The 72,089-nt window shown below is 39.3% G+C and overlaps 2 long non-coding RNA genes across 3 annotated transcripts; both read left to right on the forward strand.

The window, feature by feature from the left end:
* Positions 1-16,025: 16,025 nt before the first annotated feature.
* LOC138820430 (uncharacterized) lies at positions 16,026-21,160 on the forward strand. Of its 2 annotated transcripts, none has more exons than XR_011369879.1 (3): positions 16,026-16,549; positions 20,657-20,957; positions 21,065-21,160. It is a non-coding gene; the product is annotated as an uncharacterized lncRNA (long non-coding RNA). The 2 variants fall into 2 exon arrangements; XR_011369880.1 differs by lacking the exon at positions 16,026-16,549 and adding an exon at positions 17,606-17,639.
* A 263-nt stretch (positions 21,161-21,423) lies between these two features.
* Positions 21,424-52,680, forward strand: LOC138820431 (uncharacterized). Its single transcript, XR_011369881.1, has 3 exons — positions 21,424-21,510; positions 47,390-47,477; positions 52,228-52,680. It is a non-coding gene; the product is annotated as an uncharacterized lncRNA (long non-coding RNA).
* The last annotated feature ends 19,409 nt before the right edge of the window (positions 52,681-72,089 follow it).

The following is a 72,089-nucleotide window of genomic DNA, read 5'->3' on the forward strand; positions in this document are numbered from 1 at the left end:
GTATATATGTAAGTGAATATATGTGGGCTCCATAACTTTATAATATTTCATGAGCATAATTTTTATCTAATATTACATATGAGAGAACACATACCTACTTTTACTTTCTTTTTTCCTGACAATTGTGGGGCCTGAACTTTGGGCCTGGGCACTGTCTCTCAGCTCTTCAGCTCAAGTCTACCACTCTACCACTTGAGCCATGGCACCATTTCCAGATCTTTCTGCTGAGCAATGGAATCCAGGGTCGCATGCTTGCAAAGCAAGCACTCTACCACTGAGCCACCTTTCCAGCCCCCTACTTTCACTTTCTGAGCCTGACTTTCTTCATTCAATATATCTTACACAGGAGCATATGTATATGTGTAGTAATACAGGGCTATAAACTCAGGGACTCATGTACTACTCCTTTCAAAGCTACCAATCAACAACTTGAACCACACATTAATTCCTGTTTAATTCTTGTTGATTCAGAATGTTTTCTGATTACTTGCACACTCTGCTGAACATATCTTTACACTTTCAAGTCATTTCCTGATTTTTTAAAGAAAATTAGTAAGGGTAAAACTTTTAAAAAATCCCTCTTGTCATATCTAACTTTTCTCTTTTCAAACCAAAGGGACTATCCTATTCCATTATATTTGAGTACTTACTCTTTGATATCACAAAATTTGATAGGTTCATAAATCCAATCTCCTCCTATCATACTCTCCTAACAGCTGAAATGGCCCTAAATTTGATATTTTTACTATCGCCTACCCTTCCTATTCTTATCTGTGAACCTGTAAAGGTTCAGAAATGTAACAATCTGGGCAGATATTCTTCCTGATGGTCCTGTAAGTGCTGCTATGGACTTTTTTCCCTCATATGATTGTGGTTTGGAATATTATAATTTCCCAAGAAGCAAATGAAGGGATCTTTAAATGCTGTTGAAATTCCATATTGAACATTATATATATATATATATATATATATATATATATATATATATATATATATATATATATATATATATATAATCCCAGAGTCAAGTTATGTAAAAGATTAGGATATTTGTTGTTCTCTTTAATAGCAACTACCACAAAAAACACACTAGTAGTTCATGAATGTCAACCTGAATAATGAACATAGAATTTCAAGACGAGTATTTCAAACTTAGGATGTTGAAGTATAAAATGCTTAATTTCTTGCCCATATATATGTTAAAATCTTACCCTAAATTGGGATCTAATGTGAATATAGTTTCATGTGTGAAAGACATGAAGGAAATTTGTCATGAATGAAATTTAAAAAGTTAGTTAAGGCCCAAGATAGTTTGCTTTATCTCTACTACCACATAAACCACAGCAATCATTTTCCATTAAATGTGGGGCTGGCTTTCATGAGACAACAAATATTCTATTGTTTTCATCTTTGGTAACTATCTCCACATATGAGAAAAGTTTTATTTCAGCCCACCTAGTTTGTGTAATGTGGTTATATTGCAGGTCAGAGTAACTAACAAATCTTCCATGTAAGAATGTTTTTCAGAAGCTAAGTGTCATTTAAGGAAGATTCTATAGCAAGTTATGTTCACAGACCCAACAGAGTAAAAAAAAACACTTGATGCAATATCAAGCAAAACAAGACCTTAACCATCAGGTGATGGAATTTTATTTCTTATTCATATAACAATAGTAAAGGGAGTCATCCAACTCCAAGATGCTTATTATGGAGAGAGTAACCTCCAACATGGGGATGAGAATGTCAGCAAGCTTTACATTGAAATCCAATTTCCAAGGCCACCGTGGCACAATGCAGTAATCACTTCCCAATATATTTAGGTTGAGATATTGGAAAGAATGACTATAAAAAAGTAAAGAGGATCAAAGTACTTTTCATTCTCTTTTGTCATGTTTATGTGTATAAAGTTATTCGTGTGTGCACATTCTAAAGAAATTAATGCAATGAAACCTTTCAAGTTAACAATTGAGGCAATATTAAAATATAAGTAATTCAAGAATTACTTACAGAATCCATAGAAGTTCAGGAAAATGGCAATTAAAGTTTCATACACAGTATAACCAAGCAATAGGGCAGATAATCAAGATACAGAAGAAAGGTGAGTAACATGTTAAGAGTTACTAAATAATTCTCAGTCTTAAATATCAATTTTATTGGACTTGACCCTACAATTAAATGACATAGATTGAGAAATTGGATCAAAATATAAAACACATCCACCTGCTGTCCCAACCAAAAAAATTATCAAATAGAAAGCAAACCCACAAAATATAGGGTGGAGTAGCAATCCTAATATCAGATGAAATAGACATCAAATTAAATTAATGAGAATAAACACAGCAGGACATTACATACTAATAAAGGGAACTCTTTCTCAGAGTGATATACCAATTCTAAATATCTATGTACCAAATGCTGGAGTACCCAATTTTATTAAACAATGCATCTTAATCTAACAATGCATATAGATCTAAACACATTGATAATTGGTAACATCAACACAACATTGTCATCTCTGGATCATCCAGGAAAAGCTCTGCAAAGAAAACTCATAAATATATGATTGTATGGACCACCTAGTTTTTCCAGATATCTAGTGAATATTTAAACAGGAGCATCAGAATATAAATTCCTCTCAACAACTCAATGAACACTCTAGCAAGTAGATCATATTTTAAGTCGCAAAACAAATCTTGCAAATTAAAAAAATATGATATTATTCCCCTGCATCCTGACATATCAAAATGGAATAAAATTACAGCTCAACACATAATGCTATGACAGAAAATTCTGTAAAGTGTGGATAATGAATAATATATCACAGAATGAAGAGATTAGAATGGGAATTCAAATATTTATTAAACAACATACATGAACCCATAAAATACATATCCTCTAGGACTCAATGAAGACAGTACTCAGAGGAATATTTATAACTCTGTGCTTACAAAAACAAGTTGGGGAAATCTCAAATCAGTAGTTTAATGATGAAAATCAAGGTTCTTGAAGAACAGGAATAAACCAAAAGCCAAAGTAAAAGGTTGAAACACTAAAAATTAAATCAAATAAAGTAGAGAAAAAAATACCATAAAACATTAACAAATATTGGTTCTTTTAAGAAAATTAATAAAACTGGCATACTCTTAGCAAATCTGATCCCCAAAAGAAGAGTATGTACACACATAAAGAAAATTAGAGGCAAAAATGGGAAAATCAAGAGAGATACAATCAAGCTTTAGAACATTAGAAGGGAATAATTTGTAAACATTTATCATGACAAATTGGAGAATCGGGAGGAATGGTGAAATTTCCAGAGAATGTTGATATATTCCAACTAACAAAATAGATTGGAACCAAGACAATAGACCCATAACAAGTAATGAAATTGAACTGGCAATAAAAGACCTCCCATCCAAGGAATGCCCAGAACCTGATGAATATATAGCTGAATTCTATAAGGCCTTCAAAGAGAACTCACTCCATTATTTCTTAAAAATCTTCAATGAAACAGAAAGGGAAAGATCACTACCAAAGTTCTTTTTTGAAACCAGCAAAACACTCATCCAAAAACCACATACACTCATCATGAAAGAGATCTGTAGACCCATTTCTTGGAGTAACATCAATGCAAAACTTCTAAATAAAATTCCAGCCAACCTAATTTAACAACTATCCAAAGAAGTTGTATTCTATGATCGAATTAGATTCAACACATCAACAGAAACAAGGACAGCAACTACAAAATCATATAAACAAAGTATTTGACAAGATTCAACACCTCTTTATGACAAATGCTCTGGGAGAAGCTTAGAAGCCATGGACCATTCCGAAATATAACCAATGCCACATATAACAAAATTATAGACCTCATTGTATTTTATGTAAAGTTAAAAACAATTCCTCTAAAATTAAGAACAAGCAAAAATGCCCACTCTCTCCATTCCTCTTCAATAGGGTAGTGGAATTCTTAGCAAGATCAAAAAAGACAGAGAAACTAGAAAGGGGACACAAATAGGGAAAGGAGAAGTAAAGCTATCCTTCTTTGCAGATGACATGATCCTGTATTTAAAGATGGCTATAAATTCTTACCACAAATTATTTGAACTGATGAAGAACTTTGGAAGAGTAGCAGGATTTAAATCAACCCACAAAAATGAATACTTTTGTGCTGTATGAACAATGTGAAACTCAAGACTGAAATCGGGAATTCAAATCGATTTACTATAGCCACAAAAGAATTTAAGATACCTAGGAATTAAATTAACAAAAGATGTACACAATATTTAAAGAAAAATTTAAAAATATGAAAAACTGCAGCAACTATAAGGTAATTGAATAACCTTCCATGGTCTTGATTGGGAAGGATTATCATCGTGAAAATGGTAGTAGTGCCTCAAGCTATCTACAAATTCAATGCAATACTAAGAAAAATCTTAAAAAACATTCTTCAATGATATAGAAGAAGCAATCTGAAAATTCTTGTAGAATAGTCAAAGACCAGAACAACAAAAACAGTCCTCAGCATGAAGACTGGTACTAGAAAAATATCAATACCCAACTTCAAACTCTGTGATAAAGTCATAGTAATAAACAGTTTGATAATAGTACAAGAATAGGGCAGAAAGCAGGGCAACAGCAGCTCATGCCTGTAATCCTAGCTACAGAGGAGGCTGAGATCTGAGGATCACGGTTCAAATCCAGCCCAGTCAGGAAAGTATGTGAGACTCTTATCTCCAGTAAACCACTAGAATACTGGAAGTGGCACTGTGGCTCAAGGGGTAGAGTGCTCGCCTTGAGCTGAAGAGCACTGGAACAGCACCCAGGCAAAGAGTTCAAGCCCCACAACTGCCAAAAAAAAGTACAGAGGTGAGGACCAATGGAATAGAAGACCATGAAATGAACCCACATACTTATAGCCACATAATATATCAGGAGAGAAAAAAAATAGGATAGAAGGAAGGCAGTATCTTCAACAAGTTGTTGAGAGAGAATTGTGTAAACATGTGCTGAAAACTTCAAAGAGATTAGAACAGAAATTATAGAGCCTTATATATCACCCTTCACCTAAATCAATTACACAAGAAACTAAGACCTGAGTGTAAGACCTGATACCCTGAAGAGGTGGGGAAACACCAAAGATCCTTGAAACAATTCAAAATGTCTGAAGTCAATATGCAGAATCACAACAAATCAAAGAAAGTCTGGATGCATGGGATTGCCTCAAAATGAAGAGTTTCTGCAATGCAAATGGCATAGCTAGCAAGATAAATTGAAAGCCCACAGATTGGGGGAAGATCTTTATTAAGTATGCATCAGATAAAGGCCTCATATCTAAAATATACTACTGGCGTATAAGATAAGGACTATATATATATATATATATATATATATATATATATATATATATATATACACATATATGTGTGTGTGTGTGTGTGTGTGTGTGTGTGTGTGTGTGTGTGTGTATAATAGGAGGTAAGGGAGTATCTGAAGCCTTTTAGTACAGAATTGGTGACACTGACTCAAATTGTTTGAAATAGCAGCCATCCCATCATAATCTGAAGTGACTTCTGGGATTAAGAAGATAGTTGAGTAAAGTGTAGTGCTTATAGCCCTAGAAAGAGAAGCTATATATGGAAGGAAACCAAATTCATTTCCTACTAGTAGATAGAAATGTACTGAACCATAGATGAAAGTACAAGTATGAAACTGAGCTTTTTACTGGTGCATAAGGATGGGTTGTCATGGTAGAGAATAAAAAGAACACTCATCTGTGCACCTAAACTTCCCTCAGGCATTGCCTATCCTGAGAACAAAACAGCAAATGGAAATAGATTAATGAGTTACTTAGGGCTTGTTCTCTTCACGCCTTGGAAACATCGCCTGTTACTGCGATCTTTGTCTAAAGTGTAGAGGGCCAAAACACCAGCAACATCCATGTGTGCTCAGTACTTCATTGTAGAAAAGCACATAATGCCAGCCAAGGACTAACAAAGAGTGGAACCTGGAGGAAAAGGAATGTGAAAGTCGAAAGGTACATCCCTGAAGTATCTGCTAAGCTGAAATCCTGGTTCAAACTGAGGCCCACAGTTTTAGGTATACACACACACACACACACACACACACATATATGTGTGTATATATAGATATCTTTGCACATGTGCACATGAGTCCTTTTATTCACAAACATGTATAGTATAGTCCATCTTTCATGGGAAACTCTTGTGAATCCCCAGGAAGAATGTATTAAATTCTTCCCTGGAGCTCTGCGTCTGTGGCCTTGCATCCAGAAGAAAAACATAGGTTGGAAAGCACACTTGCAGGTTCTCCTTATTCATCTCGGGTGCTACAGTTTCTTCCAAGACCACAGACAGTGAGTCCCTAGTGTTGAAGTTAACTTTGATATGTTTACTCCAATATCTGTGTCTATTTGCCGAAAAGTCATTCAGAATGATGCAATTGAATTGCATCAGAGGATCCCATGTCAGGTGCATGGTGAAATGGACAGAAAAAAAATGTATTGTAGTGGGATATCAACCAAAGTTATTAGGGCATCAGACCCAATGGGTCAGTTCATAAATTCAATGTCCACAGAACATTGCTGATTGATCTAGGCAGGGTTCCATAAAATTTCCATTTGCACAGGCTTCCAAAAATGTACCTGCTTACTTCTCCCTGGAAGCAATGATGATGCTGAAACCAACAAAATGTTACTAAGGGCTCTAGAATTTATATCTAATATATTCTGATAAATTCACAGATTAGTACATCATAAAAATATCAGTAAGTTAGTCTCAATAAATCAAGATTGATGCCAAATTGAATGTCACATTTGCATTCTGAACTTTCACCTTTACACAGGTAATTTTTACTCAACCTGCTTTCACAATCTAGTTTTGTTTTTCAGGACATGTTTTTGAGAACATATGGTAATAGAAGACATCCTTCTCTACCATGAGCCTAAATCAATATCGGTACCGACTCTATGTTTTCTACTTGTCATAATATATTAGACACAAATACCATACAGAGACCTCAATGGCCCTTGAGAGCAGAGCTACTTCAGAGATGTGTACACACTCTGCAAATGTAGAAACCTTCCATGCACATGATGATGTACTTGCCCATAATCACATACTACATATCAGAAAATGTGCATTGCTGTTTAAACAAATCAGCAAATGTACTATAGATTGTAGAAGGAAAAACTTTTATTTATTGTGAAAATATCATACAAAGGGGTTACAATTACATAATTTGCAATAACTAGTATATGTCTGAGACAAGCAGAAATGGTCAGATAAGTTGATTTTAGGAGAAATGAACCTCTAGATCAGGATTCAAATGGTTTTTCTTTCATGCTATTGTTTCTAACATATTCATAAGATGATTTCTTTGTTGCTTTGTATGTCCCTCTCCCAAAGTATAACCCATTTTCACTGTATTTGATGTAGGAAAAATTTTTAATGAGGTTTCCACTGGCCCTTTAATCTTGTATACTCCTTATATTATATAATTGTAAAACTTACTTTTTCATTCTTAGCAGCATATGTTAATTCTATAGAGGGTTTATTTATACACATACATGTACATATGCAATGAACCTCAATCTCATAAGGTAGTGGTATTGATTCATATCTTCAATCTATTTATCGTTTTTGTGGGTTTTTTGTCAGTTATGGGGCTTGAACTCTGAGTTTGGGTGCTGTCCCTGGACTCTTCAGCTCAAGAAGAGTGCTCTACAGATTGAGCCACAGTGCCACTTCTGATTTTCTAGTGGATTTTTGGAGATAAGTATCTCACAGGGGCTGGGAAGGTAGCTCAATGGTAGAGGGCTTGCCTTGCATGCATGAGGCCCTGGGTTCGATTCCTCAGCACCACATAAGCAAAAAGAAAAAAGCCAGAAGTGGAGCTGTGGCTCAAGTGGTAGAGCTCTAGCCTTGAGCTGAAGAGCTGAGGGACAGCGCCCAGGCCCAGAGTTCAGGTCCCACGACAGGACCCCCCCCCCCAAAAAAAAAATAGAGTCTCACAGATTTTCCTGCTCAGGCTGGCTTTGAACCGCATTCCTCAGATCTCAGCCTCCTGAGTAGCTAAGATTACAGGCGTGAGCCACAAGCATCCAGCTATTTATAATTTGTGAGAAACTACATATATTTCCATAGTATGAAATGATATTCCTATGAATTGTGTATAAGTGATCACTTTACTTCATTTTGCCAGCATTTTTATTTGTGTTCTTGGTGATAGACATTGTCATTGAAGTGTGAAAAATTCAATGTCTTTGGCTTTGCATTTCCTTTATGCCAAGGATGTTGAGCATCTATTTTTGTATTTTAATTGGCCCCATATACTTCCAGATGTCAGGAATATCTTTAAATTTGCTTGCCAATGTGTTCATTAACATTACTTAAGAGTTTAGATTTCTAACCTTCCTTCATATTCTGATAATTAAGTTCTTGGCTGATGTTAAGCTAATCTATAAGCCATCTATTCACCCTAGTTACTGTTTATTGTGTTGTGCCACATTTTTAATTCAGTGTAACCCCATTTGTCAAATTTTGCTCTTATTTACTGATTTATTTGAAGTTTTAATCAGTAGCTTACTGTCTAAATAAGATGTTTCTTCTTTTATGTTGTCTGTAATGTAGTGTTTTATTTTACATTTTAGCTCTTCAATTTTTATGGGCTAGAAAAACAAGGACCATTCACAACTTAGGGCATACTGGAATACCTGGAGACAGTGTCCAGGAGAAGATGACTGGAATTGTGGTCAGAGAGAGAGAAGCTCTGTGAGTGGAAATATTTACTCACCACAAGTGCTGCCCTTGTGTACACATGTGGGGCCTTTGGAGCCAGAGCGATCCTGCTTGTCTCATCGACTAGAAGTCTCCCTGAAGCCAGCAGTTGTTTCAAGTACTCAGAAAGTAATCTTGTGAAATGATTCAAATATCCATTTGATGTTTTTAAGAATCAACGATATAGGGTTGGGAAGGTAGCTCAGTGGTAGAGCGCTTGCCTTGCATGCATGAGGCCCTGGGTTCGATTCCTCGGCACCACATAAAAAAGAAGACAAAACCCGGAAGTGGCACTGTGGCTCAAGTGGTAGAGCGCTAGCCTTGAGCTGAAGAGCTGAGGGACAGTGCCCAGGCCCAGAGCTCAGGCCCCACAACCGGACCAAAAAAAAAAAAAAAAGAATCAATGATATATTAAATAAAGCTACAATTTACAAATTGTCCACATACACTAATAGGAATCATTATGCATTTCTGATCACAATAAGTAATGGAGGAAAGATTTTACCTGTTATAGGAATAACAGATATCTCCCTAGAGTAATTTTACATATCCCTAATGCCATAAGGGTATCATGGAGTAAATATAGACATTGTGACTTGGGTACAGATGAGTCTTTTACAAGGTATCCTACACTTAGACTTGTTGGAGTTGGTGAATTCTTCAAAATATGCAGCCTAACTCTGCCGACCATCTACTGGATGTTTGCCAACATCCACCTGGCACTGAACTATCTGTTCAAAATATGAGTGCCAATTCTAATAATGTGAAACTCTTGACCTGCAGGAAAAGCATTGGAAATAGAGCCTGAAAATGGAGTGCTCAGATCAGAGAAGCACCCTCACTGGTTACTTTCAGCACCACATTTTATGTGCCATGAAGATGCTGGCTTAGGCTGGCCCTTTAGTGTGTGCTGTTTACAGCTGTGGTATCTTCGGAATCTTTTTTTGTGCCTCTACTTTTGAATGAAAAAAATATTCTCTTAATCCAACTTCAACTATTTGCTGCATGAGAAAAAGAATTAATATTTATGAAGGGGGCACCTGATTCTATCTGAAAGGAGTTTCCCTAACCTATATATAGACAGAGCAAGGATAGCTTATAGCAGATTGTGAGACTTTAATCAAACAGGATTATTTGGAAAAGAGCTCGTTGTTCTAATACATTGCATAGATATGAACCACGTACAGTGTAACAGCATTCCCCCAGGCACTGGAAAACCCAAGCTCTGCTGCTCTCCAGGGAATGGACAGTTGGTCATTAACACTAGAAATCCTAAACAGGTTCAGTAGGTGTGAAGTCCTCATGGGCTCTAGACACAATGAAATTCTTCCCAACTCCAGTTTGAACTTCATACCTTAGGACCAACTCACAAAGTAAGTTTTTGTGTGATTGTTAGGCACTTTGAGACTTTTAGAATGTTTTTGACTCTTTTTGGAGCCCACTCTAGTGGCAACACTAACATTAGTTTAAGATCTAAAGCCAGAGCCAGCTGTAGCACCTTGTGTTAGCCTACAGACTGAAACTGTGCAATCAATATATTGTACTAATCATCCACAGTACCTGTTTGATTGGCAAAGCTGATTTTCGAATTTTTTGTATTATCTGAGACAAATCCAACATCAGTTCTGTCAGGAGAAGCTTACGAGATGAGTAAGGAGAGGCCTCACAACTTGTCTTGCTTTCTTTTTTTTTTAATTGTGAAAATACCATACAGAGGGGTTACAATTACATGGGCAAGGTAATGAGTATATTTCTTATCAAGCATTGTAGCCTCCTCCTTTGTTTCCCCTTTCCATTCCTTCCCATCCTCCACCTGCCCCCCCAATCCTCCCACCCGCCTACCCCCACCCCTGAGATGTATAAGTCGTTATGTCTTGCATGACAAATTCCCTTCATGTCCTTACTTATTCCTATTTACAAACATAAGTACAATATTTGCAATTTATCCTGATTGGAGATAATGTTTTAACATATTCATTGGCAGGGAAGTAAGCATTCAAACAATCAAAATCTTACGTTTTGAAAAACTCCCTAAATTTCTATGCTCATTATGCAGCTTGATTTTCAAGAACTATAATTCGTTTTGGGATTGGCTTTTTCTGTTGAAGAAATGAAAAAAAAAACTATAACTTGACCTTGGGATTTGATATTTATGTGGTTCAATATGGAAGTTGGATAGCATTTAAAAATCCCTTCATTTGCCTCTTTAGGAAGTACGAGATCCTTAACCAGTCTTGTATGAGAAACTGTAAAACTGTGGCAGCATTTACAAGACCACCAGGATTAAAATCTGCCCAGATTGGGACACTACTGGACCTCTACAAGATTGCATAGGTGAAAGTGGGATGAGTGAAGTAATATCTTAAAATGTCTAAATTGGTGCCATTTCAGGTGTTAGAAAAGAATGAAAAGAGGCTGATAAAATGCCGTCGCCATGGAGACGCAGCCAGTATGGGCAGCCGCAGCCATTAACCCTCAAAAGCAAGGCTTAGAGCAATTTACCAGATCCCAATCTTGGCTCCTTGCCTCCAGTTACCCTGAAAGCGAACCATTCAGGAGTATGCAATACTCCTTGACTCAACCACTTCCACAGCCCTCATGGGCTGGACGCCGGGTTACAACCAGGTTTACAAGGGGAAGAAGCTAGCTGAACAGATGTTTCAAGGACTTATTCTTTTTTCTGCAAAAGTTGGATTTATCTATGCATAAATGGCCGAACAGTTTGGATGGACACTCTATATAGGTATGGCCGGATTTGCTTTTCCATGTTTGCTGATGCTTCCTCCATACTCATCTATCCACGACATCCCCTCAAATGGTTATCTGTTCAAGAATCAAGAACAGAAGACAAGAAAATTGGGGATAGAAAAATTAAGAGGTATGTTAAAAATAATTCATTGGGTTTTTACATTTGTTTTCTCTGAGATGAGCTAAGTTGACATCATACCCAAATCATGAGCCTAAAACTCCCTATGCTCTTAAACACAGATTTCTTTATATTTTAGTTTTCTTTATATTTCTTTTTTGTTATTGTTTTGTTTTCTACCCCTAGCTAATTGAGTGTTGATTAGTTACAAAATAGTCTCCTGTTGTTCACTTCTCATTTTGAAGAAGAAGCCAAAGCCAAGCCTGTCATAGTACCACTAGCCTGGCCCTTCTCCTAGCCATCTGTGAGCATTCATGAGTGACAGCCAGGTTCAGCACATTCTTGGCTTTGCTTCTGTCTTTTTTTGTACTTTTTTAATTCTAAAAATGCGGTATAGAGGGGTTACAGTTCATGAGCAAGGTAATGAGTACATTTCAGCTCCCCTATGAACCAGAAATCCCACTTTGGGGCATTTACCAAAGGATCACAAACAAGGCCATACTCAGGCTACCAGCACAACTATGATTATAACAGCAATATTTAATATAGCTAAGATATTGATCCAAACCATATGTCCTTCAATAGATGAATGGATCAAAAAATGTGATATATATATATATATATATACACATATACCTGCATACGTACCATATATACATATATAAACATACATACAATGAAATTTTCTTTATATTCCAAAGGCAGTTAGAAATAACTCAGTTGTATTTGACTTACAAATATTTTAGACAAATATTTTAGACTTTTGGAAAACAAAAGTACAAGTATGCAATGTTTCTTCCAGGTACAAATAATAATAAATGCCACATAAATGACAGCCAAAAAGGAAAAAGTATGATAGGAAAAAGGTGTATTTAGGAACATAATTTTTGTGATATCAAAGACTATGCATTCAAAGATAATAGGCTATCTATAATCTAATTGGCATGAAAAAGGGAATGCAAAAGTTACAGTAGATTACTGGTTTATTTGGAGTTTTAAGCCCTATCAATAATTTCCTTTAAAAATTGGGAAGTTGAAAATGACTTTAGAGTGTGATAATATGTTGAACTGGGTGGTTCATACATAATAATACCAGTTACTAAGGAAAATTATCTCTAAGTACCCATCAAAATGCAGGAAGTAATTTGTAGTTTAAGTGGTAAAGTACTAGCCTTGAGGAAAAAAGCAAAAAGTGAATAAGGCTCTGCATTTGTCAACCTGAACTAGCATGTGTGTGTGTGTGTGCGCACACACACACACACACACACACACATACACATACACACACATGCATGGTCATGTGCAAGGGATGTTGAAAGACTCAGAAAGAGAAATTGAGTGTAAAACCTTTCATATGTAATATTAGATCTAAAATATGAACATGAAATTTGAAAAAAGTAAAACACATGACCATTAATTATATATGAGTTCAGACTATATAGTACAGAAAGCAGTAAAATTTTATGTTGTATTAATTTTTTTTGTGAAAGTATTGTACAGAGGGGTTACAATTACATGGGCAAGATAATGAGTACATTTCTTATCAAGCATTTTAGGCTCCTTCTTTTTGTCCCCTTCCCATCCCTTCCCATCCTCCCCCACCCCCCCTAATCCTCCCCTGCGAGCCCCCTCTGCACCAAAGTTTTAAAGTTCATTTTCGACATAATGACTCAATTGTATGTTGTAACCTCTCTGATGTAACAATATCATATGCGAACAGTAAAAAGATGAAGCTTATCTTGTCCTTGGGTAGGTGTTAAAGGAGACATGGAAAGAGGCAAAGGAATAGGGAGTAGATGGCTTGGAAAATACAACATAAGATTCAATGCACATATGTCTAAATGGAACTAGGAAAGAAAGGGGATGGGTGGGGTTTTTATAGATTAGAAGAGTCGATGGAAACTATGACAAAGTCTAAGAGGCATTGTAAAAACCAATTGATACATTGTACAACTGTTTTAAAAAACTATCCATGAGGCCTGTAATTCTAATTAGTGAGGAGGCTGTGAAATGAGGATTGTGGTTTGAAGCCAGCCATGGCAGAAAAGTTCATGAGACTCTTATCTCCAACAAACTACTCAGAGAAGGCTGGAAATACTGCTGTGGCTCAATTTGTACAGGGCTAACCTTCAGCACAAAGAGGTTTTGGAACAGCACTTTGATCTTGATTTGAAGTGCCAAGACAGGCACAAAAACAAAACAAAACAAGATAAAACAAAAGAAAAAAAGAAACAAACCAAAAACAAAAAAGATCTTAATTTTTATATTTTTGAAAATTACAAGAAAAACCCATGTTCCACCTACTTCAAATAGTTAGATAATATACATTATATGGCTGTGATTATGATGGATGGAAATTTTCTCATTCATGTAGCATCTAATGTTCATTCGAGGCATGGTTTTTCATGCCTCCCAGGCTATGACTTGTGTAGGCTGAGGTTATGGGCTTGGAGCTGCAGATGCTGATACCCTTCTCAACCAGTGTTTCACCTCTTAACAGGGCAGTCATACCCAAGGGCTCCTTCAACTTCAGCTTCATGATCTCTTCGTGGTCCTGTGGGCCCAGTTGGGGGTGCCATCCTGGATACATGTGATTTGAAGTAAGTTCATCCTACTCATCCTCTATGCCAAAAGAGTCAAGTGTGAGAGGGTTTGCAGACATTTGAAGTAATGTACATACACGGTGCTCCAGTGGCCCCACATACCTACCCAGCATATGCCTGTGTATCCTAGGATTATTGGTCTGGAGCAGGGGATGCTTCCAACATATTCCCTAACTAGTGCTTCACCTGCTAAAGTGAATACATGATTGAGAGCCTCTTGTTTACCTTAAGGAAATCTAAATTCCTGATCTGTGCCAGGCCACAACAGATGCCATCCCACATGCCCCCCATTTCATTTTATGTTAGACCTCTCCTGCCACACTGTGGGAACCAAATCACTGGTGAGCAGTTGTGCATGTATGTACACACATTCACACTAAGGCATGTACATAGTGTCAGATTTGACTGGTTGTGTACTATATATTATAGTACCCAAGTGAAAGAAGACTTGGAGATTCCTTGACTACAAGTTGTCCTGTTTTGCTATTTAGCTGTGTCCTGTATAGCCCAGGGTTGTGGGATTCGAAGTGGGCATGCGTCCACCCTCCACAACCAGTGCTCCTCCTCCTACAGGGAGAGCATGCCCAAATCCCTGTTCTTTCCCTCTTGGACTAACATCTTGCAGGTCCTTCTCTGAAGGCCCAGGTGACAGTGCCATTCCAGATGCCCTAGTTTCTATGCAAATAGGACCACTCTCCCTTTGTGGTAACTGAATATTTGTGTGGGGTTGAGTGAGTATATCATTGTGCTTGTGTATACACCAGTTTGTGGAACACAAGGACCTGTGGCAAGATTTTCCCACTTGGGTGCTGATGCCAGCCCAAGGGAAGAAAGGCTTAGAGAGTAGATCTTTCATGTCTCCCTTGCAGAGTATGGCCTGTGCTGCTTGGGATTACAGGGCTGGAGTTTGGCATGGTGCTGCACTTTCTAACCAGGGCTTATCCGGTTACAGGGAAGCCATACAAGGCGGCCAGTTTTTCTTCACTTTGGGACCTCTGGCTTCCTGGTATGAGTCAGCCCAGGTGCAGCTATATGTGCCTATGTCCTTCTCAGTAAGTGGTTCCACTCCCGGTTGGAACTGTGGGAATCCAGTTGTGATATGTGTTGTGCATGTGTGTATACACATTCACAGGAGGGCACAAATGTGGTGCCAGAGTGGCCTTGTTGTGCAATATATTGCATCCAGAAGAAGGGAAGCCATAGCTTGTCCTTTTTCCTTAGCTGGTTAATTTCAGTGTAGCCTTGGGAGGCCTTCAATTCAAAGTGATTCCATTCCCTCCTCTGTCCTGTGAAAATGAAATCATGGGTCAGGGATTTTGTGCATGTGTATACACATTTTCCCATGAAAGCACTTAACCTATTTTTAAATTGGATAGGTCCTAGGTGTTTTTGGACCCAAGAGAAAAAGGCTGGGGTTGGAGACTATAAAACATCCCTTTCACAGGCCTGTGGAGTCGGGCTTATACGCCTGGAACTTGGGGTGCTGCCTACCTTCCTAAATAGTGCTTACTACTGCTAAAGAGAGGTCATGCCTGGTAGCTTGCTCTTCACCATGTGGACAACTGTCTTGCTGGTCCCTTCTGATAGGCCTATGCCCCAGTACACACTTTCATAAGAGGGCACATACATGATGCCAGATAGGCCTGATTGTGGGCATATTGGGCCAGGCCCTGTGTCCATACCCCTGTAATGCCTTTGTAGCCTGGGGTTATTAACTTGGATCTGGGTATGTTGCTACCTCCCTAACTAGTCGTTTACCTTGTACAGTGACTTCATAGTGAGGACCTCTTCTTGATCATGTAAAGGAACTCTTTATTCATGATTTGTCAGCCTCAGAGACAGTGCCATCTGAGATATATCCATTTTCATGTAAAGATTGCTCCCACCCTGCCATTCTATGGGAACCCATTCATGGAATGTGGACACATGATTGTGCCTATGTGGTGCCAGTTGGACTAAGGGTGGGCTCTAGAGGGCAGAAGAGATGGCACATTGGAGCTTGGAGTATGTCCACCACCCTTCCCAACTATAGCCTATATACTGGGATTATGAGTCCTGAGCAGGGGATACTGTTGCTCACCCCATCCAGTGCTTCCCCTTCCACAAAGAGGTCATGGCCATTAGCCTGTTTTTCTTAATCTTGCAAACCTCTAGCTTCATGATTTGTGTTGTCCTAGATGCAGGTACCATTTGCAGATGACCCCAATTCAAAGGAAGCTGTTCCTCTCCTGCCCTTGCCCTGTGGGAACTGAATTGCAAAACAAAAAAGAAAACATTACGAACTAGTAAGTAGTGGGGTACTTGAAGTTATTTCACAAATGAGGGTCCTTATTAAGGCTTCTTACCCCCTTTTTTCTTCCTTGAAAAATTTTCCAGTGTACTAAAAATCATCACAAATACTTATGACAGTGCATATTAAATGTGATGTCCTTCATATTATGTATGAACATTTTCTTCATGAATTTTAGTCAGTAGTGTTTGATAACTTTTACTCCTCTATATGCAGTTTGCATAATGATAAAGTTTGTATCCATATCCACATATATTCTTATATAATCCTTCTCCAATCATTTGGTATTGTCCAGTATATTTTTAACTTTTCCCTAGTCTGACAAGTGTGGTATCTCTTTATTGTTCCTGACAGAATATTTTTCATAAATCTTGCCACATCACATATGCCTTTTCTTGTGAATTGCATGCTCAGATATTTTATTCAATATCATGTATCCTATCTGTCATCTTCTTGATTGAAATGTTCCTTTGTTGAATACATACTATTTAAATGTCTTCAGTCTTAAGAGAGGATGTTTATATTTTTTTTGATGTTACTTACTCAACCAAGGTGTTGCTGTAATGTAAACTTATTGATATTTTCCTACCTTTGTATTCATTTCCTTGGGGAAAATCTCCATTCTTAAAATGCACTCTTATTTCATTCTTAAAGCTTTTAAGTGTTGCTTTCTACCTTTGTTTTTAGGAATTGTTTGCTATGGCTTTAAGTTAAGGTCTATTTTGTATCTTATTCCATATAAATAGCTAGCTATTCCAAATAGCTATTTATTGAATAGTCTAATGTCAAATCTCAGGATTCTACATAGGCTTGTTCTCAGTTCTCTACCCTATGTAATACTTTTTCTTCAGCTGTAATACCAGATTGTCTTGATTACTAGGCTTTAGTATAACAAATCCTCATTTTGAGTTATGGTGTGTCCCCAAAATTGTTCTTTCATATTCTTTGTGTCTTTTGATCTTTAGAAATCCTTCCTCTCCTCTGTTAGTGGGGACCAAACACCGAGTCTCTTGCATTTAAGGCAAGCACTCTACCACTCAGCAACTCAACTCATAACTTTGAGGAACAACAGTCACTGGGTCCAGGTGAGGTTTGGGGAAGTTTCCCTCTATAAGTAGGAACTCTTGACTTAGGGTCCTTGGTCACAGAATAAAAATTTGCAGAGTAGTCACCATGGTAAGAAAACTTGGCAATGTTTTATTGAGTTAGCAAGCAAACAAACAGATAAGCAGATAAACAGAAAGACAGAGGCACACTCAGAGTGTGAGTGCTCTTAACGGTAGACGCAAAGAGCTCTTTGACATCAGGGGCATTTATATAATAAAAGCAAGTCCTGTCATAAAGCCATATATATAGGTGTTTATCTTTGCTCTTAATCACTCTGGGGTTACACCATCTGAGTTCTTGGTTATTTGGTGATTCAGTCTTTAGTGTATTTCTTTTTATCGGGGGGAGGGTCCAGTCATGGGGCCTGAACTCTGGGCCTGGCCGCGGTCCCTCAGATCTTCAGCTCAAGGCTAGTGTTCTACCACTTGAGCCCCAGCGCCACTTCTGGCTTTTTTCTTTTTTCTTATGTGGTGTTGAGTAATCGAACCCATGGCCTCATGCATGCAAGGCAAGCACTCTAACACTGAGCCACCTTCGCAGCCCCTTTAGTGTATTTCTTACAGGAAAGAATGCATATATTTTTGCCATAGAACAGATGCTTATCCTTAAGATGATGAACGCACCCTGAGTTAGAAGCAAAGAAGATAGTGCATGTATGTTTCTAAATGTATTGTTTCTATCAGAGTTCCTAGATGTCATTTTCCAGGTCTCATTTTTCCTAAGCTATCCAGCCTGAAACTATAAAAAGTCCTGATAAGACTTCTCAGAAAATTGCATTCAATTTATAGATTGATTTGATAGAAAACAATACATTCTTTAGATATTGAGTATTCCCATGAATGATTTTTTTTTGGGTCCGGTCATGGGGCCTGAACTCTGGGCCTGGGCACTGTCCCTCAGCTCTTCAGCTCAAGGCTAGTGCTCTGCCACTTGAGCCACAGAGCTACTTCTGGCTTTTTTCTTTTTGTTTATGTGGTGCTGGGCAATCGAACCCAGGGCCTCAAGCATGCAAGACAAGCGCTCTACCACTGAGCCACCTTCTCAGCCCCCCATGCATGATTTTGACATAGCTGTATTTAGCTGTTTTTCAGTTATTTTTAATAATTAATGTTTGTTACATAGTATTATATATCTTTTGTAGGATATGCTTCTTGGTGTGTTTATGTTCGTTTGGTTTGGTTTGAACAACATGGGGAATTGAACTGGTGTATGGGAGGAAAGCATTCTACCACCTAAGCCACAATATAGCCATGTTAGTAACTATTGAAGCTACTTAAAATAATCATCCATCTTATAATTTGTTATTTTTACCTTTTTTTCATCCTGGGGTACTTGGTATAGGAGTCTGGTTTTTTTGTTTTGTGTGTGTGTGTGTGTGTGTGTGTGTGTGTGTGTGTGTGTGTGTGTGTGTGTGTGTATGCACATGCATTCATATAAGTGTATATGTGCCAATACTGGGGCTTGAATCCTCTTAACTTTTTCCAGCCAAGGTTAGCATTTACCATTTGAGCATGTATGCACCTTCAGTGTGGCTTTTCTGGTTAAATCCTACTCAGGAGGATACAAATGGCAGTTCAAAGCCAGCCTGGGCAGAAAAGTCCAGTAGTCCTATGAACTACTTTGAAAAACTACTATGAAAAACCTGGAAGTGGTACTATGGCTCAAAAATAGTGCTCAAGCTTTGAATTGAAGCCCTCAATCCTTAGGGCCAGCACATACAAAAATTAATGAACTTTGAATTGTCTAACCATGATGTATTTACACCATGATCTACAGATCTCAGCCTCTCAAGTAGGTAGCATTGTAGGTGTGATCCTGTAGTAATAATAAGTCATTTATTATTGTTACTAATGGATATTTTTTAAAGACATAAGTGTATGCTAGTGGCTCAAGTCTATAATCCTAGCCAGTCAAGAGGCTGAAGTTTAAGAATCTTTGTTCAAAGCTGACCCAAGGGAGAAAAATCTATGTGGCTTATCTCCAATTAACAATCAAAAAGTTGGAAACACAGCTGTAGCTTTAGTGGCATAGTAGTAACCTTAAGCAAAAATGCTTAGGGACAGTGCCCAGACCCCGAGTTCAAGTCCTAGAATCAGCCTCCAAAATTAAAATAAATAGAACACAAAATAACTCCAGGTATGGCTAGTGATAGTATGCCTAGTTTGCATGAAATTCTGAATTTGATTGCCACCAGCAAGAAAAATACACAAACCAAGAAAAAATGTTTCCAAAGTCAGAGGGAATTTTTTACTGATCCTTACTAACAGACAATTTTTTTCTTACACAATTTCATTTAGAACGTTAGCCCAAGGCAGGTGCTAGTGGCTTGGCTCATGCCTGTAATATTAACTACTCAGGAACTTGAGAATTGAGGATAGTGGTTCTTGAGACTCTTCAATAAGCTACTCAAAAATAAGTGGAAGTGACCCTATGGCTCAAGTGATAGAGAGCTAGCCTTGAGCTCAAAGAAGCACAGGTACAGGGGCCAGGCCCAAAGTTCAAGCTTCATGGACAACAAAAATAAAAATAAAAATAAAAAGCCAAACAATAACTCCAGTAGAAGAGAAATGATTATGCAATGACTACTTTAGCAAGAATGCATTTCTCAGTTTAGAATGAGGTTTCACTTTGTATAACCTTATAAATATAAGATAATTAAATTTCAAGTAATTATTTAACTTCACTATCCACTAAGTTGGAGTGTTGAGCTATATGTTAAATAACAGTGAGTTATAGAAACATGAAAGACGAACTTGAGGCAATGATAAGGGGAGTTGAAGAAATCAATGTTGTTTTGAGAGCAACTCAGGTTGAAGCTGACCACCTAGGTAGGTCTTCAGGAGACTAAGGCTGTTTCTCATTTCTAAGATCCCTCTCCTTGGCTGGGCCCCTCCCATTGAGTTTAATCAAAGATTAGGTTAGGTGTGGGGAAAAGCAGCAGCTTGTATTGAAGGTTTTAAAAAAAATAAACCCTCTTTTTTGTGTTTAAATGTAGGAACTAGAGAAGTCGTTGGTTCACAGGACTCTGCATTTGAAAGAACTTCCAACTATGAAGGCCAACCTGAGCCACATATTCCAGAGAAGGACATGATGTTGGCACAGGAACAGATAGAATATTTGCAGAAGAATTTTATGTGGTGCTTAATTTATTAAGCCTTTCTTGTTTATGTTTGATGTAACCTGCTAGTAATAGATGTGAAATGAGTAAAGGATCTGTTGGCCACCTAAATTTGTTACTTCAGCAAAAGTATATCTGATCATGCTAAACCTTAGGTTTCTAAGAGGAAGAAAAAGATGTAAGTCCTTCAAGATGCTAACAAAACTGAATTCACAATCCATTAATTGGAGGGAAGGGCACTTTTTGTTGGCAATTTTAAATATCCAATTGCATTTTTCCATGCAGGTGACTATCAGCAAAGAGGAGATTGAAGGGGGCTCAGAAGGTGGCTCAGTGGTATAGTACTTGCTTCAGATGCATGAGTCCCAGGGTTCAATTCCTCACAGACACATAAACAGAAAAAGCCAAAAACTGGCACTGTGGCTCAAGTGGTAGAGCGCTAGCCTTGAACTGAAGAATTGAAGGACAGTACCCAGGGTCAGAGTTCCAGCCCCACAACCGACAAAAAGAAAACTAAAAGAGGAGATTGAAGACACTCAGTTCATGGATCCTGTTGAATGAAGACTATAAGGAGCTGTGTGGATAGCTGGTACTGATGGAAAACAGTTCTACAGACAGCAGACAGCAGTATCACTGAAGAAAGGGTTGAGAAGTTTCAGAAGGTGAACCAGCAGTATGAAGGCAGGTGTAGTTACGACATCCTTCTCAATGCTGAGAATCTCATGCTATAGGTATGTTTTGTACAAGAGTTGAAGAGACTTTCGAACTACTTTTCATCTTTCTGAGGGAAAAGAGAAGATTGCTGAGAGATGAGAGGGGTGAGCCACTCATGGCTAAGCATATATTGAGAACAGGTGTTTTTCTGGGTTGGCAAGTCTGATAAGAGGAGGGGCTTATGTCTCTTGAAGTATCTTGGTGTCTCAGACCAGTGAAGGAGTCTAGTTATTATTGCCCAAGGGCAGAAGTCATCCCGAGTAAAGTTGGTGATTTCATGTGGTCACTAGGCCTCAGATGTAATGTAGCTTAGTAATATAACAGGAGTGATGTTCTTTGAGTTATTTGAAACTGAGTTATATTCTCTTGGGACTCCCAAGTAAATTACAATAGAAGCTACCCATGAGAGACATGAGAGAGACTGTTGCATTAAAAAGTAAGAACTAGATTTTGAATTTGATTATTGAGCTTTTCTTGACTTTCTAGACTTTCCTTTTGAAATTGCATTAACTCATTTGTACAATGAGAATTTTTCAATTACAAAAATCTTTAAAGAGCACCCTTATGTTTGTGGCTAAGGAAGAAATGGTTCTTTCCATTTTTTTTTTTTAGTCATGCAACTTGAACTCTGGGCCTGGGCATAGTCGCTGAGCAATTCAGCTCAAGAGTAGAACTGTACCACTTGAGACACAGTGCTACTTCCTGCATTTTCTATTTATGTTGAGAATGGAAGCCAGAGCCTCAAAAATAATTTATCCTGTAATTGTTTCATTTTTGGTTATTATTAATGTTTTTTCATTGTGAAAATTCCATACAGAGGGGTTACAATTACATGAGCAAGGTAATGAATACATTTCTTATCAAGCATTGTTACCTCCTCCTTTGTATCCCCTTACCATCTCTGCCCTCCCATTTCCCTTCCCCCCATCCCAACCCCCCACCAATATTGTAAAGTTCATTTTTCGACATAAGGTCTTGTACATCTCATTGTTGCAATGGGTCCACTTGTATCCCTATTTAAACAATTTCTTTTTTCCCTTCCACACCCCAAATTATAACAACAAAAAATATAGTGAAAAGAGGGGTTATAACGAGAGGGAGGGACATACAAAGCAACAAAGAAATCATCTTATAAATATGTTAGAAACAATCGCAAGAAAGAAAAATTATTTCACTAGTTCTCTAGGTGTTGATTTCGCCTAACATCAACTTTTTTGAACTTTTCCGCTTGACTCATACATATACTAGATATTGCAAATAAGGGAAACCATGGGACCTATGCTTCTTTGGGCCTGGCTTACTTCACTGAATATAATTTTTTCCAAGTTTTTCCATTTCCTAACAAATGGGGCAATGTCATTCTTTCTGATGGAGGCATAGAATTCCATTGTGTACATATACCACATTTTCTTGATCCATTCATCTACTGAGGGGCATCTGGGTTGGTTCCATATCTTAGCTATGGTAAATAATGCTGCAATAAATATTGTTGTGCTGGTAGCTTTAGTGTGGTCTTGTTTGTAAACATTTGGGTAAATGCCCAAAAGTGGGATTGCTGGGTCATAGGGGAGTTCTATGTGAAGTCTTTTGAGGAACCTCCATACTGCTTTCCAAAGTGGTTGAACAAGTTTACATTCCCACCAACAATGAAGTAAGGTTCCTTTCTGTATACATCCCCTACAGCATCTGTTGTTGTTAGAGTTCTTGATTTTTGCCGTTCTAACTGGGGTGAGGTGATATCTGAATGTTGTTTGAATTTGCATTTCTTTTATGGCTAGGGATGTTGAACATTTCTTCATGTGTCTTTTGGCCATCCTTCCTTCTTCTTCAGAGAAGTTTCTCTTTAAGTCTTTCTCCCACTTATTTATTGAGCAGTTGTTTCTTTGAGGATTTGTTGTTGGGGGATTTAATTTTTTGAGTTCCAAGTATATTTTAGATATGAGACCCTTGTCCGTTGTATAGCTAGTAAAGATCTTCTCCCAAACTGTGGGCTTTCTATTGATCTTGCTAGCTATGTCATTTGCCCTGCAGAAGCTCTGCAACTTTATGCAATACCATTTGTCCAACCTTTCTTTGATTTGTTGTGTTTCCGGGTCTCTATTCAAAAAATTTCGGCCTTCTGTGGGGTCAGAAAATACATACAAAAAATATTCTCAAACCACAATGAGAGCTTTGTTTGTAAAATGGGAAATCCATCCATAATAAATGAGCAATATGTACTGCCATCCAGGCCTGTTCATGAATTTGGGTGTACAAAGAGGATCTTCGTTTAACAGTATCTGTGTGATGATGTATTTGTTCTTGCTAGAATGCTGTTTAACTGGTAGAAGTCCTATGTTTTCACTAGGGATATTAATAATCATTAAATAAGGCTATGTAAATAATTATTGTTTTTATCTGTTTATCTCTACTGTCTTTCCCATCAAATACCGTAATAAGGGGATTATTTATATAGTGCTAACAAATCAGAGTCTGAAGATAGGCACATCTCTTACATATATTTGCCAAAGAGGGCAAAAAGAATTTGCAGAATTAGAGAGCCTTCTGTACCTACATCATTTTCCATATACCTCATTGTATATATTGAGCAATTTAAAAGCTGCCTTTAGTAGTACTGTGAATACTCAATTTTAATAAACATTAAGTTGTCTTCTTAAAAAAAAAAAAATTTCGACCTGAGCCAAGGAGACCTAGGGTTTCTCCTATTCCATCCTGTAATGTTTTCAGAGTATCTGCTTTGACTTCAAGGTCTTTGATCCATTTGGAGTTGATTCTGGTGCAGGGTGATATATAAGGATCTAGCTTTAGTTTTCTACATGTAGTTAACCAATTTTGCCAGCACCATTTACTGAAGAGGCTGTCTTTCTTCCCTTCTATTGTTTTAGCTCCCTTATCGAAGATCAGATGGCTATAGGTCTGTAGGTTCATTTCTGGGTTTTCAATTCTATTCCATTGGTCCTGAGGTCTGTTCTTATGCCAATACCAAGCTGTTTTGATTACTATGGCTTTATAGTAGAGTTTGAAATTTGGTATTGATATTCCTCCAGCAGTGTTCTTTCCGTTGAGGAGCGTTTCTGCTATTCAGGGTCTTTTATTGTTCTATATGAATTTTTGGATTGCCTCTGCTATTTCCTTGAAGAATGAGGTTGGAATTTTGATAGGTATTGCGTTGAATTTGTAGATAGCCTTGGGAAGTATTGCCATTTTCACGATGTTAATCTTGCCAATCCAGGAGCATGGGAGGTTTTGCCATTTTTTAAGTTCTGTGTTGATTTCCTTTTTTAAGATTTTAAAGTTTTCATCATAGAGGTCTCTCACTTCTTTAGTTAAGTTAATTCCTAGGTATTTTATTTTTTGTGGGGCTATTACAAATGGAGTTGCTTTCCTAATTTCAGCCACACGTTTCTCCTTGTTGACATACAGAAAAGCCATTGATTTTGGGGGGTTAATTTTATAACCTGCTACATTGCCAAAGTTTTGAATCAGCTTGAGTAATTTGGGAGTGGAGTCTATGGGATTCTTTAAATACAAGATCATGTCATCTGCAAAGAGGGAGAGTTTTATTTCTTCTTTCCCTATTTGGATCCCCTTTATGTCTGCATCTTGTCTTATTGCTGTAGCTAGGCATTCTATTACTAGATTGAAGAGAAGTGGAGAGAGTGGGCATCCTTGTCTTGTTCCTGAGTTAAGACAAAATGGCTTTAGTTTTCACCATTGAGTATAATGCTGGCTGTAGGTTTGTCATATATAGCCTTTATTGTATTGAGGAATGTTCCATGGATTCCTAATTTTTCCAAAACCTTCATCATAAAGGGGTGTTGGATCTTGTCGAATGCTTTTTCTGCATCTATTGAGATAACCATGTGGTTCTTATGCTTGCTCCTGTTGATGTGATGAATAATATTAATTGATTTGCGTATATTGAACTAGCTTTGCATCGCTGAAATGATTCCTGTTTGATCGTGGTGTATGATTTTTTGGATGAGTTGTTGAAGTCGATTGGCCAAAATTTTGTTGAGAAGTTTTGCATCAATGTTCATCAAAGAAATGGGTCTATAGTTCTCTTTCTTTGATGAGTCCCTGCCTGGTTTTGGGATGAGGGTTATGATGGCTTCATAGAATGTGTTGGGTAGTGAGCTTTCTCTTTCAATTTCATTGAAGAGTTGGAGGAGTATTGGTGTGAGCTCTGCTTTGAAGGCCTTGTAAAATTCCGCTGTAAAACCATCTGGTCCTGGACTTTTCTTAACTGGGAGATCTCTTATTGCTGTTTCTATTTCAATGCTTGATATGGGCCTGTTAAGATAGTTTAACTCATCTTGGTTTAGTTTTAGCATGTCAATATTTGCTAGGAAAAGGTCCATTTCTGTCAAGTTCTCAAACTTATTAGCATAAAGTTTTGAGAAGTATTCCCTTATAATGTTCTTAATCTTGGTTGTTTCCGTGGTGATGTTTCCATTCTCATCTCTGAGTTTATTAATTTGGGTGTGTTCTCTTCTTTTTCTGATAAGATTTGCTAAGGGTCTGTCAATTTTGTTAAGTTTTTCGAAGAACCAACTCTTTGTTTTGTTGATTCTTTCTACAGTTTTTTTGGATTCTAATTCATTTAATTCTGATTTAATTTTGATTATTTCTTTCCATCTACTGGATTGGGGTTTATCTTGCTGTTCTTTTTCAAGGAGGTTTAGATGTGTCATTAAATTGTTAGTTTCAGATCTCTCCAATTTGTTGATGTAGGAGCTCAGAGCTATAAACTTGCCTCTGAGTACTGCCTTTGCTGTGTCCCAGAGGAGCTGGTAATTTGTGTGTTCATTTTTGTTGAATAGCATGAACATTTGAATTTCCTTTCTAATCTCTTCCATGACCCACTCATGATTCAGCAGTTTGTTGTTCAGCCTCCGTGTGATGCTGGACTTTCTTTGGTGGATTTTGGTGTAGAGTTCTAATTTTATTCCATTGTGGTCAGAGAGGATGCAAGGTATAACTTCAATGTTTCTGAATTTAGACAAGTTTGCTTTGTGGCGTAAAATATGGTCTATTTTAGAAAACGTTCCATGTGCTGCTGAGAAAAACGTGTATTCTGATGCTGCTGGGGGAAATGTTTGGTAGATTTCTGTTAAGTCTTGTTGATCTATGCAGCTGTTTAGATCTGCGGTTTCTCTGTTGAGTTTTTGCCAAGTTGATCTACCTAGTAGGGAGAGTGGTGTGTTAAAATCCCCAACAATTAATGTCTTTGGATCTATATGGGATTTGAGGGAAAGTAGTGTTTCTTTGATAAATTTGGGTGCTCCATTGTTTGGCGAATAGATATTTTGAATTGTAATATCCTCCTGAAGGAGAGATCCTTTAATTAGTATGTAGCGACCTTCTTTATCTCTTCTCATGAATTTTAATTTGAAGTCTATTTTATCTGATATTAGGATTGCAACTCCCGCCTGTTTATGGGGGCATTTTGCTTGGTAGATTTTGTTCCAGCCTTTAACATTGAAAATGTGTTCTTTTTTACGGGCAAGATGTGACTCCTGCAGGCAGCAGAAAGAAGGGTCTTGTTTTTTAATCCAACTAGACAGTCTATGTCGCTTAATTGGAGAGTTCAGTCCGTTAACATTAAGAGATAAGACTGAGAGGTATTTGGGAGTTCCTGCCATGTTATCCACCTTCATGGGGGCTGTGAAAACTGGGTTCTTCCTATGGTTCTCGGATTCTCAGTTAGGGTGCAGTTTCTTGGCCTTTATTGAGGTCTTGTTGGTTTTCTATGTGTAGGACATCTTTAAGAATCTTTTGTAGGGCTGGTTTGGTGGAGATGTATTGTTTCAATTTTTCTTTGCCATGGAAGGTTTTTATTTGGCCTTCAGTTATGATGGAGAGTTTAGCTGGGTACAGTATTCTTGGTTAATAGTTGTTTGTTTTTAGGGCATGGCATACATCATTCCAGGCTCTTCTTGCTTTGATTGTCTCTGCTGAGAAATCTGAGGTGATTCTAATTGCTTTCCCTTTATAGGTGATTACCCTTTTCTCCCTGACAGCTTTAAGGATCTTTTCCTTGTTCTGAGTTGATCCTGTGTGGATTATAGTGTGACGGTATGATGTCCTATTCTGGTCTGGTCTATTTGGGGTTCTAAAAGCTTCTTGTATCTGAATAGGCCTATCTTTTTGTATGTTTGGGAAGTTCTCTGCTGGGATCCTGTTAAACAAATTTCCTAGACCATTAACTTCTGTTTCTAGATGCTCCTCTACACCCATTATTTAGATTAGGCCTTCTGATGGTGTCTTCCAGGTGTTGAATAGATCTATCATATTTCTTTGACTTGTCTTGGATGGTTGTATGTTCTTTCTCTATAATATCTAGGCTGTCTTCAATCCCTGAGATTCGATCTTCTGCATGGTCTAACCTGCTGTCAAGACTCTCTACTTTGTTTTTAATCTCTTTTCCTTCTAATTGGTCAGCTTTGATGGCTTCAGGTTCTTTGTCGAAGCTTTGTTTTAGGTCTTGTATGAATTTCTTTACTTCCTTAATTTGGTGTTCAGTGTTTGTTCTCAAATCACTTAGTTGATTGGTTATGGTTTCTTTGGACACCCCTTCCTTCTGTTGGATTCCATTCAGCATTCCCTTTGTGATCTTCCTGACTTCCTTCAGCTCTTTGTTAATGGATTCCATGAATGCCTTTAGTGATCTTTGTGTATTCTCTACCTGGTCTCTCAATTCCTGTATTACTCTTTGATTAGCTTCTTCCCGTTCGTGGAATTCCTTCAGTTCTCTTTCCTCCCATTCATGGGATTCCTGCAGTTCTCTTTGAGTGTTCTCAGCCTGCTCATGCCATTCCTCCATTTCTCTTTGAGTATTCTCAATTTGTTCACAAATCCTGTATCATTTTTTGAGTAGCTTCCTCACGCTTATGATATTCCTGTATAAATTTTTGGGATGCCTCCTCTCTCTCCCTATCACGCTCATACAGAGTCGTTTGTAAGTTGTCAAACTTCTCATTTATCATGTTTGCCAGCAGTGTTTGTAGAGCTATTTGGGAACTCTCCTCTGGATTATTCATTATCTGTTCTGAGCCCTCATTATCAAGATTGGGAATTGAGGTACCCAGATTTGCCATTTTTCTTGTGTTTTTCCGGCTTACTCTGCCCATTTGAGATGAAAATAGCACCAGTTTTGTACTAGAACACTATCTTAAAGCAACCATCAACCAACGTTTGCATTTTTACAGTCAATAGTCTACAGATACAATCTAGTTCAACAGATACATCTATTCAACATATGTTAATGGGCTTCAAACCGCAGAGAAGAATTTGGAAAACCAGAAATTATTAGGGTTAGGGAGAGATGTGGGTAAAAAATTGGAATAGATTGGTGTGGGGAGGCACAGGGAGAGTTAACTATGTCCTAATCCCAATGCAGGATATAGGTTGGGTAGGATGCAAGTAGAGAGAGAGAGAAAAAGAAGAAAGGGAAAGGGAAATGAAAAGAGACCAGAAAAAAAAAAGAAACGTAAAAATTAATATTATTATGGAGATCAAAAAACCATCTATTTAGAGAGGAATGTGAGTATATTAACAGAAGGGAAGGGACATAGAGGAGAAGTGAAAAACTCAAAAAAATGCTTAAAATATTATATCGGTATAAAGAGGTAGTACTGCTATTAAGGAACTTAAGTCTCAGAGGTTTTGAATTGAGTAATAAATTTGTGGATTAAGTGTGTACACAATGGGGGATAGGGTCTACTAGTTAAGTACGGGTTTATCTGAGGATGTGCAGGACAAGAGTTAAGTCACATAAAGAAGATCAAAAGAGAGGAAAAGGTGAGAGGGATAAGAAAGGGAGAAAAAAAGATCAGAAGTTCAGTAGAGCTAGACAAAAAACAAAAAGATAGTTAAGAAAGAAAAAAAAGAGAAAGAAGACAAGAAAAGAAAGGAAAATGCACATTCACGTATTCCTAAAATAAAAATTATAAGAGGAAAAAAAAGTTACTGGAAAACAATTATTTTTTCAAAAAAGGCAAAAATTAAAGATTAATAAAATTTTAAAAAAGGAAAAAAATTTATATATATATATATATATATATATATATATATATATATATATATATATATATATATATATAAGGTACCAAAAAAAAAAAAAAGAAAAGAAGAAGAAGAAGAAAAAAAAAAAGTTCTTTGATTTTTTTGGAGGGGGCAGGGTTGGGAAGAATCCTGTATCTCCCTTTTGTCTGTAACCAGCCTCTTGTTGGAGTCTCTGGTCAGCTTGAGGTCCTGTGGCTTGATTGGTTTCTTAAGTCAGTTTGTTCCAACAGGCAGAAAAATGCTCTGCTTTACCCAAGATTTTGAGATCCCCCTCCCAGGTTAGTTTAATGGGAGGGTGATCTGCTTTGAGAATCACAAAAGAGGGGGATGCAGTGGTGAGGCTAGTTTCTGGGTAGAGTTTAGGCCTTTCAACAATCAGTAGCTTTTCCCTGGGGCTATTTTGTGAAAAAACTCACAGAGCCCAGCCTGGAGCCATTCTTAGGGTTTCTGTTTTTCAATTGATTGTGGAGGCTGCTAGAGGGAGGGGCAGCCTCTGGCTCTGGTTACCCAGTGAGGCAAGGCACTCCAATGGCTGGCGCCTGAGCTGGTTGACTTTTCCCTGGATGGAGCTGAGTCTGGCAGGTTACTTCACCATTAAGTTCTTGTGACCTGCTAAATGACTCATTTTATTCCATGGCCTGAGTTGGAGCTGGCAGATCCTCCGAACTTTGTCGGTATCCAAGATGGAGATCACTGGTGCTAAGGGGGGAGGGGTGGCCTTCCCTCCTCTGCTCCCTGAGAAAGAGTGAGGACGTCGAGCTTCTACTCACGCCAAGTCTTGGATCCTGGGTCGTCTCTGGTCTGCAAACTGCAGGATGAAGATGTCCGCTCCTTGTCGGTTCTTGCTGGTGTTTAGTAGAATCCACTCGCCCGCTGCGTCTGGCTCCTTTGTCCCGGACTCTCTGTGTGAGCGCTCAGGTATGGTCCCGGCTGTGGTCTCCGCCGCAACCCTGCCGCTGCCGCTGAGGCAGCAGCTGGCAAGCGCTCAGATGTGTCTTCTTTCCTTGGCTTCCCCTCTCTTGTCTAACTCTCTGTCCTGTGATGGCACATTTGGTGTGATTCTCTGGCTTAGGACTGTTCACTGGAACTCTAAAACTGCTTTCTATGTGAGAGCTTGTTCAGATTCCAGCTTCTCCTCCGCCATCTTCCCGGAACCCCCCTCTGCCTTGATGTTTTTTGTTTTCATTTCCTTTTGTGTTGTACCTGAGGCTTGATCTAAGGAACTGAGCACTTACCTTGAGCTTTTTGCTCAAGGCTCGTGCTCTACTACTTGAGACACAGCTCCATGTCTACATTTTTGTGGTTAATTGGGGATCAGAATCTCAGAGACTTTTCTACCTACACTGGCTCTGAACTGTAGACTTCCTTATATCTCAGCTATCATTACAGGCATGAGCCCGTAGCAGTGTGCTCCTGTTTTGATGGCCACAGTCACATGAAGCCCAATGTGGAATCTTCTCACTTGAGACAGCATCACAACACAAGATTCTCAGATTAGAGATGCTCAGCCTGCATCTTACTTCTTTACCCCATTGGTTTGTCTGTAGCACTCCATTTTGAATACCATAGTTCTGAAGAAGTCCATAAAAGCACTTCTCCTCCTTCTCAGGGAGGTATTCCTGGGGTTAAGATCTTTTTAAACTCAAGTTATTTTGTTGTTTGCTGGCTTAGCTTCCTGATGCAAACTTATGCCCCCAACCCCTACCCTTTGAAATAAGAAAGTGGGTTAGGGTAAAGTAGAGACAGGTGTTTACAATGGCTTTTGTGCTGTCATTCTGAAAGGTAGGGGAGGGAAGGTGTAAGATTTTTGGGAAGGTCACAGAACATCAGCACTGGAACCCACCAATGGGAAGTCCTCATTACCAAGCCTCTTCTCCAATCAGAGACCTCCAGGAAGGCAACCCTTTCCAGTTGTCTGGAAACTTTCTTGTCTCTGGGCAGTCACAAGGAGAAAATGTTGGTGTGAGGAAGGTGGAGCTCTACAGCTGTAGGAACCAAGTAGGCAAGTTAGTTGGAGGCATTGATTCTCATGACCCCATCTGAAGTCTTACATGCCATGAGGGTGCATATGCCTGCATGTATTCCCTCTGGGGGAAATAAGAGGGACTTCCCTTTCTCCATGTCAGGGCAAAGGCCTGATGCCCAGCTGCCAGACTCAGGTGAAAGTTTGCAGGAAGTGCCATTATTCTCCCCTGGTAATTCTATAGAACAATGCCCGGAGACTCTCTTTGTGTGTCTAAGGAAGCTCACCTGTGCCTTGCTTACTCTTTGCAACCTTTGATCACTGGAGCTACTTCACATTTGTTGACAAGGTTTAATTCTTCCTGCTTACTGACTTAAAATTACCTCTAATTGTCTGTGTTCGTATGAAATTGTGTAAAGTTAACTTTCTGCTCTTTGTCTGAAGATCTACTTTTAGGTCTGTATGCTGTAAATCAGCATGTGATATGTCCACAAACTTTGTCCATACCCACATATTGTGGTCCACTTTCTGCCTATTGATCATGCGTTCCCAGGTCTCACTGAGGAATTGGCAGCAATTTGGGTTATGTCTGTTTCCAGAACCAGACTAGCATCCCTTACTCCCTTTTTAATAAATCATGCAACGGCTTTGAAGGCAATGTGTTTGCAATAAGAATTGTTTGCAGAATGTTTGCCCTTCAAACTGATCATGCCCACACGCCCTGGCCATTGTCTATTGACCATTGACATTGGTCATTGTCCCAAATGTCTTTAATATGTTAAGTTTCCCACAGTTCCCCCTCAGTAACCAGCTAAGGAAGGTAATCCCATTACCACCATATTCTACCAATGAGATCAAACAAGCCAGGATTCAAAGCCAGGCCCTCACCACCAGCCTGCATGCCTTGCTCTAAGGGCATACACTTTGCTATTAAGAATAAACACTTGGTGTTTTCTGGTGAGCTGGGGTTCGTAGCTATACTCTTAGCTGCTCAGAAAGCTGAGATGTGAGGGATCATGGTTCAAATTCAGCCAAAGTAGTGTGATTTGTTTCCCTTTTATGTAGGTGGTTGTATTTTCCCACCTCCTGAGCAGATGTCAGGGACTGCATGAGACACCCAATTTGTGGCAGAGCAACCAGTCCCAGGACAGCACCACTGAAACAGATAGTGGGAACACCACACTTTTAGTTGTGACAGGATAGCAGTTGCTCTGTTTTTGCATTTGGCATAATTATCTTGTGTCGAGAGCAAAGGAAACATCATGATCTTGAAATATCACAAGTTAGTCTAAGCTGGTTCTGTTGAGTTGGTCTTCTGGTCCTGTAGCCATTCCCTTAAGTGTTTGGCAGGGCACCTGAAATGCTAGAATAACTGGGCTTCTGTGTGTGGAGTCCTCAGAGACTGTCGTGTATACATGGTCTCTGGTGGCCTCAACACATGGCAGCTCAAAGGTGGCAGTGACTAGACCTTCTTCAGACTCAAGCCATAATTCTGTGGCTTGCCCTCAGATGAGACAAGTGAGGCCCATCTAATTCAAGAAAAGGACCAGTGCCTGTGTGCTTGACTGGAAGCCACCAGTCAGACAGAAGCTGGGGGGTCCTTCAGAAGCTGAGGCTACTTCCAGTCACTGTTGGAGGCAGCGATTGGATGAGAAAGACACCAAGGGCCTTCAAGAAGGTTCTGAGGAATTCTATTCGTGGATTTCACATCTGTTGAACCAATAAAGTATGGGGGACAGAGCATTCCAAGGCAGAGCCCCCCTCCTGTGCTACCATAGAGCCTGGAAAATGGGATGCTATCCTGTCACCTCGGTGCCAGTGAACAGCAGGCTCCTGTCAGATCCAACCTATGGTGCGATTTGCAACTGTTCTTCCCTAAGTGCATTCTCTGGAGACCTCACTCTTCCACTTGTGTGGTGGTGTCATTCAGCGAGAGTATCTCAAAGTAAGTGTCTGCACCTGCAGAGAAGTCAGGGTTATCTTGCCTTGGCTCCTGAAAGAAAGGCCTTGATATCCTTCACCATCAGGAGAGGTCCCTTTCCAGACCCCTGAGGAACTTTGGGCTGTGCAGTGGCTTCCATTGATCCATGTCCAATTCTTCCCATGTCGCTCAGACCTCAAATGGTTTCAGAGAAGGTGTCACCATATTAGGGGGTGTAGTGACTATTTGCTTATCAAGCCTGTAGAGAAGGAGATTCCAACTCAGTATGTGCACACAGGATTGTGAATCCAATGGTCACTACACTTGTCATAGTGAATTGTCTGTTTGGAGGGACTGTTTTGAGTCTTCCCTGAGCACAGTCTTTCACCAGATACAAAGCATGTATCTGTTGTTGATTTCACGGTTTTGACTGCTATTTCACAATGATTCAGTGTAGGTTCCCTCCACAAAGCCAGGAAGCTGTCACGTTGTTATGTAAGTGAATGACCAAACCAGGCTCGTGGTTTCATAGGTGAGTCTGCCAGGTATTTGGTGAGAACAATTGCAGGTTCTCAGGTGAGGTGGGTTCTATATGTCATGATGCAGGTAGGGTTTGGGAAATGGGGTACTTGACGTGCAGATTTTATTGAGAATTGCTTAGAGATGGACTGTGAGAAAGTGAAGGGGCTCAGGGTCAGAGCAGTCACTATTGGGCAAATCATGAACATAGATGTGATGGGCATGTGTGTAGCCAGCCTACTTTGGGGTGGTTGTTAGGCATTCAAAATGCATAATACCCCTTAGCTGGCTAAGTATTTTAAAGTTAGAAGCACAGGATTTTATGTTTTGGGAGAAAATTGTAACACATGTATTGAACTTTTTAAAAACCAAATTTAGGCTCTTAATTTTGTTTTTAATAAAAATTTCATCCCAGCTGCATGGAAGAGCTAAAATCAGGAGCATTGACCTTTCAGGATAGCATGGGGAAAAAATTGAAAAGCTGAGGATGGTGGCATGCATCTGTCATCGCAGTGTGGCATGACATGCAAGTAGGAGGATAACAGAATGTCTGGTCTTGGCATAAAGCATCACACAAAGGGATGTGGCAGGGCTACAGTGGTAGAGCATTTGATTATCAAGAATGAAACACTGAGTCAGATGCCAATAATGCCAAAAGTACACAAATTAAGAGAATGAATCTAAATAAACCCCTCATGCCCACTGAATGGCCTTCCTGAAATTCAAGGCCACCATTTCCTTCATCATTAGTGATTTTTGAAACACCACATGGGAATATTGGAAGGGCTGTCTGGGTTTTCCTGCTTCCTCTGCTGAGAAACCTGTCCATATTATGTTTTTAGATTAAGAACTACTATAAATTCTTTTTTTTTTTTTTTGGTATTCAGGTAAGGGGTAGGTTTACTCAAGATGGCACCAGGCCATTTTGGCCCTCCACAAGGCAGGGAAAGGCCTGGGAAAGGCCTGGGAAAGAGTTGGGAAAGAATTGGGAAAGAGAACTGGGAAAGAGAGAGCTGGGAAAGAGAGAGAGTTGGGAAAGAGAGCATCTGGGCCTGGGTTAGGCCTTATCTGGGGTATGGGTGGAGAAAGGTGTGGCCACATCAAATTCAGATGTGACCTCAGTGAATGCAAATGTGACCTCTTCCAGGTGTTCCAGGCGCCTAGGTAATGCAGGTACTCAGTGGAGACTTTGCTCTCCATCCAGGAGCAGACCTTACATTCCAGTCTTTTAATAATCATGAAATGGGGCACGGATTCTCTCTGGCTACTTCCTGCTGACAAGGGGCATTGACATTAGGGATAAAAGTCTGAAATTTGGTCCCCTCCCAGAGAAGGCAGTGAGCAGCTGCTGTCCCTTGGTGGTGTGAATTCTTAGGTGAACTCTGGAGAGGTCTCATGACGCATTGAGGGGCTGGAAAAAAATACTAGAGAGCAAATAAATGGCAAGAGGAAGGACTTGGGGCTGAAAATGTTGGTCGAAATGTCCCTAGCTACTTATGACATCTGGCGACTAGGTAGAGGATAAGTCAAGTGACAAAGACAAGAATATAAATTCCTGTTCAGTTAATACGTAGACCGGTATAGACATTGGATGGGCAGGCTTCTTACTTCTATCGACCTCCCAACTGTGGTTAATTTTGAAAGGGCAGGCACAAAGCAGCTGTTTGACAACATCTCCTCTTACACCTATCCATGGTCCCTTGTTCCCCAGACTGGCTGAGTCTAGGTGCTCGTTGCTGGGATGGCTTGTCACAGTTGGTATTCAAGGAGGTTTGAACTCAAGGCCTGGGCACTATCCCTGAGCACTTCTGCTCAAGGCTAGTGCTCTATCACGTTGAGTTACAGTACCATTTCCAGTGTTTGGCTGGTTAGAGATAAGAGTCTTGAGCCATGCTTCCAACCTGTCTCTTTGCAGGTTAGTTGGGAGATGGAGTCTTAGGGATTTTTCAGCCCAGGCTGGCTTTGAACTGCAATCTTTGCCACAAAGGCCCTTTATTATTTCAAATAAGTCAACAAGGAGATCAAATAGAATAGAGAATAGAGCTTACCTGGTCCTTATCAAGAATTGACCAACAAATATTCTGCAATGACTAAACTTGTTAGATGTGATGAAAATTTTAGCACAGATAGGCCCAGTATTTTAAAACCACGTAGTCAGTAGTAGAATACTCAACATAAAACAAAAAAGGCAAAACTCAAAACCTGAATTTTTTTTTAATTGTGAAAATACTGTACAGAGGGGTTACAATTACATGGGCAAGATACTGAGTACATTTCCTATCAAGCATTGACAATAGTGTGTATACATCTTTGGTAACAAAGCACATCAGATGGTTGGGCCTCACTTACCAGGGCCTGAAAAAGAGCAACTTATTAGCAAGACACCTTAGAATAGATGGATGGAGTAGTAAGCTTGGTGGAAGTTTAAGGGTCACAATGTGGCCAAGATGGCGAACTAAAGACGGTGAATTTCTGAAAGAATGCAAAGAAACCCTGAACAAATACATCAAGCCTACATTGGCTAGCCTTTGAGAGGGAACCTAGAGGAGGGGTTCCCCAGGACCCAGCCTGCATCACACTCTTCAGGGCACAAGCCAAAATGTTGTAGAAAAGAGAAGTGGAGAGATAGGGAAGGTGGACATGAATGGCAGAGAGAGAGCAAAGAGAGCCTGAAATTAAACTGACTTCGGACCATTTACCATTGAAGTAGCAAAAAGTGTGTACATCTGAGAATGACAAAAAATTAGGCTCTCTGGCTTTCCAGGGAGTGCAGGAGGCATTTCAAAGGGGTTTCACAGCACCCCAGAGCTCACCAGGCAGAAGCAGAATCCTGACTTCCCCAAGAGCCCTCTAGAGAAAAAAGGCCATGTCCCAAAACCAAGCATCCTCGGCTTCAGAGGTGAGCGGCCTTTCAGCTAAAGGCTGTAGGAGCTCTCTGGCATGGTGCCATGTCTGGACAGAGACTGAGCAACTGAGAATTGTAGAGAGTAATTTCACTCACCAGAGTAGAGAAGTGGTGTGGACGTGGATGTGAAGGCCAGTAATGGTATCGGTGTGATGTGTCCACAGCAGACAGACCAATTCGCAAAAGGCCATCAGAACTGTGGGTATTCCTCAGAGCAAAAAGGGAAAAACAAGCAAAAAAAGAAAAAAGAGGAAAAAAAACAGAGAGGAATCCCACCTATCCTGACTTTAAGCCCTTTATCCGAGTCACGACACCATTTATGTTAGATTTTTAAAAAGAGGTAGCTGAGTAAGAACAGCACCAAGCACTTGGTATTCAGGTAAGGGGTAGGTTTAGTCATTGTTCTGGCTGGCACCAGGCCATCTTGGCCCTCCACGCGGCTGGGAAAGGCCGGGGAAAGACCTGGGAAAGAGCTGGGAAAGAGAAGTGAGAAAGATCGCTGGGAAAGAGAGCTGGAAAAGAGAGAGAGCTGGGAAAGAGAGAGCTGGGAAAGACAGAGAGTTGGGAAAGGGAGAGCTGGGAAAGAGAGAGTTGGAAAAGTACTATGAATTCTTGAATCATTTCTAGGAAGAGGGATTATGGGAAAGTAGGGGTGAGGTTTCTACACAGCAAACATAGAGCCTCCATGATTTAAGGAGCCTTTCATTGGGTCTGGTACTCTTTAATTCTGTTGAAATACTTTCCCTTTTTCCTCTTGAAAAATAAGTTCCAAAATAGAGTTTATTTTAACTTCCATCACTAAAAGTTCTTCCTTTTACTCTATGGGCAGTTCACACATGACCAAAATATAAACCAGCTGGTTTTACTGCATCATATACCTCTGCTATGTATCAAATTTTTCATCCTAATCCTCAAATCATGTAATAATTTGCCTATTTATGACTGAATTGTAGTTCCTTTATTAATAAAAGCTAATGGGAAAGGATTGTGTATTTAGTTGATGAATAGACCTACATTTTATTTCCCTGAGATACTGTAGCAGAGTATTAAAAGGAATGTAATATATATATATATTATATAATTTATAATATATATAATATATAATATATAATATATATATATATATTTGGGGGGGTCCCATCGAGGGGCCTGAACCTGGGCCTGAGCACTGTCCCTCAGCTCTTCAGCTCAAAGCTAGTGCTCTACCACTTGAGCCACAGCGCCACTTCCAGCTTTTTTATTTTTGCTTATGGGATCCTGAGGAAATCTAACCCAGAGCCTCGGGCATGCAAGGCAAGCGCTCTACCACTGAGCCAACTTCCCAGCCAGGTATGTAATATTTTATTGATAAGTCTATCCCTTAAAATGAATATATTTTGGGGCTGGGAACATGGCTCAGTGGTAGAGCGCTTGCCTTGCATGCCTGAGGCCCTGGGTTTGATTCCTCAGCACCATATAAGCAAAAAGAAAAAAGCCAGAAGTGGCGTGGTGGCTCAAGTGGTAGAGTGCTAGCCTTGAGCTGAAGAGCTGAGGGACAGCGCCTAGGCCCAGAGTTCAGGCCCCACGACGGGACCCCCCTCAAAAAAAGTAATATATTTTAGGATGTCATTATTTTAATGTGAATTATGTAAATGTTGATAATATGCTGTTGGTTATACATTTAGTTTTCAAGAGTTTCACTTAATTGCTTTTTTTGCCCACATATAGTACAAGTCTATTTGCAATTGTTTTTTAATGGCACTAATAGTATAGTTTATATAGAGAAAATAGAGTTATTTTAGGACCCTATGATTGGTTATAGTATTAATAACACAATTAATTTGAAGTATCAATATTTCTCACCAATTACTGACTCTTAATGAGGTTGCGTGTGGAGTTTTGGAGTGCAAATGAGATGGTGGATGTATAGAGTTGTAAGGAAGTGTTTAGGGACCATTAAAAGGCATTGGGTGACCCCAAAGTGTAGGTCCCTGGTCTTCTGTGAGTAACTAGTTCTAGGAAGGTCTCAGGAGAGATCTGCATTGCTTGAGACACATTGTGCTCCTGATATGCATACCCCTGGCCCACCTAGATATGTCCTTTCTGGAGGCCTGGCTCTCTTGTGACTTTATCTATGAAGCACCCAGCCCTCATGGGGGATTTGATATTTCAGTAGCTCTTAAAGCCTAGGCAGAATAGAAGACAGAGCTAACCTCTCCCAGTTCCCAGGTCTTGCTTTGAATGGATGGATGGAGAATAGGGGAGATATGAAGCTGTAGGTCAAGCAGGAGTGGCTCAGGTCATGTGCCAGAATCCCAGATGTTCCTTGTAATTGTAGAAGACTCCTATAGCTTCTACAGTGCAGTGCAGGGCAATGAATATTGGCATTGAAGGCAGGGCCAACATCAGGTACCAGATGTGTCTCCTATAAACATGTCCAGGCCTCAGCCTGCATTTCCTCCTCTGAGAAATTGGGATGGTTTTCTTTCCTGATGGTCTTGCTTTGTGTCTATGAGATCCACTTGGAAGTCTTGCTGAGAAGGTGATGCTGTGATTCCCTCATCTGGGCAAGGAAGGCAGGAGGAAGAGAAGAGAGTGTGAGAAACAGAATCCTTCTCTAAGCTTGTCCTAAGGAGGTCTGTCTATGTGGTAGATAGTGCTTCCAATCTGGCTTTGTGTCAGAGCCTCTGCTACCTGCCTCTGGCTTTACTGGATGGCACCCTTGGCTGCAGAGAGTATGGGCTCGGCTTGAATGTTCCTTGTCTCTTGTGTGTTGGTATACTAACCCGGCCTCCTGATTGATGGCTGAGAACCCTATCTCACTTGGGGGTAAACTTATCTCCAAGAAGCTCCAGACCAGTCACCCCTCTGGGCATTTGATTTACTAGGGAACTCAAGCCTGAGCATAGCATGCACACAGCTGCTGGATTAGGGTGCCTGACAATCCCATCAACCCTTTAGTGCTCATTTGTGCATACTTGTGGATGTGGTGCCTGGAGCCTACAAGTCCAGCTTCCTTGTTACCCTGGAGCATTGAGGACTTCAGAGTGAGTACTCAGTGAGTACCTAATGGCGCCCAGTACAGAACTGCTCTGTGTACTCACAGTAGTAGACATAGTGCTCAATTACTGTAGGTGATTCATAAGTGAGTTAAGAGGGCACATGGAAGAAGGATTGGTTAGCTTGAGTTCATACCAAAAATAGATGAAAAATATTTAGGTCTTCACAGGAAGGTAATATTGGTTCTGAATATTGGGGGATGAGATCTTCTTTGGTGGTCTCTGGGAAGAGTCTGAGGCCCTGGCAAGCTGTGCACTATTCTATTTGGTTCCTTGGTGCCAAATTGCCTGTCTAATACTAAATGGTTCCTGTTAGCCCCAATCAGATCCTATTACACTAGTGCAATTTGAGTTCCAGCATCAAAAGCTCCTTGTTCAGTTAGCCGAGCTCTTTGAGTTAGTTACTAAATCTGTCTTTTGTGTGAAGCCTGCATGCTTGTCTTGGAAGAAAGTGCTGAAACATCAAATTATTTATGAAGCCTGTTTTCTTTGCTTACTCATAAAGGGATAAATAGCAGTTTTGGAGCCACAGTATTGGCCTGAAAGGAGGAACAATGGCTCATTGTCTTCTCTAGTTCTGAAGGATCATGGTTCCCATGGGGCTCTAAAACAGAGCTAGCTGTGGGTGTGATGGGTTTAATCAAAACTGCTACAAAGACTTTACAAATAGGGCACAAACTCTTGAGAGTGTTTGCATAGATATGAGTTTTTTTTGTATTCATATAAGTAAAACAGTAGTACATTCCTCAGAATAAATACAATTTGTGCATTGTAGAAAATGTGTGTAATAGAGATAAAGCATGATGAAAAACTAATTCCATATCTCAGCAGAAAGGATGGAACACTACCAACACCTTAATGTACAATGTTTTAAATGTCTCTAAGCATGTGTGTCTATCTTACCTTTAGCATATACCTACTAACACCTTTAAAAGAAGGGCATTAAAAGTGTATTTTCTTTTTATTTTCATCACAGCCACGGTCTCTCTCTGGTTCACCAGGTTTCCCATTGACTTGACAACTCTCCCAGAGTCTTAGCTGATCTGTTGTCATCACCTTCCCAATAAGAAATATTCTTAGCCTTATTAAGAGCACAAAACTTGTGGGGGTGAGGTTATCACAGGAGTTACAGCTCTGTGGCCCTTAGAGTAGGGTTTCTAAGTAGTCCCAGGACAGGAGATGGAATGGCTCTGTCACTTAGGAAATACCAGGTTTCTCTGAGTCCTTGGTGGAATGGTATTGGATAGGCCCCTTTATGGCTTGCCCTAAGTTTTTAGGACAGTCAGGACTGAGTTGTGCTATGTCTCCATCTCTGTCACTTGTCACTTTGTGGGTCATTGAAGATGCTTTTCACTGCTTGCAGATGGCTCCAGTGATGTTTATAGAAACAGTTTCATCAGAACATGCAGTATTTGGGAAATAGCATGGGAAATGCTTGGCTCTGTGGACCTTCTTGTCAGTGTGGGGAAGTAAAAGTACACAACAAGGGACCAGAAAAAACTGTGTCTTCTCCTGATTTTAAGAAAACCTAGAGCCGGGTGCTGGTGGCTCACGCCTGTAATCCTAGCTACTCAGGAGGCTGAGATCTGAGGATCGCGGTTCAAAGCTAGCCCGGGCAGGAGAGACCACGAGACTCCTATCTCCAATAAAACCACCAGAAAACCGGAAGTGGCGCTGTAGCTCAAGTGGTAGAGTGCTCGCCTTGAGCTGAAAAGCTGAGGGACAGCGCCCAGGCCCAGAGTTCAAGCCCCACGACCGACCAAAAAAAAAAAAAAAAAAAGAAAACCTAGAGTTTTTTTTCTCTTTGCCTCTCATAATGAGTGTCAAAAAGTTCCAACTTGTTCCTGCTACAAAAGAATACTTGCTCAGTGTCCAGGTTCTCACATCCAGCCACTCCAGAAGGGGGAGATGAGTGTGTTCTTGAAGTCTGCCCAGGACTCCATTCTTAGTGGGAGTCCAAGACCCAGGTACCACCTGTTCATCTTGACAAGTTAAAGGCATGAGAGTCTGTGGCTCACCTCACCTCTCCCTTGAAGGATTTGAGCAGGAAATGTGAGGCTCAGCTAGTTTGCCAATAACTGGCATATACCCAGTGTCATAAAAAGGAACAGGATTTTCCCTGTGTCCTTTTACTTCTCTGATAGAAAAGAAGTAATGATTAATTTGTTTAATGTTGGTGATATTCAGCTATTGTGATACCAAGTGGTATATCTTTGAAGTTTGAGTCTGAAATGTTCCCTAAAGGCCCATGTGTTATAGACTTTGTGGCCACCCCATGATGAAGCTGGCAGAACATTTAGCTGTGTGCAGTGATCACCTCATAATTTTGTATTGTGCCTGTCATCCCATTAATTGGGAAGCATATTAAGATTATAGGGAGGCACGAGTCAAGTGTTAGAGTGGCCGTCCAGCAATTATAGAGCTCTGAGTTCAATCCCTAGGACTGCAAGCAACCATTCAGAAACACACCCCATGCTATGGTAGAGTCAACCTTTTTATTCCGCAGCTGAGGTGACCAGCTCCCAGTCTTGTCTACCTTCCTTCCTCCCTCCCTCCCTCTTTCCCCTTCCCTCCCTACCTCTCTTTCTTTCATTGCTTCCTTCCTCTCTCTCTTTCTCTCTCTCCCTATCTTCTTCCTTCCTTCCTTTCTTTCTTGTTTTTGACCTTATAGAAACTCTTGCCTTGTAATCTGTGTTTACTTCACGTTTGTCTTCTGAGTGTGAAGATAGTTTTTCTCCCAAATGCTACAGCAGGTAATCATTTAATATTTTATGTGTTTCCCATCTGCATATTTGTTTGCTTGTTTATCTTGTTTAGGTTTGAACTCAAGACTAGTTTGCCGGGCACATGCTCACACAGCCACTGGAGACACATCTCTACTCCTTTTTAGCTTCAGTTATATTTTATATAGGACCTCCTGTTTTTTGTCTTGACTAGGCAGAACCAACATCCTCCTGTCCACAGCTTCCTGGGATTTGAGATGGGATACATGCACAATCATACCCAGTTTATTGAGATGATGTTTCAATTTTTTGTGCAAGATGGCCTCCAACTTTGATCATCTTGATCTCCACCTTCTGAGTAGCTGGGATTTGGGGGGACAGACGTGCACCATCCCATCCTTGGCTTTGAAAAACTTCTTCATTGTTTGTGGTCATTGTCTGTTTCTGGGGGCATTTTCCCCCACCGTGCCTATTTCTTAATGAACAGAGATGTTATTCATTTTGTTCTCTGGTTAGGTTCATGTAAGATGTCAGCAGACTTTTTTGTGTGTGGCAACCTTGGGGTAGAACTTAGGACCTGAGTACTGTCCCTGAACTTTTTTGTTCTAGGCTAGTACTCTACAACTTGAGCCATACCCCCACTTCTGGATTATTGGTGGTTAATTGAAGATAAGATTCTCATGGACTTTTTTTGTCAATGCTAGCTTTGAACCATGATCCTCACGTTTCAGCCACCTGAGTAACTAGGATTATATGCATGAACCATCAGTGTCCAGGTGTCAGCAGACATTTTTAAGGGGGAATGAACAAACGGGTAGTATTTCATTTTCACCTGTCTATAGGTGTTTAATATTGGTCTGATTTTTTTTTTTTGCTTAGCTTTTCCTTGGGTGGAGTTAAAAGTTTCTGCTTTTCAACAAAGGATATTAATGTCTACTGAAGGAATAAGAGCTATATCTTAGAGAAACCATCCATATTCTTTTTGAATAAATGTTTATCTATGACAATCTGGGTATGCATATTTCCTGGCAGGTTTTAGAAGTCCAGAATCTTCAGCATTTCAGCTTCCCACAGACTCTTAATTATTTCATCCAGGTCTCCTGTTTCTAGGATTTCTAAAATTTTGAATTCTCTCCTTTATTAGAAATTACAAAATAGGTAATTCTGTTATGCATTTCCTTTGATTTTACTGGGACTTTAGAGTGGTCTTCGATAAATCACTTTCTGTGATCTAACAACATACTTCTGGTGATAAGCTGAAAGTATTACATTCATTTTTCCTAAAGATCTCATTCTTCTCTGTTCAAATTGTTGTCAGTCACTGATCAATGTTGCATATAAATTGAGGTCTCAAAAGCAAAATAATCCATAGCCTTCAAAATGGATACAGTCCCGTAATTATGAAGGAACAACTATTTTCAGAGACCTCTTGTTATTAGAGATGTGCCTTATAAACCTACTGAGGGAATCTTTGGAGTGAATTTTGTAAGTTTCCTAAGGGCAGGATCATGTTCATACAATTCTGAGCACTTTCTGAGTGTTTTGTTATGTTGGCTTTTTGTCTTTCTTCTCTCAATGTCAAGTCTTAGCATGTAAGTACTCAGTAGTAGAGTTAATCAGGAGTACAGCAGACTTGGTTTACAAAGAGGTGACTCCCAGTCATTTGTTTGTACAACTTCCTTCTCATTGGACCCTCTACGGGCTCTTATTAAGACCTTCAATATTGGGAAAAGGGAGGAGGACTGAAAGGGGATAGGCTTGACTCAATTGTCAATAGGTGAGGACTTTTTATTGAGGAACACCGAGGGGCACAGACCTTCCTACAGTTTGGAGGTTGTGTTTAGGAGCTTGGCTATTCATCTGAGCAAGGAGGCAGAGATGAATGAAAGGGCCTAGTCTAGTGAATTGTGCCTTTCAAATGAGCTCACATGGGATGTTCACAGCTGGGTTCAGGCACATCAAACAAACATACCTGGGAATTTGTCTGGCATCTGTATGGACCTGGGACAATAGGGTGGGAGTCAATCCTTCACTCTACATCTGATACTGTTGCCTTTAGTAGTCCTGTGACAGAACACCTTTTGACACCTGAATTCTTTCCTGTTCTACTCACATTTTCTGTCTTATTGCTTAAAGACAAGCTATAAAATACTATTTCCTACTCCTGTGATTATTGAGCTTATGAATTGTCAATGAGCCCTTATACACACGGGATGAAGTAAATTTCTTCCCTGTGGCTTCTGGGCCCTGTTTGGCTAAGGTTAGCCTTTACATACACACACTCTCTCACACACACACACTCACACAAGCACGCACGCACACACGTGCGCACACACACACACACACACACACACACACACACATGCACACATCTTCAGACTCTCATTGTTTCTAGGCTTTCTCCACGGTATTCATTGTCCCAATCAGAATTACTTAAATACTGAAAATTGGACCCTATTAATAATTATTCTGGGACAATGGCACAAGTTGGTTGGACTCAGAGAACAGGAACACATGATCATTTTAGGTATATCTCACTCTTGTTCCCTTTTCCCCTTGATCTCCATTCTTTTCTATTTAGTTCAGCTCAAGACTCTCTTGTCCTTAGTGGCTTATTGCTAGGAAGCTTCTCTGAATGAAGTCTGAGTTTACTAGGTCAAAATGATGAGGCTCCATGTCAGAAGCCATTTTGTTCTTCAGCTCAGTGTTTAACTACTGGGGTAACATTTTGGAGTGTGGGTTCTATAGCAGGCTGTGTCCTGGCTATTAGTAGCAAGAACTAGACCACAGAGGGCTCAATGTCACTAAATTGTCTGTGTTTGTTGTACATATATGTCTTACATTTGCCATTCTTTTTGGCTTTTCAAGTCCCCTATTCTTAGAGAAGATCAACATTTTAAAGCAGTATCTATTTAAGATAAAAGCCATTTTATTAATGTTAATGATTAACATATCTAGTCACTTAGCTACCTTCTTATATCTTTTACAAAAAACTGTTGAAGCTTCACACCTCTTGTTTAAACTTGTGTAAAGAGATTAAAGGATCAATATTAATACCTTAAGAAGTATTTGATAAGCTATAAAATAGTATCCATGTGTTAGTCCTTATGTTCTGTTTCAAATAGTGAAATTTAATTCTTGACCAATAATGCTATATATCAAGTTGTATAACACTCTCAAAGAAGCTCAGCACTTATATAAGGAATCTACTCTCAAACATAGATTTTTAAATTCTTTGTTTTATATTTCTAGATCTATGTTTTCATTGCTTATACCAATACCAGTTAAGTATGTTTTATGGTCATTCTTTTAACTCATGGTTTTGCATTTTGCTCTCTGGAAAGTGTTTGATGATAAAGATACACTTTAATTTTAACATCAACAAATCTGTGCCTGTTTCATTTTCTACACAATTGAAATGTCAGGTAAAGGCTTTTCAGGAAGGGATCATTTAGACTCTTGCCTGGCAAAGATATCAGCAGTGACAGTGGGCAGTGTTCCTAATGATGGCTACCATGGCAGATGTGGGTGGCAGCTCCAGCTGAGGTGTCTGCCCCTGGCACTGTGCAATCGGTAGCTTCTTGACACCAGTTCTGCAGATGTGGAGACTCATTCTTGGTGTTGTGCCTCTGCACCAAGAATATTCTTGGTGTGTTCTCTGGCTTTCCTGGATGTTTAGAGATGTTTACATACATATTATAAAAAAAAATTTAGCCTAGCAGAAGTAGGGAAAAATTATATAAGGAATATTTACCTATCAGCAGGCACATTTAAAAATTGTGCAAATTTTATTGTTTTATTTCTTATCCACTTTACTGTTGCTATTAAAGAATTTAATTAAATTTAATTAAAGAATTCACTCCTAACACTTCAGTATAAGTCTCCAAGAAATAAGGACGTTTCTTTATAACTTTACTATTCTTCATCTTTTCTATTAAGTTAATAGCAGTTCTTTAATATTGTCATTTAAGCCTGTATTTCCTCGATTTTCTAAAAAAAAAAAACAAACAAACCTCTGCCTTTTTGTGTGTGTGATATTGGAGACAGAACTCAGGGCCTTGTGCTCCTAGTGTTCCTCCACTTGAGTAATTCCTCCAAATGTGCTCATTTCTCAGCTGAGGTCCTGCAAACATTTCTGCCTAGGCTGGTCCCAAACATGTGGTTTGCACAGGAAGTAGAAATAGCCATGAGGAAAGACACATGTGGATGTGTAGTTGTATATATAGCTATTGAAGGTAAAATATTCTTACACAGAGGCATCCCCCTCTAAAGTCTAATCACCCAATGTAGACTTGTACATGGTATTTGTAAGCAAGTTTAGATGGGGAGAGAGATAGTGGTATGGAATAAATTTCTAGGAAGAAGTAATTCTGCAAAGGGCATGTTCAGGGAAGTGAACAACCTAAGAAAATTAGAGATTTGTGACAGTTTCTCAGCAATTGCAGACTGTGAAGGAAATGGCCCAGCAAGGTAAGTGTGCTTACAGAAGCTATAGGCCAAGCTACTTTGAACAATGACTGGTTTGGTTTGTCACCAGAATGTTCCTGCAGGGGTAAGAGTACTGGCTTATTTCAGATTGCTCAGCCTCAGGTCAGCCATGCTAGGCTCCTTGCTATCAGTATACTTGTTTCATTGTGTGCCATAAGAAAAACACTTTCTTTGATGCTTATCATGATCAGGACAATTGTGAGGGCCATAAGGTTTCAGACTATGACAATAAATGTATTCATTCATTCATTCATTCATTTTTGATGTTTCAGTGTTGTTCTGCCATAGGTCTTGCTGTGCCAGCCACAGTTGAGTCATACCTCCAAGCTTCCTACCAACACCTGAATGAAAGTATTATAGGTGTGTATCCATCTGTTTATTTTATCTTCTATGTTGTATGGTTTCCAACCTTGAATTGATTATTCAAAGAAACCTCCAAGACTGTATAATAAAAGAAAATAATTTCTTTGGATGCTTGTATATGAGAGGAACAGTCAGCAGCTATGTAAAAGAGCCTTGTGTCCTGAGATGGGTTGCATAGTGTTTATGACTTTGAAGTTATGCCTGTGTGTCCCTGTTTGTATGTCCTGAGGTTTGAACTGAGGTCCAAGGTGCTGTCCTGAATTTTCTTTTCAAAACTAGTTCTCCATTACTATAATCTTGCATTTGAAAATTAATGTTTGTTTGTCATAGGGCTTGAACTCTGGGTTGACATTGTCCCTCAGTTCTTCAGCTCAAAATTAGCATTCTGTCCCTTGAGCCACAGCACCTGTTTTCTGGTGGTTTAATGGAGATAAGAGTCACACGGACTTTCCTGCACAGACTGGCTTTGAACCGTGATCCTCAGTTCTCAGCCTTCTGAGTAGCTAGGATTACAGACATGAGCCACTGGCATCCAGCTGGAAATTACTGGGGTTTTTAAACATAGCAAATATTATTGACAAGTAAACAACTGTGGCCTCATCAGAAAGAAGCCCCTTTGCTTTCCACCATTGTCCCATTCCTATAATCTTACCTCAGAAGGATGAGAACTGGAGAATCATGGTTTGAAGAAACTCCTAAAAACAAGTCCACAAAACTCCATCTGTAGTTAACTAATCAAAGTACAGAATGGAGGCCTGATTCAGTTGGAAGAGTGTCAGCTGTGAGCAAGCAAACAAATCCTAAAGAACATGAGTTCATGTTCTTAGTTTAAGTGGTTGCAAAATATGTAGATGACATCCAGGCAGACAGTCAAATAAATAGAAGATGATAGATCACACTTTCTTGTTGCAAGTTGATCCCACAAGGTAAAACAGCTCATAATACTGGATAAAATATAACTTTTAAATTATGAATTGGATTTGAGATGATACCCAATGCATACAATTCTTGCAGCTCCAAAAATAGCTATTTGCACCCCCACAAATACCAGTTTTTGAAATCAGAGCCTTGCCCTTTCTTGCCTTTGCTTCCTCATCTAGCCGAGCTCTCTCTCTCTCTCTCTCTCTCTCTCTCTCTCTCTCTCTCTCTCTCTCTCTCTCTCTCTCTCTCTCTCTCTCTCTCTCTCTCTCTCTCTCTCTCTCTCTCTCATATAACTCTCATTCCATGAGATTCAATTCCCTTGTCTTACAAAAAATTCAGCAATTTTCATTGTTCTGTTTCCATACATGAAAATAAGTTACATCAAGACTTAAAACCTTTAGCTTTGGGATATACCACTTGGGGTAGCTGGTGGCATACTCATCATTAGACATTTCCAGTCCTGAGAATGGTGGTTACATCTATTGGGAAAGCAGAGGAGGAGCACTGGAGGGCTGCTTAAGCATCTTGAAGACCAAAGAGTACCAGATGGTTAGAGGAAGCCTTGGTTCTCCATCAGGTACCGGAAGAGGGGTGCAGAAAAGTTCTGGTAACTGTTGATTTTGCTATTACCTGTCACAGAAACAGTACTCCAATTTTGATTCAGGTGACCACCCACAAATACACCATTGGTGTATTTTCCAGGCATGAAGTATAAAGCCAGCAAAGCATGAAATCCCTTGTAATGACTTATTTAACAAGAGTCCATGACTTTTTGAGAAGATTGGACCTGGGGCCTAAACCCAGGATATAGAGTGAAGGGAACAGAAAGGCACTGGGCAGAGCAGAGTGCCTGTGGCATCCCAAAATGGTTGATTAGAGTAACAGCAATTATTGTGCACTTCAGTCTAGTCTACATAGGTGGGTTTCAATACTGTAGTTGGATCCACTTACAACGAATGGGACAATGGTTGGAGGCAAAGGGGCTTCTTACCAATGGGGCCACATTTGTTCATGATATTTGTCAAGAATAGTTTTGCCATTTTTTAAAGCAGTAATTTTCAGCTGGGTGCTAGTGGCTCATGCCTGTAATCTTAGCTACTCAGGAGGCTGAGAACTGAGGATCATGGTTCAAAGCCAGGGTGGGCAGGAAAGATCATAAGATTTTTAAGACTTTTTTATGTATCTAATCAAGCCTATTTCCTATTTCACCCTGACAAAAGCAATGTGAAATGTGTAAAAAATATCAGGTTCAAACAAAAATCAATCCAGCAAGATACATTTGCAGTTTTAAAAGTTACAAGAAAAGTAGTGCCTTGTGGTAAAGTTTCTTACTCAACAATTTCGAATGTCTCAGTGTCTGTGTATAAAAAGATTATGGCAAGGCACGAGTGGCTCATGTCTTTAATCTTAACTATGAAGGAGGCTATGATCAGAGGATTTAGATTCAGTCAGCCTGGAAAGGAAAATCTGATAATCTTTTCTACAGTTAACCAGCAAAAAGCCAGAAGTGGAGATGTGGTTCAAGTGGGTAGAGTGCAAATCTTGAGGGAAAAAGTCAATAGATAACCTTAGGCCTTGTGTTTTTGCATTCGAGTCTCTGTACACACACACACACACACACACACACACACACACACACACACACACACACACACACACACACACACACACACATTATGGAAATTTGGCAGTGTGTAAAAATGTGAAAGGAAAATAATTTTCAGAAATTCACATGTATGTTTTCAAGATGACTTACTTTCCTCTTGATGAAAGCAATAGCAATATGATTATGCCCATTTTAAATGTCTCTGGATTTAGTTATCATAGTCCTTTAATAGTTCAGGAGTTTATCACTAGGCTTAATATAAGAACTCCTGTCTTTATAGAATTAAAATAATTTTCTTTATATTGTCAAGTGTGCTGGACATTACAAACAATTCTATACCATTTTAATAGATTTTTTTTTGCATTTTGTAAACTGAATATGTCTTTTCTTTTGAATGACTCATGAGAAAGAGGTGGTGCCTCTTTGAATTTGCTTCTTTCAATATTGAACTCGGACATAGCTAAGCATTTCCAATCTCTCTTCTAAAACTCACCTTAAGACTCACCTTTGAAAATTAATTAACTTTAAGATTTCTTGCCATTTAAGTTGCAGACTTTGATTCTGCAAATCTCAGGTGTCAGCTCTTGCAGTGTCATGTAGTTCTTGTGAGACTGTTTATTTTCCTGGTGTGTATAATTTGTCAGATGTACTCAGCTTACAGTCCCATTATAAGTTTCAAATACATAGAAAATAAATCTGACGTTAATATTCTGATAAAACATTTAGCTCCTTCATGTACACGTTCTATATCCATGAATTCAACTCACTTTTGATCACAATGATTTAAGAGAGTGATTTGATCTGTCAGGAAACTGTACATGCATTTCTTTTTCTCAGGGTTTCCTAAACAATAAAAATACTACTTGTGAAGCATTTATATAATATGGAGCATTTTAACTTCTTTAGATATGGGAGGATATGGATGGGTTCTGAATTGATAATGTGTATTTTGGCACTTTTAAAATATAAAAAAAGAAAGGAAGAGTGGGGTGGAAGGAGGGGAGGCCCATCTTGGAGCCAGTTACTAGATATAGGGTCAACCAAAGGAGATCACCTGCTTTCTTGAGGTGGGCTGGGTCTGTAGGGTTTGTCCATTACACAATGGAGGCTTCTCTGCTTCAGAATTCCAGGAATTCCATTGGATGGCCACCAGGAAGCAGGAAGTATGGGTTCCTCAGGGCATTCCACTTAGGCTGTCCTGAATAATCCTGTCCAATTCAGGAAGAATCACAAAATGAGTGTGTTGTGTTCAAATAATTTTGGGAAGCGTCGGGTTAAGCAGGAGTAAGTGCTTCCTCAATGTCAAACACTTCAAAATGTTAACATGCTGATTTTTGTCATGAAGCTAAAACATAACCTCTTTGCCAGTCAGAGGCTTCAAAGCTATACATGCCCATTGGTGGTTTGCCAGAAGGAACTTGACTACCCTCTAGCGTTGCTGCTGAGAATTATCCATACAGGAATTACCTTTCATACAGAAATTACCTGTATGAAAGGTAATAGCCAGAGGGCAAGGGGGTGGGGATGGCGGCGTGGGAAAAAAGTCCAGTCTTTATTCTTTTCCTGGGCATGTGGTCAAGCCTGACACTTGCTCCAGTTCCAGAGCAGGTTTGAATGCAAGAATCACTACCTAATTCCTGAAAAGTAGGAGTTGGTAGGAGGAGAAACACAGTGGAAAAGGGCATCATATTTAGTCTACACCTTGATTTATACCTGCATTAAGCACCAGCTGCATCCCTTACAGCTGCACCCTTCTTTCCACTCCTTTGTTTAGATTGGCATTGGTTGACAAGGTGGTATAGTAGTTGAGGATCCAGCCTCTGGGCTTGAAAACTGGCCCTACTGTTTATTATTCTGTGTGCATAGAGGAGGTTCCTTGGCTTCTCAATGATTTGTAAAATGAAATCAGCTCTCATCAAGCTGCTGCACACATGAAATGCACTAACGGTTTTTCCATTTGAATGAAGCCACTCAGCAAAATTCCTCATATATATATATATATATATATATATATATATATATCTTATATATTTATAGATATAGTATGTATTACATACATTATGTATGATATACACATATTATAAATAGTACAAAACACGTACGTAATCACAACAAGAACAGCCAAGGCACAGCTTCTCCCCCAAAAAATGTATAAGAAGGCAGGGACAGACAAACACCTCTTAGTTCTAACTCACAATTTTAATGGTTTTAACTCTCCAGTTAAGCATCATAGATTGTCCAGTTGGATCAAAAAGCAATATCCTTCTATCTGCTTTCTTCAAAAGACACAACTTACCCACAAAAATGAACATTCTGAAAGTGAAAGGCTGGAATAAAATATATCAAGCAAATGGCCGCCATAAAGAGATGGGAGTTACTATACTAATGTCAGATAAAATAGACTTTAAATTAAAATCAATGAGAACTGACAAAGAAGGTCACTGCATTCTAATTAAGGGAACTCTCCTTCAGGTGGATATTATGATTTAAAACATCTACTCACCAAATAATGGAGCACCAGAAGAAGTGCTACTTTCTCTCAAATCTCACATAGATCCAAAGACATTAATTGTGGGGGACTTTAATACACTACTATCCCCACTAAATAGATCCACCCAGCAAAAAGTCACCAGAGAAACTTCGGATCTTAAAATTTGCATAGATCAACTAGTCTTAACCCACATCTACCAAATATTTGACCCAGCCCCATCAGATTACACCTTTTTCTCAGTAGCACATGGAACATTCTCCAAATTAGACCATATTCTAGGCCACAAAGAAAATCTGTCTAAATTCAGAAACATTGAAATTATACCCTGCATTCTCTCAGACCAGAAGGGAAAAAAATTAGAATTCAATACCAAAAGCCACCAAAGTAAATACTGTAACACATAGAGGCTGAACAACACAATTTTGAACCACCAGTGGGTCATGGAAGATATTAGAAAGGAAAATCAAATGTTCATGATATTCAACAAAAATGTTCACACAAATTACCAGCTCCTCTAGGACACAGCAAAGGCAGTACTCACAGGCAAGTTTATAGCTCTGAGTTTGCACATTATCAAATTGGAAAGATCTGAAACCAACAATTTAATGAGGCAACTAAAGCTTTTTGAAAAAAAGAACAACAAGCCAAACCCCAATCCAGTAGATGGAAGCAAATAAAATTAAATCCGAATTAAATGAATTAGAGTCCAAAAAAAAACTATAGAAAGAATTAACAAAACAAAGAGATGGCTCTTCAAAAAAATAAAATTGACAGACCCTTAACAAATCCTATGGAATGGAAAAAAGAGAACACACCCACATAAACAAACTCAAGAGAGTACAATGGAAATATAACTACAGAAACAGCCAAGATTCATAATATATAAGGGGATACTTCTCAAACCTTTATACTAATAAGTTTGAGAATCTAAAAGATACGGACTAGTTTCTAGCAAATATTGACATGCCCAAACTTAACCAAGATGATTTAAAACCACAGACCCATATGAAGCATCGAAATAGAGCAGCAATAAGAGACCTCCCACCCAAGAAAAGTCCAGGACTGGATGGATTTACAGCTCAATTCTACAAGGCCTTCAAAGCAAAACTCACACCAATACTTCTCCATCTCTTTAATGAAATGCAGAGCAAAAATTCACTATCACACTCTTTTTATGAAACCAGCATAACCCTCATCCCCAAACCAGGCAGGGACTCATCAAAAAAGAGAATTATAGACCTATTTTTTGATGATTATTGACAGAAAACTTCTCAACAAAATGTTGGCCAATCGACTTCAACAAGTCATGAAAAGAATCATACACCATTATCAAACAGGATTCATTTCAGGGATGCAAAGCTGGTTCAATATATGCAAAACAATATAATTCATCACATTAACAAGAGCAAGGATGAGAACAACATAGTTATCTCAATAGATGCAAAAAAAGAAACATTTGACAAGATCCAACACCCCTTTATGATGAAGGCTTTCGAAAACTAGGAATCCATGGAACATTCATCAATATAATAAAGGCTATATATGACAAACCTGCAGCCAGCATTATACTTAATGGTGAAAAGTTAAAGCCATTTCCTCTAAATTCAGGAATGAGACAAGGGTGTCCACTCTCCCCACTCCTCTTTAAACTAGTATTAGAATGCCTAGCTACAGCAGTAAGAGAAGAGCACGGCTGAAATTAGGAAAGCACCCCCTTTTGTAATAGTTCCACAAAAAATAAAATACTAGGAGTGAACTTAACAAAAGAGTCACCTTCACAGGAACTCTATGACAAAATCTTTAAAACCTGAGAAAGGAAATTAAAGCAGAACTAAGCAAAGGGAAAAACCTCCCATGCTCCTGGATTGGGAGGATTAACATCGTGAAAATGACAATACTGTCAAAGGCTAAGTATAAATTAAATGAGATACCTATGAATATTCCAACCTCATTCTCCAATGAAATAGAACAGGCAATCCAAAAATTCATATGGAACAATAAAAGACCCCGATGTCAGTATAATTTGTGGAGGGGAAGGGGAAAAACAAGTCATTTAAATAAGGATACAGGTGGACCCGTTGCAACAATGAGAAGTACACATTCTCATGTCGAAAACGAACTTTACAACTTTGGTGGTGGGGGAGGTTTGGGTGGGGGGGGGCGGGGGAGGCTGGGAAGGGATAGGAAGGGTAAAAAAAGGAGGAGGCTACAACGCTTGATAAGAAATGTACTCACTATCTTGCCCATGTAATGGTAATCCCTCTGTACAGTATTTTCACAATAAAAAAATAAAAATATAAAAAAAGAATAAAAGACCCCGAATAGCAAAAAAAAAATCCTGAGTAGAAAGAGCAGTGCTGGAGGAAGATCAATACCAAAATTCAAACTCAACTACCATAGAAAACTCTCCTCTACTCAAACTCTACTCTACTCAAATTCTACTCTACCATAGAAATCCAAACAGCTTGTACTGGCACAAGAACCGACCTGAGGACCAATGGAATAGGACTGAAGACCCAGAAATGATCCCACCGACCTATAGCCACCTAATTTTCAGTAATTGAGCTAAAGAACTATATTGGAAAAAAGATAACCTTCTCAGTAAATGGTGTTTGCAAAATTGGTTAAACACTTGTAGAAAACTAAAACTAGATCCATATATATCACCCGCACCAGAATCAACTCCAAAATGGATCTAATATCTCAAAATAAAAGCAGACTCCCTGAAAACATTACTGAAAGGAATAGGAGAAACTTTAGGGTTCCTTGGCACAGGAACCCTAATAGAGATCCAGAAGCACAACAAATCAAAAAAAGTTTGGACAAATGGGATAGCATGAAACTGCAGAGCTTCTGCAAGGCAAAGGACATAACTAGCAAGATCAACAGAAAGCCCAAGGACTGGGAGAATATTTTCACTAGCCATACAAAGGACAAGGATCTCATATCTGAAATATACATAGAACTCAAAAAACTAAATCCCCCAACAACAAATCCTCAAAGAAACAACTGTCTGATTAACAAATGGGCTACAGACATAAAGAGAGACTTCTCTGAAGAGGAAATACGAATGGCCAATAGACATCAAGAAATACTCAACCTCTCTAGCCATTCAAGAAATGCCAATCAAGACAACGCTAAGATTCCATCCACCCCAGCTAGAATGACTATAATCAAGAAGTCTTGTAATAACAGGGAACCCTACTGCATTGATGGTGGGAGTGTAAACTTGTTCAACCACTCTGGAAAGTAGTATGGAGGTTCCTCAAAAGATTCCACATACAGCTCCCTTATGACCCAGTAATCCCACTTTTGGGCATTAACCCAAACGATCAAAGACAAGGTCATACCAAAGCTACCAGCACAGCCATGTTTATTGCAGCATTAATCACCATAGATATGGAACCAACACAGATGCCCTTCAGTAGATGAATTGATCAAGAAAAAAAGAATGATATTGCCCCATTTGTTAGGAAATAGAAAGACTTGGGAAAAATTATATTAAGTGAAGTAAGCCAGGCCCAAAGAAACATAGGTCCCATTGTTTCCCTTATTTGCAATATCTAGTATATGTCTGTGTCAATAAGAAAAGGTCAGACAAGTTGATATTAGGGAAATGAACCCCAAAATAAGTATTCAAATGTTTTTTAAAATGTGATTGTTTCTAACATATTTATAAGATGATTTCTTTGTTGCTTTGTATGTACCTCCCTCACGCTATAAACCCTGCTTTCACTGTATTTGATGTTGGTTTAATTTGTAGAGGGTAAGGGGAAAAATAAATCGTTTAACTAGGGATACAGGTAGACCCATTGCAACAATGAGATGTACAAGTCATTATGTCGAAAAACGAATTTTAAAATTTCGGTCAGGGGTGGGGGCAGGATCTGGTATGGGGGTTGGTGGGGTATGGGAAGGGATGGGAAGGGTAAACAAAGGAGGAGGCAACAATGCTTGATAAGAAATGTACTCATTATCTTGTCCAAGTAATTGTAACACCTCTGTATGGCATTTTCACAATAAAAATGTGATATATCTCTATCTATATATCTATCTATCTATAGATATAGATCTATCTATCTCTATCTATCTATCTATCTATCTATCTATCTAGATAGATAGATACATAGATACATAGATATTTACATAGATATATATAGATAGATACATACATACATATAGATAGATATAATTATATAAAATGTTATTCTATGTCTCCGTCAGAAAGAATAACATTGCCTCTTTCATTAGGAAATGGAAAGACTTGAAAAAAATTGTATTAACTGAAGTAAGCTAGGCCCAAAGAAATATACATCCCAAGGTTTCCCTTATTTGCAGTGACTAGTACATATCTAGGACAAGCAGAGAAAATCGAAGGCTATATACATAAGACCACATGAGATAATGTTAAGCAAAATGAACCCTAAGATGGGGTCAAGAGGTTTGTTTTCCTTTCTTGCAAGTGTTATTAATGTACTTACAATGCACTATGTGATTCTTTAGTTTCTATTGTACGTCCTTTCCCGATGGTATAACCTCTGTTTCCACTGGATTTTATGCTGGTGTTCTGCACCTTGTATAAACATTTTTGTAATTTGGGGAGGGGAAGGGATATTACAGAACCGCTTAAAATGGGGATGCAGGCTGACCCATTGTGACAATGAGATGTATAGGACACTATACTGAAAATGAACATTACAAGGTCAGGGTGGGGGGGCTGGATGAGTTGGGAAGGCGGGGAGGGAAGTAATAGTAGGGGGAAAATAAAGGAGGAGGTAACAATGCTTACTATGAAAAGTGCTCATTACCCTACTCATGTAACTGTAACCCTTCTGTACCCTACTCATGTAACTGTAACCCTTCTGTACATTTTTACAATAAAAAATTTAGAAAAATAAATAGTAGAAAATATGTTTATATATTATATAACATATATTTTATTATACTAGTTATATATTATAAAATATATGTATTAAAATGTTTCAGATCTACTATATATTTTACATATATATATAATATATACACATTTTATACAGATTTATTTATATACTTTATATACGCTTTATACATATATATGTAGAACTTTGGGAAGCACAGTGCCAACTGTCTGCCAGGAAACCATGCTGTGTAAAGGTCAAGCCCTCCTTTGCCATTTTTAGTGGACATTAGCACAGGTTCTTGCAAGTTTGTGTACAAAATTTCCTGGTGTTGGCTTTGGTGGATTCTGGGTATTTACAGGCTGACTTCTCCCACAATCTCCTAACCTCACATACCCACTCAAGTTGTCTGGAATTGAAAAGCTGAAAATCACTTGATTTCCTTAACTAGGGTAAAATACAAATCTATTGCCTCAGTTCACGTGGTGCATCATGCACGTAACAATGAAATGGATTTGTTGCTGTCCTCCCTGATCCTGATAGGTTACCTGGGGGAACTGGAGAAAAGCTGGATGGGATCAGGCAGGGAGGGGCATGGGAGGAGCAATGGCTGCCCACGTTGTGTTAGACACATCCCTGAAGAGCTCTGCTAGAGCCTCCAAGCAGACAGAAGGAGCAAAAGGAGCAAGCTAAAGGTGAGGTTAAGACGAACATGGGTAGCTGAGGTTGGTTCCAGTGGGACCCCATAGGGCAAGGGATACCTCCTAAATTGTCTAGTGTCCTTCTGTCCTTGGGTTTTGGGGGATCTGCTCCCAGTGTGTGCTCCACCACGGGCAAGAGGCCTGCCCCAACTTCTCTCTGCTCTTCTGCCCCTATTATAATTGAGTGGCTCAGACCTGTAGGGACTCACGCTACTCTGCCTAAAGCTCCTACTTGTCTACTCCTAATCCCAGGCATATTCTTTCTGGCCTTCTTTATTATTTGTTATCTCTAAAGAGAACCATGCTTTTTCCTCTAGGGGATAGCCATTCCTCTCTGCCCAATCAGTGGCAGGCTTTTTCCATCTGTCTGCTCACTAAGTGGAAAGGCCTGGTCTACGCAAAACGGAAACCATTTCCCTCCATGTTGCCTGCCTAGGAACCCAGTGAACACTACAGGCCTCTGCTGGACTGAATGAGGCAGGTGGAATGAAGGAGGCACCAGAGACACAAAGCTGGCACTCCTGGATTGTGTTCAGTGTAACCAGCCCCCACACTGGATGATGATTGGCCATCCATAGGGAATAGACACACAGAGCAAATCATTTCTCAATTAGGCAAATCATCTGGAAGCGGTTTTTCATTGTGTGTAATGTAATGATTTTTCACGTAATAATGTAATGATTGCTTATTCAAGTCAGTTTGGGCCTTAATTATAACATAAATTTCTGATTAATTACCAGCAGGGATACTCATCAGGTTATACAGCATTATCCCCTTCAACATTACCTTTGCTTGTAGATATTTTTGTACTTATGCCACCTGTGATTGGCAAGGTGTGTGCAGGTGAACTGATGGTTAACAGTCCATCGAGGTCCCACCTCTACAGGATACACCAAGCATTACCCTTCTGCAGACCAAATCTATAGATCACACCTATCTCTGGTATGAAGTGAGCTTCAGAGAAACAGTGGAGCCTTTTAGCAAGGCTGCTGCCAGCAAGGAAGAGCTAACAAAGCAGGCCTACTGCAGGCTCAGCATTGGCTATAATCTGGGATCCTGGATCTTGGGAGAGCTTTGTCCAATTCTCCAGGGAACTATGTCTTCCTAGTAGTCATTCGCTTGTAGCATAGCTCACCATGTTTTTAATTGAATGTCCAAAGAATGTGGCCATGAGTCTGGAGTCTGGAACTTGGTATGTTCCATGAAGAAAGGCTAGGGATCCGCGCCAGTGGACTTCCCAGATGTTGGCTTTCTGCTTCCCTTCCCTCCCCTGCCCTGTGCTGCCCTGACCTTTTCTTTCTCTTCCTTCCACTCCCTTTCTTTACTGTTCCCTTCTTTTTCTTCTTCTCCCTCTCTCCTCCCTTCCCATCTTCTCCTCTACCCCTAAACAGAAAATCAAAATTCACTAAATAATGATACCTCCTGCCCTTTCCCCAGCCCTTGACAGTTACCATTTCACTTTCTAAGAATTTTTCAATGCTAGTTACCATATGTGAGTGAAATCATACAGTAACTCAAGCTTAGTACATTGACAAAGTATCCTCAAGGCTTGTCTGTTTCAGACCTACATGACACAAGTGATGCACACATGACCCATAGGACTATGTATACATTGTGTGTGAGTATGAATTTGTATATGTGTGGCTCATTCATGGTTCATACATGGTTGTGTGTCAGTATTTATATGCGTTTGTGTGTATAAATTATTATTATGCACACATACATACCATGTGAGTGAATGCATCACCATGATTGTGGTTCGGTTATATATTCCTGTGTTTTCACATACATGTCATTATTTATGCATATTCATAGATGTATATGCAAACATGTTTGTTGTTCCAACTGAAGATTGTCAGTTAATCTTTCCTGCTGTCTCCTGCACATTGTTGGCTGCATTAATGTTTCTGCATTAGTCATAGCATTGCTGGAACAGGGACTAATTAGCTTGCTCACTTTGGGTGAAATAAATATCTCAATGTGCAGAAACTCTTAAGAAATGTAATGTTCAAACTTTGAAAGGTACTTTGCACTAAAAGGTAATAAAGCACAGAAGTGCAAAGGCAAATCACTTGAGAAATGATTTTTGAAGCTTTCTGGGAGAGGGTGAGTGTCTGAATCTCCCTCCAAGTTAACAGTGCACTCTTGGGCTGTCTCTCCTAACGACATTAGTACAAAACACACACACATGCCATCTTGGTCATTTATATCACAGTATCTTGAGTTTTTAGTTAGAAAATGCTTCTGTGTCTTTGGCTGAAGAACCAGAATGCTGAAAACCTATTTTATTAATTAACTAAGTTCCATAGTTCACATTTTCCTTGATTCTTTTCCACTCCAGCACCCATCTAGGTGACTACATTATGTTCAGCATCGTGCTTTCTTGATTTGACAGTCTCCTAGACTTTCCTTGCTTTTGGTAACTTTGACAGTTCGGAGGCATATTTGTCATGGGTTTTATAGCACTGCCCTCAATTAGAATTTATCCAATATTCTTGTTACAATCTGATTGAGTTTGTGTGTTGGGTAAAAAAGTCACAGCAATACTTATTTTCAGCATCCATTGTATCATGAACCCAGGGAGTCGGCGTGGTGGGGCATAACTGTAATCCCACTACTCAAGGTGCAGAGCTAGGAGGGATTCTTCTATATGTAGATAGGTTTTTCTCCCTCATTACTTAGCTATTCCATTACTTATTTCTTTGTATTTATACCTATGTATTGGAAATGCTGTGGGTTATAACCTGACATTGCTGTCTTTTTTATTTATCACTAGAAAATTCTGTCTATTGGTCAGTAGCAAGTCTGTGTATTGGGTCCTGTGTCCCACTGACTTCCTGGAGTTTTCTATTATTTTGCTAAGATCGTGTGTGTGTGTGTGTGTGTGTGTGTGTGTGTGTGTGTGTGTGTGTGTTTTGTCCCAGCCCTAGACCTAGTCATTTCTACAAGGAGTCTGGCTCTCCCCCATTAAAAAAACAGTTTGTGAAACTGTAATATGGATTTTATATGTTCTCATTGATGCCAGAAGTTATTGATTCTATTTAACTGAGACATAATTTCTATATCTTTAGGTCTATGCCTTTTTAAAATTATCATTATAATGGTGATGTACAGAAAAGCTACAGATGTATAAGTCAGGTAATGAATACATTTTTTGGACAATATCTCCCCTTCCCTTACTTTCTCTGTTTTTCTCTCCCATCTCACCAACAAATTGTATAGTTCATTTTCAACATAGTGTTCAGTGAATTTGTATGACTACTGAATTTGTATGACTTTTGTATGACATATTTTGCAAGTTGTGGGGTTTGAACTCAGGGCCTGGGCACTGTCCCTGAGTTTCTTTGTGTTCAAGGCTAGCATTCTACCACCTAATCCATAGTGCCACTTCTGGCCTTCTCTGAGTAGTTTATTGGAGAGCCTCATGGACTTGCTTGCCTGGGCTGGCTTCTTACTGTGGCCCTCACATCTCAGCCTCCTGATTAGCTAGGAGTACAGGTATGAGCCTTTGGCACCCAGCATCTATGACTGATTTTTAATGCTGGAATGGTGCTCTCTCTCTCTCTCTCTCTCTCTCTCTCTCTCTCTCTCTCTCTCTCTCTCTCTCTCTCTCTCTCTCTCTCTCTCTCTCTCTCTCTCTCTCTCTCTCTCTCTCTCACCCACCCACCCACAGACACACACACACACACACACACACACACACACACACACACACAGAGATTTCCTATGATGTAGATACTTCAGGGAAACGTATTCTAAAAATCTTTTTTTAAAATTGTGAACACACTGTACAGAGGAGTTACAATTACATGGGCAAGATAATGAATACATTTCTTATCAAGCATTGCAGTCTCCTCCTTTGTTTACCCTTCACATCCCTTCCCAGTCTCCCTCTGCCCCCCACCCAATCCTCCCCCCCACCAAAGTTATAAAGTTCGTTTTCAACATGACCACTTGTACTTCTCATTGTTGCAACGGGTCCACCTGTATCCTTAAACGACTTGTTTTTATAAGGATGTGGGCAAAGAAGAATTGAGAAGCTGTAACCATCCTGGCTGGGCTTATGGGAGAAAATACGAGATTCATGAAATGGAAAATCCTGGGAAATTTAGAGCTAGGAAGAGTGAAGCTGGCCAAACAAGGTGGCTTCCTACTGAATTTTGTAGTATTTATTTTTCCCAGTGGTTGGCAAGGGAGGGCCTCATCATCAGGGGCACTAGAGACTTTGATTCCACTCATTTATGAATGGGACATTATACATGAATCAGACGTTTTAGTCTTAAACAAATGAAGTCATGGCCCTCTGTGGCTGCATTATATTTGAAAAGCGGATTATTTGAAAACACAATCTGTGTAATTACAGAATAATAAATTATTAACTGAGAGGACTTTTTTACGGCTCTTGGTGATGTATCCTGCTATTTTTGCAATATTTTGTATGAGCATTCTAAGGTACTGTATGATTGATCTTCTTTCGAGAGTTTTCCTTCCCTCTTTCCAACTTCCTAACTTCCTAACTTTCTTCTCTTGTACTTGTTTTTGTGCCTTGAGCTGAAGAGCTGAAGGACAGTGCTCAGGCCCAGAGTTCAAGCCCCACAACCGACAAAAAGAAAAGTTTTCTGGAGAAGGATCTAAGCCTGGAGTCACAACTCTGTCAGCACGCACTGACCTCTGTCACTTGCTGACACCAGAGTGACAGGAAGCAAACAAGTATAAATTCCTCACTTAGTGCAAGCTTCAGGATCTTCATGTTCCCCTGTGCTCCCCTGCTTGCTTACATTCTGTTTTTGCCCATTTATTTACAAGTCTTGACCCAATTCTTCGTAATGGTATCTGGCAAGTCTCACATTTGGTAAGTAGGTGTTCAATCCCCATTTCTCCTGGAAGGTGCATGCCTTTGTTTAAATCTCGGAGTATTTCATTGTTCCAGTGTCTCACCTCTATGAGAAGTTCAATGGAATAGTTGTGGGGATTTTTTCTTTTCTGTTTTTTGTAAGGCATGGGGCTTGAGCTCTGGGTCTGGGCACTGTTCCCGAGCTCTTTTTGTTCAAGATTAGCACTCTACCACTTAAGCCAAAGTGCCACTTCTGTTTTTTTTCTGAGTAGTTTATTGGAGATAAGAGTCTTACCAACTATCCTGCTTGTGTTGATTTTGAACTATGATCCTCAGATCTCAGTCCCTTGAGTAGCTAGGATTATAGATGTGAGCCCTGCAACCTGCTGAAGAAGTTTTTGACTTGCAATTTGTCTGGACATTTTTGTGCACATTTGGTTTGATGTTATTTGTGGTTTTCTTCTGGCTGGAAATTTTATGCAAATATTTCACTTACTTGTGTGAGAATTGCTTTGACACATTTATTAATCACAGAATAGGGTCTGGGAAAGCAAATTCCCAGCCCTAAGCTGTGTTTTCTTGTTTCTCCATGGTTCTCTAATAATTTACCTGCACATGGTCTCTCCAGAGTGACTTTCACTCTTGTGCTGTGAGTCTTCTGTCCGCAAGATGCTTCTCACATGAAGTGCACTCTCTCCTAGTCCATGAATGTTAGCACACAGCTCCCTGTGTAAAGGCACATTGAACAACACCCTCACAGGCCTGTGACTACCTGTGTACCATTCAGAACTGCAAGGTCCATATCTTTCTAATCCAATAGACCTATTCCAGAATCGACTAAATAGCTGAAAAAGATTTAATAAACAGAATCATCAAAATTTGGCAAGAATAAACAAAAACATCACATTGCATTAGTGTAATTGGCTGGTGTGTCTGTCTCCACTACAAATTTATGAGCTACAGCCAGGATTTATACTGCACATTGGGGTGTAGCAGAATCCAATGTTTATCATTTTATAAGGACAGAAATCAAAAGATGAAACATAGAATGTCATGTGCTACTTCAGGAGAGGAAAAGAGAGAAAAGATGAATAGAAGATAGAATCACAAGGAGAAGAGCCCAGAGTCAGTATATCATCAGTCCCAGTCAACTAAGGAATGATGATTTATTGGGAGACCTGGCAGAGTTCTGCAAAAGCCGTTCTTTTTTATTATTTTAATAAGTTCTATTGTGAAAATACTGTACAGAGAGGTTACAGTTACATGAGCAAGTTAATGAGTACATTTCTTATCAAGAATTGTTGCCTCCTCCTTTTTTCCCCCTACCATCCTTTCCCTCCCACTTCCACAACTATACTCACCACTCCACCTCTGACTCCCCTCCACCTCACCCCATAAACACCTGCTGAAATTGTAAAGTTCGTATTTCAACAGTGTCTTCTACATCTCATTGTTGCAATGGGTCAACCTGTATCCCTATTTAAACATTTTGTTTTTTCCCTTCCCATTCTGAAATTATACCAGCATTAAACACAGTGAAAACAGGGGTTATACAGTGGGGAAGGGACATACAAAGCAACAAAAAACATCAGATGGTACCTTATAAATATATTAGAAAAAATAGAAAGAAAGAAAAAAATTACTTGTGTCCCTATCTTGGGGTTCATTTCGCTTAACATCATCTTAACTGGTAATATGTATATAGCTTTTGACCTTTTCTACATGTCCCAGACATATACTAGTTATTGCAAATAACTAGGTAAACCGTGGGACCTATGTTTCTTTGGGTCTGGCATACTTCACTTATTATAATTTTTTCTGTCTTTCCATTTCCTAAAAAATGGGGCAATGCCATTCGTTCTGATTTAGGTATAGAATTCCCTTATATATGTATATATATATATGCATATATATGCATATATATACATACATATATGTATATTGTGTGTGTTTGTGTATCACATTTTCTTGATCCATTTATTTACTGAGGGGCATCTGGGTAGGTTCCATATCTTAGCCATGGTAAATAATGCTGTAATAAACAGTAGTGCTGGTAGATTTAGTATGGTGTTGTTTGTGATCATTTGGGTAAATGCCCAAAATTGAGATTTCTGGGTCATAGGGGAGATCTATGTGCAGTCTTTTGAGGAACCTCCATACTATTTTCCAAAGTGATTGAACAAGTTTATACTCCCACCAACAATACAGTAGGGTTCCCTTTTGGCCACATCTCCTCCAGCATCAGTTGTTATTAGAGTTCTTGATTATAGCCATTCCAACTGGGGTGAGGTGGTATCTCAATGTTATTTTGATATGCATTTCTTTTATGGCTAGAGAGGTTGAGCATTTCTTCATTTGTCTATTGGCCATTCTTCTTCACATAATAACAAAAGCACAAATAAACACAAAAATGAAGGATCCACACTTAAAACTGGTACCAATTTTAAAACAAAACTAGACAACAACCAAAGGCTGAGTTGGGGACTAACGGGTCCCCAGTACATCCCTACCAGAACTCTGTGCTGTTCTCATTCAGCAAGCTGAATCCAGAGTCTGCTGAATGAGCCTGCCATGCTCACCCAGAACTTCCCAACCTCAGAAAACATAGAACAGAAAACACACCAAAGTAAACTAGACAGACAAGTGGCCACAAAGACAAAATCAATTCTCAGTGAATGAGACGACATCCCACCACCATTCACTTACCAGGGGACTTGAACCCCACTCCCCTCCACTCACCTCTGGAGGATTTTTTTTTAGATTCTTGCAAACATTGACCTAGGGGCCTTCCAAAGTGGAGGAGAATTCCCAGTCATCTTGGGGCAAGGGAAAAATGTCCCTAGCAGTGGTCCCCTAAGACTGACAGATTCTCCCCCATGCTCAGACCCCCTGAGCCAAGGCCTGAGGCTGAGATCTAACTGGGGCCACTTGCAGGTGGTCAGTGGCAGTTTCATCATTGACAAAAAAGCAAGTTACCAAAGCAGAACCAGCAGTTTTTGTTTTTGTTTTAAACGAAGTAGGACAAAGTCTAGGGGTGTCTCGGGAGTAGACTCACTTTGCCCCATATTTTTCCTGTAAAATAAATCCAATTACAAATATGGCAAGCAAAAGCAAAAGCACAATGAGACACAGACAGACATGATTATACACAGAATGAGGAGGGATACCCAAACCAAAAGTTACTTTTTAAGCAAGCTCCCATCCAACTAGGACTGCTAGGACTGGTGGAATTGAGGGGTCCAGGCGTCCCTGGACCTCCTCAGCCGTAGCGGACTCTGCTGAGTCCAGCCTCACCCTACTTTTGGCCTCACTCTGGCGCCTTCTCTACCTAGGTTGCCCGCATTTACCTCGAGGCTTTTCTCGGAACTTCTCTCCAACATCCAAGTGCTCACACACTGTCCTACCAGTCAAGGACTTCAATCCCCCTCAGGTTGGAGTGGCTAAGAGCTCTATACTGGACAAGCCCCCATTAAATGTAGTAGGAAGACCCACTACTCAGGGCAGGCAAGCCCACCTAATCTTCCGGAGTGACAGACTCCACCACAACAAAGTTGTTAATAAGGAAGAAACTTTATTGAGGTTCCTACATTCCTACACTGACCAGCCAGGGCCTCAGCACAGGCTCAGGAGCTGATACTGTGACCCCGAGGGGCCCCCATTCTTTGGTTTTTAAAGACAAAATCCCTAAGGTCAAGCCTGGTCAAGCACAGGTGACCAATGGTATCGTAACACACACAAAGGATTATATGGTCATACCAGACCACACACAGTTGGGTAATAGGTCGAGTTTACTGTAAGCATGTGCAAAAGGCAGGGTTTACCATAAAGCATGTGGTGTCACCAGTTGATGCCAGATTGTAACCTATCTGTTTTATGGGTCAGTCCTTAACTGAACAATCAAGGTGGGTTAGGTTGTTAAGGGGAGAGGGACCTAGAGGCATTCTTTCCATTCCAAGAACTGGGCTAGTTGGAGCCAAGGTCAAGTTAACCTTGTTTAGAGGGTTTTTTTTCTCTAAAATCCCTAAAACAAAGGCAAAGCCAGGAAAGAAGCTGTACCAGCTCGAGTCTCCTCTCAGGGCATACTTCAGTATATATGTGAGAATAAAAGTAGAAAACTTGAAGGGATAGGTGGGGTTGGCGTAAGGGAAGGAAGAAAAGTGGAAAGTTTGACAATGATCCAGATGTGTTGTACATTGAAGTGTACATACACTCTATTCAACATACATACATACATACATACATACACTCTATTCAACACTGACATGATGAAGCAAAACCCTTTTGGACTACTAGCTGAAGATTAAAAATGTTTTGTTTTAATATTAACAGACCAGAAGCATAAACCTTTAAAGATAAATAAGAGGATAGCATTGACATATTGGTGAGGATGTGCTCTTTTCAATACAAAATTTAATAAGTGTCAAGTCTGCTGCAAATGTAAATTTTATTTGCCAATTCTTTTTGCAAATTGCTTAAAATATAAAGAACCAAATTCCAATATCCCTTCACTTCCAAAAAATCTTATAGATCTTTACGTTTCTCAGTTGTTTCTAAATATCTTAATGTAATGCACTATTGGAACTAATTTCATTCCACATTTTAATTTAAATTTAAAATCATTAAAGTCTTTTAAAAGCCTCTCACTCCGGCACAGGTATGGATAAAGAACTGATGTGGTCAGAAGCAGAATTATTCAGAAGACTGTAAATGGATGCTTACCTAGTTTCCTCTCTGCTGGATCATAGAATACAAACTGTCCTAATTGAAAAAAGTTAGCCTTCCCAGGTTTTCTGCATATAAATACTCCATCAACATTTTGTTATTAGAGGATTATTCATGATTAGCTATATGTTGATTGATAATGACTGAGCATGAGAGAAAGGTGAGGGAAAACCATCTACACTTCAGTGAGGTTCTGACTTGTGTTTCACAAAGTGTTATGAAAGCTCTCCATGAGAAATCTAGCAGCTGCATTTCTAAAAAGTCCTTGTGTGCTTACACTTTCTGATACTGTCTCAATTCAAGTACTTCTCCTTGGAGTTCCATACTATTCAATGATGCTGTATGAGCTCCTTGTTTTGCAGACCGGTCTTGGTGATAAAATTTGTGCTTTTCAAAATTGCTCTCCCTATTCCATCCACAAAATGTGGACAAAAATTATCTGAAAAAAATTGTATCTGTTGATAGTGCATATACTTTTATTTTTCATTACAAACATAGAATGTAGTAAAAATTTTCATAGCAATTACTCTGCACTAGTTTGTGGGCAGATTCTAATGTAAATAATATGCTGTGTTCACGTAGAGAATTTGACTATCCAAATTTTAATATGCCTGTGGTCCTAAAACCAATACCCTACTGATATTGAGTGACAAATACAACTTCCTATAAGTATAGAAGTTTTCATTGTATCTTTTTAATATATATTTTTATTGTAAAGATACTGTATGGAGGGGATACAGTTACATTAGTAAGGTAATGAGTACATTTATTTATTTTTCCTCTATTGTCGTTCATGGGGCTTGAACTCTGGGCCAGAACGCTGTCCTCAGCTCTTCAGCTCAAGGATAGCACTCTACCACTTGAGCTACAATGCCACTTCCTGTTTTTTTGGTGGTTTATTGGAGATAAGAATTTCTCAGGGACTGGGAAGGTGGCTCAGTGGTAGAGTGCTTGCCTTGCATGCATGAGGCCCTGGGTTCGATTCCTCAGCACCACATAAGCAAAAAGAAAAAAGCCAGAATTTCTCGGATTTCCTGCCCGGTCTGGTTTTAAATCCCGATCCTCAGATCTCAGCCTCCTGAGTAGCTAGGATTAGAGGCCTGAGCCACCTGTGCCCAGCATGAGTACATTTCTTATTGAGCACCCTCTCCTTTGTTTTCCCCCTACCATCCCTTCTCTTCACACCTCCCCAACTTATCCCTCCACCCCCTCTTTGATAGAGTGTCTTGTACATATCATTGTTACAATGGGTCAACCTGTATCCTTTCCTCACATCTTAAATGAAGAAATGCTGGCTTGATTTATGCTGATTCTACTTGTGTAGACACATGTAAAATCACTCACCAAGTCCAAGAGCACATCATTTTTTGTCAGTTGGTATAGTTGTGTTCTACACATTTATTGACAGGTTACAAATTATTCTCAAACTTTAATACATTAAAAATACTTTCTTCTTTTCTTATTTTCTTGGCCAGGAAATCAGCCAGACCTCAGTCAGCATTTCTCTCATAGGACTTTTCACATGGGTTGGTTAAATGTTGATCTGAGGTCCAGTCTTCTGAGGACTCACTCATCTGCTTAGGAATTGATGCTGTCTGTTGGAAAAGAGCTCAAGGAAGGATGCCATTTAGAGCCTTATAACTTTATTTTTTTATTGTGAGAATACTGTACAGAGGAGTTACAATTACATGGGCAATATAACGAGTACATTTCTTATCAAGCATTGTTGGCTCCTCTTTCTTTCCCCTTCCCATCCCTTCCCATCTTCCTCCTACACCCGGTCATCCCTCGACCCACCAAAGTTGTAAAGTTCATTTTTCGACAAAACAACATTGAGATTCCACCTCACCCCAGTTAGAATGGTTATAATAAAGAACTCTAATAACAACAGATGCTGGAGGGGATGTGGACAGAAGTGAATCTTTCTACATTGTTGGTGGGAGTGTAAACTTGTTCAAACACTTTGGAAAGCAGTATGGAGGTTCCTCAAAAGACTCCACATAGAGCTCCCCTATGACCCAGCAATCCCACTTTTGAGCATTTACCCAAATGATCACAAACAAGACCATACTAAAACTACCAGCACAACTATGTTTATTGCAGCATTATTTACCATAGCTAAGATAGGGAACCAACCCAGATACCCCTCAGTAGATGAATGGATCAAGAAAATATGGTATATATACACAATGGAATTCTATGCCTCCATCAGAAAGAATGGCATCGCCCCATTTGTTAGGAAATGGTAAGACTTGGAAAAAAATTATATTAAGTGAAGTAAGCCAGGCCCAAAGAAACATAGGTCCCATGGTTTCCCTTATTTGCAATAACTAGTATATGTCTGAGTCAAGCAGAAAAGGTCAGATAAGTTGATGTTAGGGGAATGAATCCCAAGATAAGTATTCAAATGTTTTTTTGCCTTTCATGAAATTGTTTTTAACATTTTTATAAGATGATTTCTATGTTGCTTTGTATGTTCCTCCCCCACGGTATAACCCCTGCTTTCACTGTATTGATGTAGGTATAATTTGTGGAGGGGAAGGGAAAAAACAAATCGTTTAACTTGGGATATAGGTGGACCCATTCCAACAATGAGATATATAACTTTATTCTTTACAAGGGTATTTTCCTGCTACTTTGGTTGTTGAGAGTGTCTATAAGAGCAAGCATTCTGTAGGGAGCTGGGAGACACCATATGTTCTTTACTTACTGATTCCTAAGTGACTTGTACTGCATTTTGCAAGTCGAATCTGTCAAAACCTACCAGTTTTAAGAGATAAGAGGAGTGGTAAAAGAACTCATGGAGACAAATACATTTTCAACATATTTTGTTCCAAGCATTCCATCTAAGGCATAGTCAACAACTAGTGAAACTTGCGTTGGCTGTAAATATGTGTCTTTCTCCATGTGTGCATGTATACATGTGTATATGTATGTGTGAATTTGTGTGTATAGTAACATACATGTGTACATATATAAGGGCATATACACACATATATGCATATATAAATAAATATACATATGCAAATATATGTACATATATATAAATCAGTGTTCAGTGATTTAATCAATAGTTCCCAGCACATTGTCATTCTCTCAAAGTATACATGATAAACTGCTCTGAGGAGCTGTGCTCTATGATGGGTATCCTTTGTTCTCACTTGCCCCATTACCTTGTTTTTCATCCCTGTGAACAACTTCGGTCTACTTACCATAGGATAGCTTTGTTTTCATTACATGTAGTTACTTACTGATAATCAAAGAAAAAGGTTGTTTGTAAAAGAAAAAGAACTTTTACGTCACAAGTTAAAATATCTTATCTATCCCAATGATTCCTATGAGATAAAATTTATAATAGAAGAAAAGTAAAAAGGAATTCCTAGATCTGTTGTTTTGCCATTTAGAATGGCAAAGAATAAAATCACATCACTCTTATAATTCTTAAAAAATGCAAGGGAAACTGTTGGTCCCTATCATGTTCCCACAAAACCAGTGAATTCTGAAGGATAATAGACCAGCAGAAATTCTAAGTAGCAGACATGGAGCATGAAAGAGAAAGACCATGAATGGAAAGGGTGAACGAGAGAAGTACAATAATACTGAAAGTACATAACAGATAAACAAGTGCTGTATGAGAATATTGATACTGCTATCTTTAGACTTTACATGTACATTTGAAAGTATTTGATGTATGATAACCAATCAACATAAAATATAAAATGATTTTGATAAAAAATAAAAATGATGAGTCCCTGCCTGGTTTTAGGATGAGGGTTATGATGGCTTCATAGAATGTGTTCGGTAGTGAACTTTCTCTTTCAATTTCATTGAACAGTTGGAGGAGTATTGGTGTGAGCTCTGCTTTGAAGGCCTTGTAGAATTCTGCTGTAAAACCATCTGGTCCTAGACTTTTCTTAGATGAGAGGTCTCTTATTGCTGTTTCTATTTTCAATGCTTGATATGGGCCTGGAAAGACTTGGAAAAAATTATATTAAGTGAAGTAAGCCAAGCCCAAAGAAACATAGGACCCATGGTTTCCCTCATTTGCAATAGTTAGTATATGTAATGTATAAGTCAAGCAGAAAAGGTCAGATAAGGTGATGTTAGGAAAATGAACCCTAAGATATGTATTTAAATGTTTTTTTTTCTTTCATACATTTGTTTCTAACTCATTTATATGATTATTTCTTTGTTGCTTTGTATGTCCCTCCCCCACAGTATAACCCATGCTTTCACTGTATTTGATGTTGGTATAATTTGTGGAGGGGAAGGGGAAAAACAAGTCATTTAAATAAGGATACAGGTGGACCCATTGCAACAATGAGAAGTACAAGTTGTCATGTTGAAAACGAACTTTACAACTTTGATGGGGGGGGGGTGGGGGGGAGGATTCGATGGGGGGGAGGCTTGGAAGGGATGGGAAGGGGAAATAAAGGAGGAGGCTACAATGCTTGATA

The sequence above is a fragment of the Dipodomys merriami genome, unplaced genomic scaffold (assembly GCF_024711535.1).
Source record: "Dipodomys merriami isolate MVZ:Mamm:240054 unplaced genomic scaffold, mDipMer1.0.p SCAF_883, whole genome shotgun sequence".
NCBI lineage: Eukaryota > Metazoa > Chordata > Mammalia > Rodentia > Heteromyidae > Dipodomys > Dipodomys merriami.